At 35.4% G+C, this 72,089-nt stretch overlaps 1 protein-coding gene, 1 long non-coding RNA gene and 2 pseudogenes across 3 annotated transcripts; 1 reads left to right on the top strand and 3 right to left on the bottom strand.

The window, feature by feature from the left end:
- Window positions 1–3,023: 3,023 nt before the first annotated feature.
- LOC147073371 (uncharacterized) lies at window positions 3,024–4,827 on the bottom strand (annotated as a pseudogene).
- A 2,265-nt stretch (window positions 4,828–7,092) lies between these two features.
- On the top strand, window positions 7,093–9,759 carry LOC147073370 (histone H2A-like). Of its 2 annotated transcripts, XR_015070477.1 has the most exons (4): window positions 7,093–7,541; window positions 7,797–8,043; window positions 8,147–9,335; window positions 9,437–9,759. XR_015070477.1 is itself a non-coding variant. In XM_085945457.1 (3 exons), exon 3 carries the CDS (start codon window positions 8,413–8,415, stop codon window positions 8,581–8,583), a length of 171 nt encoding a protein of 56 aa, XP_085801583.1. In that variant the 5' UTR covers window positions 7,093–7,541; window positions 7,797–8,043; window positions 8,147–8,412; the 3' UTR covers window positions 8,584–9,759. The 2 variants fall into 2 exon arrangements, 1 of the variants encoding a protein (XP_085801583.1); XM_085945457.1 differs by having other exon boundaries at window positions 8,147–9,759.
- LOC147073369 (uncharacterized) lies at window positions 8,969–10,928 on the bottom strand. Its single transcript, XR_015070478.1, has 3 exons — window positions 10,688–10,928; window positions 10,505–10,573; window positions 8,969–9,153 (listed from the first exon to the last, which is right to left on the bottom strand). It is a non-coding gene; the product is annotated as an uncharacterized LOC147073369 (long non-coding RNA).
- Window positions 10,929–36,982: 26,054 nt separating this feature from the next.
- Window positions 36,983–43,372, bottom strand: LOC147073368 (pfs47 receptor pseudogene; annotated as a pseudogene).
- Between the last annotated feature and the right edge of the window lie 28,717 nt (window positions 43,373–72,089).

The raw sequence follows: 72,089 nt of genomic DNA, 5'->3' as shown, positions 1-72,089 counted from the left end.
TCCCTAGCCTGATTCTATTCCTTTCTGTCATTTGAATTGGTGTATTTATCAAAATCGGTGATATTGTATTTATCTACATATTCAAATTGTCATCATCATCATCGACCTGAACCAATCCACTGCTGGATAAAGGCCTCCTTACCCCGATTCTACTCCTTTCTGTTATTTGAATTACTGTATTTATCAAAATCGGTGATATTATATTTATTTACATATTCATATCGTTATCATCATCATCATTAACCAGGATCAATCCACTGCTGGACGAAGGGTTCCGCAACCTGATTCTACTACTAGCGGTTAAACGAATTTGTGGTATTACACCTATTTCTATCATCCTTATCAACATCGACCTGAACCAATCCACTGCAGGATAAAGGCCTCCCTAGCCTGATTATAATCCATTATGTCATTTGAATTGCTGTATTTGTCAAAATTGGTGATATTATATTTATCTACATATTCATATCGTTATCATCATCATCATTAACCAGGATCAATCCACTGCTGGATGAAGGGTTCTCTAGCTTGATTCTATTCCTTTATGTCATTTGAATTGCTGTATTTATTAAAATCGGTGATATTATATTTATCTACATATTCGTATCGTTATCATCATCATCATCATCATCAACTAGGATCAATCCACTGCTGGATGAAGGGCTCCGCAACCTAATTCTACTACTAGCGGTTAAACGAATTTGTGATATTATACCTATTTCTATCATCCTTATCAACATCGACCTGAAGCAATCCACTGATGAATAAAGGCCTCCCTAGCCTGATTCTATTCCTTTCTGTCGTTTGAATTGCTATATTTATTAGTGACATTATTATCTACCTATCTAGATATAATGTTATTATTATCACGAACCTCAATTAATCCACTGCTGGATGAAGGCCTCTCTACGTTGATTGTATTCTTGACAGTATTGAATTTTTATATTTATTAAAAATGCTTATGTTATTTATCTACATATTTATATTGTCATCATAATCATCATCAACCAGGATCAATCCACTTCTGGATGAAGGGTTCCGCAACCTGATTCTACTACTAGCGGTTAAATGATTGCTATATTTATCAAAATTGTTGATATTATATTTACCCATTCATAATATCGTCATTATCATCATCAACCAAGATCAATCCACTGCTGGATGAAGGTTATCCCGACCTAATTCTACTCTACTTGGTCATATAAATTGCTATATTTTTAAAATTTGTGATTTTATATACCTACCCATTTATATCGTCATTACTTATCGTCATCAACCTGTATCAATTCACTGCTGGATGAAGGCCTCTTTAAGCTGATTCCACATTTTTAGGTTTTATAAATTCCTATTCTTATTAGAATCGTTCTATTCCTCTCAGATATAATATGTTTTGCTTCATTATTTATCAACATTTGTCTCGATATGAATGTACCGCACCGGGAAACTATATTGTTTAAGGTTAATTTGTCTTTCAAATTTTGATTTTTTAAATATTATTCTATGGCTGCAAGGATTTATTTTTTATAGACAATGAAACAAAATAATGTTTAGATTTATTTTTTATACTGCTAACCTTCTATTATCTCAATGGGACCCGAAGGAGATTAATATCACGTTATATTGGATCGCTATTTATGATAATCACATAATGTATAGCTTTATATTCGAATGATTGAGATGTATACTTATTTATCATATTTAAATGCACATACCTACACATATATTGTATTAAAATTAAAATGTCAGTGGTAGCAATCGGCGATTGCCAGCAGTTCTGCTAGGCATAGCAGCCTAAGGCGGTGTTAGACGATATCGTGAAGGCCAGATTCCTGAATAGACTACGCATATGAGTCCAAATTTATATTGGCAGTGACGATTTGCAAATCGTAAAAATGACAAATCAGCGAAATGTCAAACGGTCTGACGTGAATAAAAAACCCATCTCGAAGGGAAAACTATGGCGCCATATATGCATACTTCACAATTATATTAAAATCCAACACCGCCAAGCCGTCTGCAAGAACTAGCGAGACAGACTGGCGACCGCCAGCTGGCTCAGCTAGTAATTATTATTATTCTTAAACCAAAAATTGGCCGACTGATTAAGCAGGATTATTTAAATACGTAATAATATACATGCACCCACAAGATTAGTATAATATGGCACTTCATAAATATTGTACTCAAGTACCTATTTAATTATTATTGATAAAAATACTGACCAGTTAGTTGCATTGAGAGACTATTCACACAACGAGACAAAGTTGCTGAGCAACACTGTAGGTATTATACTTTGAAATGAGTTCTCAGGAAGCTGCGTGGTGCTTCCTGGGAACTCATTTCAACGCTGCTTAACATTTTAATGCTAATATCTTTTAACAACTCCGTGTAATCTTTGTCGGGATCTTCATCTCGAAGTTTAATGAGTTCACGGTGCAACCCAGTAATTCCTCTATTCGTTTTGTTTACATATTAAACAACGTATACAGCACACGAATATTCTTTCAATATGAACTGTATGTCCATGTTTGAACGCAAAATCGGTGCGATCCATGGATTGAAACCGTTCACCCAAATTTGTTTAATGTACCTTTTCAACATAACCATAGGCCTAGAAATTCCAGCCCGAATGATATTCAGATAATGTTCCTTGTCTTTAATATTGTTTCGGTGAAATAAATCGTCTGTAGATACGCAATAATTGATGTTATCGAGAGAGAAATGTAGCGAGTGAAATGTCTGTTTCAATGTGACTTTTCGACCATCCTCTTTGGGCATAGGAATGAGAATGCGAGTTCTAAACATAGGCCAAAATGGTGCCCTGAATCTGCATTTTGTATTGTTTTTCTTTATCACGTAAATGTATGCTTGTGTGTCTGACACTTTGGATATTTCAAGTCGTTCGAGTCAACTGAACATAGTTCGTCGATTAAACGCAAAGTTGCAGGTATGTTCTCGCCGATACTACCTTGTGGGTCGTTTTCTAACCACAGTAAAATGTGTGCATGTGGACTGCGTCGTTGCTAAAATTTGATGCGTTTGAAGAAGTCAACAATGCGGTATTTTCCGAACGGACTGCAAGATTTAGATCGCAAAATGTGCATAATTACATCAACCAGTTTGTTGAAGTACAACACAGAAGTTACCGGATCTTCATTAACTAGTTTACAACATTGAAGACTGGTCATTGTTTCTAACGGACCCCATCGAATTCTTCACCATTGTTTTTCAATTTATACAAAATTTCAGCAGCTCCGGCCACCAAGGCTCAGAAGCGCTGAGAGTTAAACATATTGTCGGCTTGCCTAGTTGACGAATAACTCCTTTTTAACTGCCGAATAATGAACCAAATTGGGAATTGACTTAAGAAATGCTATATTATGTTCAACGCACTGTTCAATAAACAGCTTGTCTTTTATCATTTTCTAAGTTATTTGAGCGGTGTCGCCAGTAACCTTAATTGTTTGAGATAATCCTTGACTGATTCGAAGCCGCATTATTTTCGTAGCCATGTACAAAATGTGTTCAGGAGTAACACCACGTCGATCCCGGCGCCGAATTCGCTTGTAACCATGCAGAACGGAGTAACTTTTATTCCATTTTTGAACGTTCACGGGTGACCCAAGTAAATTCCAGTAAAGGATAACTCTTCAGCATGCTCGTCAAAAATAATGCTAATAGGTATTTTTTTGTCTCCTGGCGCAATGCACAAGTATTTATCTTCGCTCCACATCAGCGTAATATGTTGTTGAGCGAGAAGCAATTTGCTGTCTCTTGTTGATTAGTGAACATTTCGATAGCACCCTTTTCACCCTTGTGTTGTATTGATGAAGGACTCGTCGACTATAATTTTGTCTAATCTGTACAAAGGAGTTTTCAATAAATAAGCCAACCATCGTTTGACATTTGTGTCCTTTCAAATACGTAGATTTATGTCTCAACGAACGCTGAACGTGAACGTTGAAAGCGTAATCGTCAACTAGGTGTCGAGGTAGTTGTGAAACCATTATATTCACGTCGACAATTTCACTTATTCACAACTTGGCCAATGATGCTTTTACTGTCGTGTTCGTATCTGAGATGCCTGATTTGCATGAACGGAAGCCTCGGAGAATTTAAACGTTCAGTAATACAATCTAGTGCCGGCAAATATAAAACGATAACGAAAATATAAACGAAGCCGTTACTTCGCGATAAACGAGGGATTTTCCCCGATCGATAAATCGATTCTTTACAATTAACACACAGTTTGAAATTCTGGAAGTCTTCGTTCGGAAATTCTGCTTGTAATATGTCCTAACATTTACAACCAACATTCTTCAAATCTTTCTCGAACCAAATTCGATCACAAACATCGCAAACATGGCCCAAAGGGTTTTGTCGAAAACGCTGTTGAAATTCGTAATCAGCAAGAAGAGACCATTGAGAGGTCTTTTTAAAGGTAATTTTTTTTTTACGCAATCGGTATTCCCTGGCTCGTTCAGAAGCAGTTTTAGGTTGTTTTTTTAGGTTTTTAGGTTATTTTGACACATTATTTTTGTAGAAACAGTTTTTTTACCACAAGAAACTTGTTTTTGGAGTATTTGGCCTTTCATCCGTTGTCGGCTCTCTTTTTTACGTTCTGCTGGTGTTGTAGGCGCATATGCAGGAAAAAGCTCTCCACTCTTTCTTCGACGATATATCCTCCATTTATTATTTTCAACAGAAACTACAAGACAACGGAGTCAATGTCGAAGTACACATAGAAGCAGATGCGTATTCAGAATGAACAGTGCATTTACCAGAAGAAGTTGAAGGAGGACAATGAGGACCGGGACAGAGGAACATGTTGCACTGTAGCGAACTAGTTACTAGTGAAGAATAATAAAATTAAAGAAGTAATAATAACAGACAACAACTACGTCGCATAGAATGCAGGTAACTGAACGATAAAATGACAAATAATAATAAATAGGCCAGGCACGGGAATTGCGGGCGTAAAATTTCGTAACGAATTCAAATTTCATTTTCACCCTTATCATACCGGACCCGGAAATTTCCATGATTAATGTTTAAAATAAAAAAATATCAGTGTGTCGATATTTGCATTTTATTTTATCCCGAACAGAAAACTTTATTTTCAATTTATTTCTTCTTTAGCACATTGAATATAGACTGACGACGTAATAAGGGTAACATTGCAAAAAAAAAACAATATTATAAGAATATACTGAAAATTTTTAATAAATACGAAAGTTGCAAATAATATCTTCAAATAACTCTGCGGACCACCAAAATTATCTCACGGACCACCGGTTGGAGACAACTGGTCTATGTATATAACGTAAAATGAAAAATAATCGGCGCCCATAAGTAATTGAGGCGAGGTTTTTTTAGGTCTATTTTTCGTAACGCTTTTGCGTTTGAGGCCATCAGTATAACATGTTCCATGTTAAAACAAATGCTACGAAACCATTTCATGGAGTGGCCAAGATACACCGGTCGGTAAAAGTCAATAAAAAAAACAACCAAAACCTATTTGGGAATATAAGGTATGCCAAGTTCTAGATCACACTGCACACTGTTATCCCCATTCTGGCACAGCAATTGAAGAACCACCAAACCTTCAATATTGCTCCAACTAAATAATCAAAGCAGAAAAGACAATAATTAATCAAGGAACTAGAAATTATGTTACGGATTAAGACACACAGTACTGCAAATTGGCTACCAGATTTTTATTACGTTGTCTATGATTGACGGATAGACAATGCTATCCATGTCTGCGCGGCGTAAACGCGGGTTTTATAGCTCCGGATGTCTTAATCCTAAGACAAAATGAAATGAAAAATATTGTTTTTAATGTTAATTTGTACATTCAATTAATGAAAGTGCTTTGAATAAGGGTGAATTGTAAAAAATGTCATAATTTGTACAACCTTAATCGAACATTATAATTATTAAGTCACATAAAATTAATATCAAATTATATATCGAGAATTTTTCGAGAGAAATCATCTATACAAACATTAGAAAAGTGAATACTAATTACTACAAAAAATAGTACTTATTAATAATTTTAAATAAATAAAAACAATCAAAACAAATGCACAGATTTGTGTATTCCAGTCAATTCCAGTGCTCTCGATTGTAGTCTGGACGCTGTAATCAACATTATAAATTATGGACACCAATATTTAAACAGGTGGGTACTGAAGTTGAAGACCTCAGTAAGGGGTCGGACACACAGCACTGCAGTTTGCGTGGGTTGATGCATTCGATTAGAATCTCCAATTGGCTTTTTACCCAGGCTTGCGTCTACGCGCTTGAACTGTAGTGCCACGTGTCTCTGAACCCTTTTTTGATTACAAATTGTTATTTAATGTACCTAATTGATTCTGTGCGGGGAGTTACTCTGTAGTTTCAATACCTTACCATCCGCATGACTTGGCAGGAAACCAATAATTTATAACTACAATGTAGCTTGCAAAATATTATTGTTAAAATTACAAAACAAGCGATTTATGTGAGTCAATCAAATTTCAACAGAAAGCTAATTTAGCAAAAATATTATAATAATTCAATAATCAATATTATCGCAAATTAAGAAATAATACTATGTGATATGCACAAAAGTTGTTTGTATGAAATCAATCTTACGCAATTATTAAAACTGCATAATTGTTCAAATTAAAATGAATTGTTTATAATTTACGAATAAACGAATCATGCATTACACAATTAACCTCATAAGCATGATTATGAAAAATATTCAAGTACCTAGTTGATAGCAGCATTTTCTATTGTATCGAATCAATATAAAACAATCAGTAAAAGGAAGCTACATAGTCAGTCAGTTATCAAAGATTTAACCGTAAGGTTATGGTTCAGCTTCGTCCGATCGATTTCGTAAATCCATCGGAACGCATAATCGTGATTTCCCTCAGCTAAATTATAATCTGTACACTTATCTGTAATATTTAAATTAATATTTATTTGGAAAGAGATAATAAAACCAGGGTTCATTTCATTCACGCACCAAATTCTGAGTTATTCATTTGGGAGTCAAACCAACCTACCCTGCCTGCGGGGCTATTCTAACGTATCCAAACGTATGTGTTAAAAGGTTAAAACGGCTAATTATGATAAAATTATCAAAATTAACACATTTGCTATTCTCGCGGTCATTTGCGTAAGAAAGTTAACCGATATCCCTGTCAAAGTTAGCGGCACCTCGATGTGCCGTGCTACTGCGAGAACGAGAGAAAATATGTCAATTTTACATATTGAAAATTGAGATGCAAGATAATATGCAAAGTTTCAAACCACAATTTGTGGTTCGGTTCTACGGATTCTATGGTTAGAATCATAGATACTATTACTAATAAATGTTCGTTTCGCGGATGTCAAATAACTGTCGTAATATTGTTTTATCAATTTTATTATCCATCTAAATTCTACAATTATACAGACTGTCGAAAGAAATAGTGATCGAGATAGTGACCAAATTGGACTCCGTGTTGATGAGAGGCATACCCAAAGGAATTCCTGTCCAAATTCAGGTACTTAATTAAAATCACAAATTATTTCGACATTTAGTAGCTATACTTAACCCTACTTTATGACAGCGCAAGATAACATCATGGGTAAGATACATTTACTCAGTTTGACAACAGCACATGTAAATACCTACCTACTTCATCTTCAAGCATTCACCACGACAGAAAACATATTAAAATTAACAGATTATCATTGTTCATTGTCCTTCGTCATTCTTCATTTCCTCTTGTTATTGATTGATCCAAAAAACATTTCAGGTGATTCAGGGTATGCGGTAGAAAAATATATGCTCATTCCGATTCTACGTGCCGAGGTAGATTCACCTGAAGCTCGCTATACGGCTGCCCACTGCTCAACAAGGAATGTCATAGAGAGACTGAACGGTGTGTTGAAAGCAAAATTTAGATGCCTTCGAGGGGATAGAGCCCTCCATTATAAACCTGAGAAGGCAACCAAGATAATATATGCGTGTTGTATTCTGCATAACATGATGCAACATTATAGGTAATTATTGAAGTTTCAAGTAAATGAAAACATTACTTAAATAGATGTGACATTGGACTGAGTCTGTCATGTGCTAACACATCTCTTTTTCTTTCTTTTTCAGGATACCGAATCTAGAACCTGTTGATGAGCCTGTCCTATCGGAATTCGTGTATAATGAGACGCGGAATCAAAATAGATTAAGGGAGGCATATGCTACTCGTCAACGAATTGTTGACATCTATTTTGGTGACGATTAACACAATCACTATACCAGTATCTAATGGACAGGCTCGTTTTCAGCGCTCAATAACTCATTCCACACCGTTCCACATGTATGTGCCAAATAATTTAGCCTGTATTCAAACGTATATATGATATACGAAGGAGATGCAGCTAATGTTGGACAACAAGAAGACCAGGATCATCCCTCGTCATTTGCAGCTCGCCATCCGCAACGAGGAGCTGAACAAGCTGCTCTCCGGCGTCACCATCGCCCAGGGTGGAGTGCTGCCCAATATCCAGGCGGTGCTCTTGCCCAAGAAGACTGAGAAGGCGTGAAAAAAAATCTTATCGTTTATGATTACATGCAATAATCCATCTATCGTCGTACAAAAGGCCCTTTTCAGGGCCCCCATTTTTATTCAAATTCGACTGGTAGCGAACGTGTCGAGGTCGTTATTGTTGCTTATGAGATGACATTTATTATTTAACGAATCACTGGTCAAATTGGAAATGGAACGATTGCATAACGAAAGAGTTTTAACTTAAAGTTTAGTGTGCACTATTTATGGCGGATCTTAACAGCCTACCTCCACCCTTCGCCACTGGCACTGCCAGTAACAAACATTTTCGTTTGGTTTTACAATTACCCGTATTCCGTAGACATCAAAGGAATCAAAATTTTGCATAGTTATGAGTGGGTATTTAATGAAACAACAATGTATAACGTTTCAAATTTATTTAATCAAAAACATATTCAAAAAACAGATTGTGATCATTGAAATCTTAGTTCTGCATTCAGCTGACGAACGTGAAGCAGATGATGTAGTCGGTTGCAGCTTTCGTCTTCTCTCTCGGTCATCTTCGTTATTCTCTTGTTTCCTTTTGGTTTTCTTGGTATTGACTGATCTAAAAACATTTCAGGCAAATTAGGTTATGCGGTTGAGAAACCCACTGTTCAACGAATGTGGTAGAGAGACTCAACGGTGTACTTAAAACAAAATTTAGATGCCTACGAGCGAACAAAAAGCAACAAAAATAAAAAAAATATATGCATATTGTATTCTGCACAACGTGATACAAGAATTTAGGTAATTTAAGTTCAAGTAAATGAAAACAATAGGTACTTAAATAGATGTGACATTGGATTGAGTATGTAATGTATTGTGCTAACAAATCTCTTTTTTTACAGGATACCGAATCTAACTTGTAGATGACCCTGTCCCATCTGAATTTGTATATACTGACACTTGGAATGCCAATAGGATAAGGCAGGCGTATTCTGCTCAACAGAGAATTGTCAACAGATATTTTGGTGCCAATAATTAATTAAATAAATGCGGCGTAATAAATAACTAACCTTTTATCCAATATATTATCGACAAATGACTGAAATATGCCAAATTTATCATAATGCACATACTATTATGTACTTATTCTGTTTTATACTTTTATATATAATAATTATATTGTATTATATTAAGATTAATAAAAATTGTTAGTAATGGTTTTATACTTGGATTATTTTTTTTACAACACATATACATAATTTCTCCTGATACAATACTCTCTTTTGATATCGTAGTAGGGTGGCCCTCGACTTTAAAATAATTCGTTATTTCGTACATTTCTTACAATGTAGATTCTTGTTGATAATGCAAAAACTGTAATCTACCACGCAGTTGCTACTCTCTCCTCCGTTCCCTGTCACCTTCTCAAATATATAAAAGGGTGGTATTCGACTATTTATATATATATAACAAGTTTCTAAAGAAACACCCGTTAACTTTATTACACCCATTGATAAATAAATAATATTTTAATGTACACTTTCTGAGGAACTAATTACGTGTGAAAGTCGAGGGCCACATGTATTAAGTATAGATATGGCAGGCGTATGTACTACTTACTTACTAAATAAATATTGTTTGTTTACATACTGCATACATAATATTATATTAGTGTAAAGCAAGTATGAATGCAGTCAATCGGTCATGATGACCTAGTCTAGGTGAATGCTATTTTGATATAGTTAAAATATATAGATATGATATAATGAATGTATGATAATAGTACCTTCGTCTGGTTATTCTCCAATAAAAGGTTGGAAACATCCCTATTCATGGCCGGCAACATTGATGGAAAAAATATAAGACAAGCTGTATGTTTGCGGTGTTTTTTCAATCATTTTCCTACACCAAGGTTTTCTTCAATATTTTTTATATAAACAAATATGAAACAAACAATATTTAACTATTACCTCTAGGCCGGGGTTGCAATGGTGTGCTCTCGGCTTCTTCCACAGGATGACGCCTTGATATTTTACGTGCTGGAATATAAAAAAGTTTTGTACTATAGTTGCATAATAATCCCAAACAAAATAATATACCTACTGTTCCATACACACAAACAACATTGTAATATTTAAATTATATATTCTTACCGTCAAAATCTTTGTCCGATTGACAATTGACTTTACGTATATTATCTATATTTTATGCAATTGACATGACAGGCAAAATTGTAGGTTAAGTTTGGTTACGTTTGACGTTTGACATTTATATAAACAAAGCTCGCGCCGTTCGGGTACCAGAGACAACGCGGCACGAACATGGCCGATTTTAACCGAAGTCAGAAAATCATAGATAATATACCAGCAAATAACGTACGTACTTCACGCCGTAGTTAGCCGTTTAAACCGGATATGAAAGTTAGCTGCCGCTAAAGTGATAATATCTGACAGTGTGCCTGAATAACAAATGTGTTAACTTGGACCAATGGTAACATCGTAAATGTGCTAAAGTGATAATTGTTAAGAATAGGCCTGATCCTTATTCCATCTCACTACCTCAATCCTAACAATAATAATGACAACTGTGTCCCAGACAGGTGTTTTCTTCGCAAGTGGCTCCAACGCCATATGTCAAAAGCGTCTAGCCTCTGCCTTTATTTGAAGCGCCTAGTTTCAAAAGCCCTATATTTTTAATAATAGCAACACTATGTTTATTTTAAACCAATCAAAAGCAAGGACCAATGCGATTGAATAGTTGCATGTAATCAGTGTTGCCATGTCTACTGAAATTTCAGTAGATCTACTGATATTTTTTGATATTTTTAGCAATATACTGAATCTACTGATATTTTATGAAATCTACTGATATTTCTTCATTCTACAAAATTCCTATCATCCGGGAAAAAACAAGCCGACCATGAAAAATTGGGAACCTGCGGCCCGCGGCGGCGAAATTTTTTTCCTAAAACAGAAATCTACTGATATTTTGTCGAATCTACTGAATTTTTTTACACATTCTACTGAAATTAAAAATTTTGACTTGGCAACACTGCATGTAATTGCAAATAGTGTTAAAACGTTGGCCACGACGGTTGTTGGATCGGGTTGGGTCTGCGCGTCTGCCAATGTACGAGTAATTAAGCCTTTAGAAACGTACTTACTTAGGCGCTCTATGACCATTAATTTCGCCTTGAAAATGTTTAGCTTTAAGCCCATCAGTTCATTTTCTTTACAAAATATGTACGTAGGTACAAAAATATTGAATTTTTCGGAAAATTTATCTAATACAAAACTTCTACAGAACTGGTGTTAATTTAATTCTATAGTTATCTCAATATTTAATAAATCTAAGATAGAAGAAAATCAATCAATGAATTAAAAAATATTAAGTGAGATCGCAATAATTGATATCAAAATAATAACCGGTTAATAAATAATTCGTAATATTATTATCAATGATGCCATCAGATAAACTATAAAAAGGAGTATATTGTATGTAGTTGAAATCTGAACTAAAGTAACTTTATGTCTAAATAATCTACGTTGATTCGAAGATAAAGCTAATCAGGCGAATACCTACCTATCAGTACATACTTGAGGCATTGCGGTGGTCACTATATTATTTTTTTTCCAGACATATTATCTTACAGAGAGGTTCAAATGAGCCGATTCAAACCAACACAATGGGTAAGCCAGTTCCTGATGGGCGATTGTAACTCCGTGGCCAAGCTACATGGTTTTGTTTAAGAGGATACTTCAGTGAAACGGCAAATAATTTTCAACTATAGACAACAACTATAGGTGTGAATACGTCAATTTGTTTCGTGATGGCGACGGGGGTATTAATTCTTAAATCATTTAAAGATGACTAAAAACGTTACCCATTTACTTGAAAAAGAAAACATGTCAATGCATATATTATTATTGTTCCGCGCATCGCCTAGCCACGATCTTTTTAGACCGTGCCTCAACTGAGGTACAGCTTTAATACAACATGGGTTTGAATTCACACGCGGACACGACCATCAAGACGCTGAACATATAACCAAGAATTGGTCGAACAACCACGGTGCTGTTTCCATTAGATTTACACATGGATTTACACAAATTGACTGCGTCGATTTGTTATTAACCAAAGCCAAATTTAAATAATTTGAAAAGTATACTGCGCCGTATTGCGAATAGGATAATTCAAATTTCTTCGTAAATATACAAATTTCAACTCTTGATTCCTCTGCTTTGGCAGAATTTCAGTGCACGAGTAAAGAGGATATTTATTTTAATGTCGCTATAGGTCTCTATAGTCTCATGAAAAAGTCAAGATTCTTGTCACACTTTCGTTTCTTGTCAACAGTGCATGATCTGCTTTTAGACTAGTACAAAACTCTAATTTATAATTAGATTTTATACTATTGATTATTACAAAAAATAAGAACGCTCATATGTAAATCAATCATTTTTTATTAGCAAGCTGAAGTACCCGGCTTCGCACAGGGTCGCTTCGTGGATACATTTATCTTAGATATTTAAAAACAAATAATAAGTTATTATTTTTTTAATATTACAATATCTGTGTAGGTAATACAATATGGCAATATGTAAATTGGAGTAAAGGTCAAATAAAAGAACACTAAATTAAAATCGAACCCAAACTATGCAAACGTTATCATCTTAATCGGATGAATGATATAGGAACGCATACGAATAGAAGAAGAAGAAGATGGGTGTACTAATCCAAAAGCCTTTGCGGGCGTGAGCCACAACAACTGATAAAAATTTCATTGCAATCGGATGAATGGTATAGGAACGCATATGAATAGAAGAATAAGAAGAAGAAGAAGAAGATGGTTGTACTAATTCAGAAACCACTGACGAAAGTTTCATAGCAATTGAATGAATGGTATAGGAACTCATACGAATAAAAGAAGATAGAATAAAGAAGAAGAAGAATAAGATGGTTGTACTAATTTACAAACCTTCGCGGGCTTGCGCACAACAACTGACGAAAGTTTCATTGAAATTGAACAAATGGTGGAACGTATACGAATAAAAGAAGATAAAATGAATAAGAAGAAGAAGATATTGTGTCTAATTCAGAAACCTTCACGGGTGTGCGCACAACTACTGACGAAAATTTCATTGAAATCGGATGAATGGTATAGGAACCATACGAATAAAAGAAGAGAGAATGAAGAAGAAGAAGATGGTTGTACTAATTTAGAAACCTTCGCGGGCTTGCGCACAACAACTGACGAAAATTTCATCGCAAGCGGATGGACGTTATGGCAGCGCAAAAATATGAACAAACATTGATTTTTATATATAAGATAAAGCAGGTAACGCTTTGGTTAGCACGCGTTGATGTAATATATCTACTTTGTTTGCCCCCACAAATAACAAAGTTTGTTCACTGAAGACCGAAAATGAACAGAAATATTGAATAGGTACCTGGAAAAATCTTTGTAGCAAAATAGCACAAAAGCTTATTATCGCTTGTAATCGCTATAAGCTACGACAGGTCATAAATATTATTTTTTACCATGCACTCAACAAGTTTTGATTACGATAAAATAAGTAAGGTAGGTAAATAAATTTAATGATTTTCTTTATAATTCACGATCCGTAACTCAATTTAAATTAATTTTCTCTACTGCGCTTCGGTGCGTTCCTGTCCATTTTGAGTGCTGCTTTCATTGTAAAACGCAGTTCAATAATGATTTTATAGTAATGTTACTTTGAAGGAAAGCACAAAAAATCTTGTACCTACACACTTGTTCTCGAAGAAACACAGAAACCGAATAATTAAAATGGTACGAATAAATGCCGAAAATATACCTAATTGTACTTTGCATATATTTATTGCAATAAAAGGCTAATAATAAATAATTATAAGATAAAAAGAACTTTTTATATACAACGTTTTTAAATTTTCTGTTGAATCATATTAACTTGATTTGACTAGCTTAAACGATCAAAAAAATGTACGTGATAGAAATACTGAATAATGAAATTTCATTCCATATTGATTTCCATAGTAACGCACGTATATATTATTTAATAATTTAGTTGCTAGGACACCCTAACAACCAATAATGGTATCGAAATAACTTTTCATACAAAACAGAATTAACTAAAAATGAATTCAATTCTACTTAAAGATGGCTAAAAGTATTAAAAAAATGCATTGGCATCGTGTTCTGATATATTCTAAAAGTTTCAAATGTTTAGCTAGTCGGGAAGTTAGTTAAAAATCGATTGCAAGATTTGTACCGGACAAACAACCACCGGACAATTAAGAATATTTTTAACAATTTGAAATTGAAATAATATGTACAATGTAAAATAAAATCAATCTCAAAAACATCCAGTTACGTATGATATACAAAAACGACGTCTACCGCATGTTTTAAATTGTGAAATTTGATCTACGAAGGCAATGCTTACGAGTTTCAAAGCTAATATTTTCCCACAGCAAAATTAACTCAATATTATAAACTTGCAGCTATATACTTAGTTTAGCTTTTTGGAAAATATTTGCAAACATTAATAAAATTTTTGTGATTCTACTATACTTTGATCCTTTTCGAGCACACGTGATGTGCAAAAGAATGTAAACTATAACTATACTATAAACTTTGTAATTTCTACTTAATTAAGACATTCAACCTCCCTTCACCACAAAATAGTCTACCCCTTCTCTCCCGCGATTTTCCCCCGAATTTGTCCGGAGCCAGATGGCGGTTGATTAGTATGTAGTGTGACAACCCCATATGGTCCCCATTTGGGGATGTCTTTGTGTATCTTGAGAGGCCCGAATCGGTATCGAAGCCAACAAATAATAACGGCTGATTGCGAAAATAATTGAACAATGTTTAATACCACTAATAAATATCTGACCGGCAACGTTGTCCAAAAAAAAATACGAATGGCAACGTCGCATTTGGCACGGCTCAGAAAGGTAACCGTTTTTGTTTGAGCGAGAGAAGCTTCCTGCTGGACAAATCGCGAACACGCCGATTGCGTCTTCCGCAAAATTAAATTATAAAAATGTAACGATTATAAAATTAACGTAAATAAACTCGCCGTTTTCCATCATAATTCCGGTGTGTAAATTATCTACCTCCAAATCCTAAAACGCAGACGATAAACCAGAAAACAAAACCCAAAGTGACAGTTGAGAAATTTTCACACATAAATGGAGGGAAGTGATAAGTGGCCCCAATCAACGTGGGACTACGCTTCTTGATTTTGATCGTCTGGAATCAAGAAGCAGGTGAAATTTCTTTCACCCGGACACACACCCTGAGATCCAAACACCGGAATAGGAAACGGCGAGGAAGAAACATCCAGAGGCTTGCCTCTGGTGGCGCTCAACAAAAGTATAATAATAAGCAGTAGAAAGAGGATGCTGCCAAAGCCAAGCCAGTGAAGAAAAGAGCAGAAACACCCGGATTGCGAAGTCATGGCTCCCGATGTACTCCCGACCAACTGCATCCGCCAGCGAACTTGGCCCACGGACGAGTGTATCGGGCAAGACCCTGGCTCCAACGAGGGAAAACGGATTCAAATGCCCTGCATCATCAGCTGCTTGAGCCCTCTTCGTCAACAGCAGCGTGTCTGTGAGTCTTGCAATCAGCCCTGGCCCAGATGCACCATGATGAAGAGAGCTACAAAGCGGCCTTCTTCAGCTGAGCAAAGCAGCCTCCATCAGCGGATAGCAACCAAGCAGCATCCTCAGCCATTAGCATCATAGATTAGTTAGTTTTAAGTGTTTTGTGTTTGGAAGCGATGTAAAATAAGTTATTTCAGTGCTCGAAGTGGAAAATTTTACAACCCGGAGCGGTTGTATGAGGCAGAATGGCGTTCCGGTCCATTTCGGGCCCTGATATATTTTTAACAATAATTTTATAAACTTTAAAGCCTTTTTAGTGATACATTAAGTTTTATTCATATTATATTTGTATAATATCAGTGCAGTGCGTGTAATTCGATAGCCACGGCAGGGCAAACGAGCAAAAAGGGGTCGAGTAATGCGCCGGTATGCATTTTCGTGAGGGATCGACTGATTTTCGGACGGTCGCTGTTGGGAAGGCTGAGTGCGACGTCCTCTCTCAGCATCCGCCCGTACGGTAGACACGGGGAACCGCGAACCACTACGCCCACAAAGCGGCGTAGTGCTGCATCCGAAACTCTCCGGTTGCCGACGGTCCGAGGGTGTTGAGAGGGCTGGGCGCGACGCCCTCCTCTCTCAGCAGCTTTAAGGTAGGCCTGGGAACCGCAAACCACTATACTACAGTGCTGCATTCGAGTCTCTCCTGCCGCCGACGTACCGGAGGGGCTTCGATCCTTCAATGTCTAGAGACGCAACCACCGCTTATCAAGCCGCCGCACTGTCCAGTTACACACGCTATCGTAAGCAGCCCTTAGTTGGCCCGACCCCCATTCGGGCCTTTCCGGAGAGGTGCGCTTGTGACAACCCCATATGGTCCCCATTTGGGGATGTCTTTGTGTATTTTGAGAGGCCCGAATCGGTATCGAAGCCAACAAATAATAACGGCTGATTGCGAAAATAATTGAACAATGTTTAATACCACTAATAAATATCTGACCGGCAACGTTGTCCAAAAAAAAATACGAATGGCAACGTCGCATTTGGCACGGCTCAGAAAGGTAACCGTTTTTGTTTGAGCGAGAGAAGCTTTCTGCTGGACAAATCGCGAACACGCCGATTGCGTCCTCCGCAAAATTAAATTATAAAAATGTAACGATTATAATATTAACGTAAATAAACTCGCCGTTTTCCATCATAATTCCGGTGTGTCAATTATCTACCTCCAAATCCTAAAACGCAGACGATAAACCAGAAAACAAAACCCAAAGTGACAGTTCAGAAATTCTCTCACCCAAAATGGAGGGAAGTGATAGTAGGTATATAATATCACTTACGCAAATTGGTGAGCAAAGAAGAAATTATGTTAGAGACATCACTTGTACAAAAAACTTCAACAGCACAATATTTCTACCAAAATGAAATAATGATAAGAAGTAGCTGTAACATTTATTTTGATCAACACATGTACCTACATTCGAGTGATTCGCAAACATTTGTCCTTCCACCACCTAGTTTTTAGAAACTTAGAACGATATAAAATTGTGTTATTTACAGGTAGTTTGCATAAAATAATATAACAGTGAAAACAACAAAAATTTTACGTTTTTTTGAAGAATTTCATAAAATCAAATAAACGTAAATTAACAAACTAATCAATAAACATATTTAGCATATATAATTTTGAAAAACACTTTCTGAGAGAGTATATATTATTATAACCAATAGAAAAAATCTTTTTTGAAAAAAAGTAATCGACGGGGAATCGAACCCTGTATCTCCCGAGTTTACGCCTCATCCGTCGCATTTATCCATTATGCTACGGCGTGACATACTAATAGCGACAAATTTTAACTATTGGTCAATTTTAATACCTACTACGGGAGATACAGGGTTCGATTCCCCGTCGGGGTGACTTACTTTTTTTCAAAAAAGATTTTTTCTATTGGTTATAATATACTCTCTCAGAAAGTGTTCTTCAAAATTATATATGTTCAATAATCGGAATGATATATTCTTAAATCTTGTGAATTATTCGTTGAATAAAAGAAATAATTAAACATATTTAGAACAATTATTACACGTTTTTTTCGGTCCGAATGATTGCGTATTAATGTCAAATCGAATCTTAATGTTTGACAGACGAATTCTGGCAACTTGGAGAGTATTAAACATGTTTGAAATCCAACGAATTTGGTCTGCTGACTTAAAAATCTGCAGATTTGGGTTGCTCCATACAAAAAAAAGTTCTAAAACTGTAAATCGTCTGATTTGCGTACAACTACTATCAATTTTTTACCTGCAATGTGAACGGAATAGTATGTAAATATAATTAATATTAAATTCTACAGGTTTTTAAAAAAGGTTTGTCGATAGCTATTTCGGTTGTTTCGGTTGTAACACCATTATCATGATAATGGTGTTACAACTGAAATAGCTATCGACAAACCTTTTTTAAAAACCTGTAGAATTTAATATTAATTATATTTTCATTTCTTGTAAAATGGAATTCTACCAAGTAAATGCTAACTCAAATAAGGAATAGTATATAAAATATACGGAGAAGTACGCCAACAGACGGGATTACTTAAAAAGGATCAGCATTAGAGCATAACTTTATCGGAAGGATCTCTTACATATTTTCCACCTCCACCACAAGGAGTTTTCACTATAATGGTACCTACTTGCGCTCCATCAAATCCAGCAAATAAAATGCATATTCAGTTCATTTTTGGTCACAACTGGACAAGATGTTTTTTGAAATGGGCGTCTCAGGTATAGCTTTAGTTTGTGAAAATTATAACATCTAATTGAGTGATAAATTATGAGATATGAATGGTATTGAAGATTATTTGTTACAAATGTGATATGCACGCATTATCGTGTAAAAAAATAGTACCTATGTAGGTAAATACCTCCTACATACCTATAGGGATTGCAATAACGAATAAAAAAATCCAATACCGGCATTTCGGTATTTCTAATTGCATACCGGTATTCGTGAAAATTATAAAAAACTTGATAACCAGAATTTATTTATAGGCTGTTGTGTTGAATTTATGACAACAATTTTGTAGAATCAACGCTCGAAATGGAAAAATTTACGAATCGGAGCGCTCGACAGTTTTCTGAAGATTTTTACATAGTTATCAAAGTTTATGTGTTTTTTCATAAAAATAAGTATGTTAAATTTAAAAAAAAAAACGGCGCTCTGGTGCGTTCCGGTCCGTTTCGAGCCCTGTGTAAAATATACAATTGTATTATGTCAATTTGCTCGACTTGATAACCTATCTACTTATAGGTGTGCTTGGATCCCTTTAAACCTCAGCTCCATAATTTTATTATTAAAATATCAAGTTACTTATAAAAATGATTACTATGATGTGTGAATGAATTAATTTTCTTTCTGCATTGCAAGTGTGTATATTAGAGCTTTCAAACCGGTTTAAACCGAAACCGGCTAACCGGGTAACCGCAGGGTTCTAAATTAACCGAAAACGAAGTAATCTCATGCGGTTAACCGGTTAAAATTATTAGTAGGTCGTTAAGAATTTCATTCACTTATATTTTTTATGTCTAGTAGATCGAGCACGTTGACTTGGAAGCATGCTCATCGTTGCGTCCACACAGTCGAGCAACTCGACACAAGACGCTGTGAGGCCACCGTCGCACCAACACGACTTCAACCACGAGTGAGATCGAGGCCACACGAGCCTTAGCCGGTGCGTCCTCACTCTCTCACTCAAACTGCATTGAGCAAGAATTACGGACCTTGAATCTTTTACGCATCAAGCCAGATGGTACACATGTTGAGACATGTTGGAATGAGCGTAAAACCATTGAGCAAAAACTTGCGTATGCACTTAGTGTTGAGACAAACAGCCAAAATAGCATGTGAAACTTAGGCTATAGATACATCTAGACCCATTGAATTGCTAAATGAAGCTGCGTGCCGTGCGTTTGCTTTGTGGGCGAGCGAACGCATTCGTATACAAATGTTCGAGACCATATACCATTTCGTTAGTGCTCGCCCAAAGTGCTCGCACTAGACGCTCAGAATTAAAATATATTTTTCTATTTTTTTACGTTATATAGTATTTTTAAGCGGTAAAAATGCAACCATTAGGTAAAAATATCCATAATTTAAGTTATTTTAAAGAAACACGATCACTTGATATTAAAATATATAATAATATAAGTACAAATAAACTATCACGAAGTGTATCAACTTACCTATGAAACGTAATACCATATTCTTGGTTATCAGTACGGCTACCACATTTTAATACAGCACACAGAACCATCATTTCTACGTAATTAACTAAAAATATTTACCAATGACTGTTTAACACAAAAAATATAAATTTTAGCAACACGCACTCGCAGGTTATCGACGCTTAGTTATGCAAAAAACTGAGATTTGCTTTTTCAAAAACGTCACGCCGTAACAAAAAATCAACAACTTTACATTAATAGTAATAAAATTGCCTGCCTAAATTACTTTATGACCTACTTACCGACCCTTTAAATGGCTTATTTATTGTTATTGCTGTTGTGAATCAGATTTCCTAGAATAATTAATAATAGCGCGGCGCCCTTTGAAGGCTCGCTCATCAGAACTCGCCGCATGCGTCTCAGGCATAAGCGATGGTGCCCACAGACGCGTCGGGCGCGCGAAGTCGGCGAATGCAGTGTTTATTCATAACCATAATCACACGTCTCTTCCCGCGCATTACCCTTCACCTATGTTATAAGCGGCCCAAGGAGCACAAAATAAATATTATTACAGCGCCTCTCATAACAAAGCAATAAAAATATTATATTATTTCGGGGCTTGTAATTAAAATTTACGACGACATTCTTCAACCAGCGATAAACTGAACACGCAATTAAATTAAACAATGACTTCTCTGTAATTTAATAATTGCTTTCCGCCCGTCGATCGACAATGCCTCGCGCAGCGTGTTTTTGCTCGCTGTGGTCAATGAATGGACTGCATTGTATTTTCTTTCATTCGTATCGCCGAGAAGCGGTGATTCGCGAAAAAACGATGATTCATGCGGCGCGCGCGTATAATGCGTCGCCATATCCAGTGGGCGCTGGCGTATTTGATTACGTTGTATTTTCAATGATTTATGCGCCACTTGTAGAAATTTTGCGCGAGTGCGGCGCCTGACGCGTTCTGTGGGCACCATCGCTAAAGCCCATTGACGCAGCGAGTGCGGCGCTCGCGCAAAATTTCTACAAGTGGCGCGTAAATCATCAAAAATACAACGTAATCAAATACGCCAGCGCCCACTGGACTTGACGATGCCTTGCGCCCCTTTTGCCGCATGAGTCACTGTTTTTCGCTTCTCGGCGATACGATTTAATGAAAATACAAAGAAGTCCATTCATTGAACACGGCTACCAAAATTACGCTGCTTGAGGCCTCATCGATCGACGGGCGAAAAGCAATTATTTAATTACAGAGAAGTCATTGTTTTATTTTATTCCGTGTCATTATATTTCGCTGGTTGAATAATGTCGTCGTAAATATTTATTACAAGCCCCGAAATAATATAATATTTTTATTGCTTTGTTATAAGAGACGCTTTAATAATAATTGTTTTGTGCTGCTTGGGCCGCTTATTACATAGGTGAAGGGTAATGCGCGGCACGAGACGTGTGATTATGGTTATGAATAAACACTGCATACGCGGACTTCGTCCGCTCGACGCGTTCTGTGAGCGCTATCGCTTACGACAAATTCGTCGATGTGACGTCATCGTAAACCAAGAAACAAACGTTATTGAATGGAGCTTTACAGATTGGCTGATGCAACTGTGACGCTGCGACGCTCCTGCATGCGACGAGTTGCGTTTGCTACAGCCTGCATGTCGATATCTAAAAATGTCGACTCCGCGCATGCGCACAGCCGCACAATCGGTCATTTTTCTCCAGACTGTTGCCGCGTTTGACGTTTCCCGTACATCGATAAAAATGGCAGACGAAAGAAGCAACATATCATTCGTGCAGGAAATAGAAAAATACAGATGCATATATGATTATAAACGGCGAGATCACTCCAATAGGGATGTGATCGAAAAGGCGTGGACAAGAAATCGCTAATCATTTCAATATTACCGGTAAGTCAAACCAATTATCAATCTTATTTTGTGTTGGGACCGCGTGAAATGATTTTACATATTATGACCATTATTGCAAAGATAAGTACGTTATCGTTATGGTTATTAATCAAACATGTCTTCAGCAATCGGTGTACCCGCGTGTTCCAAGGAATTTGATATAATTCACGCTATTTTTACCCACGTGCTAAAAGGAATTTGAATACACAAGTATGTAGCCAGTAGTGTGTATAATATTCGATAGTGAATGCAGATTAGGTACTTGGATTCATAACAATGTGACACCATATATTATTATATCTATATTATTATTTTCTTTTATAACCTTTCAGCGCATATACTATTAATATACAATAGTTAGCAGATATGTGTAGTGTACCTAGGTACCTAGTATGAAGTAAAATTGGTCTAGTCTACACTTACCTGCCTACATAATATTTGAGACTGTATCGTAATAAGATTTTTGGGTTGTCACCACAAAATCTTCCTCCTTCCCTTGACGTTTCGAGCAATATATTGAAATATAATATCTTTATATTTCAGTTTCAGAATCCAAGGAAAAATGGAGGAATTTGCGGTCTTGCTTGTCCCGCAATATGAAGAAGCCTCCATCAGGGAGTGGGACGAGCAAGGGCAAGCGGTATTATCTCCAGGACGCCATGCAGTTCGTCCTGCCCTTTATGAAGTCTCGAGCCGGCAGCGGCAACTTACCGCCTCTACCTGCAGAGCCTCTGGTCGAGATAGGCGATGAGAACGAGGCGTGTTCTTCTGCCCCAGAGGCTCCTGTATCCGTGACAGCTTCACCTGGGGTGATTAGGCGCACATCAGACTGCGCAAGTCAACCACTCCCAGCCAAGCGTCCGAGAAGGCCATTGACGCTGTGACTGCAACTGGTTGACGAAGGTTTTTTGGCATACATGGAGAGTCAATCAAGGCAAGAAAGGGTGGCAACGGATGCACACACCAGTTTTTTGGTGAGCTTTCAACCGAATATGGCAGCCATGTTGCCACACCAAAGGCGACGATTCCAGGCTTTGATTGTGGCTGCCGTTGAGGAGGCGTTTGCGACGGAACCACCGTCTTATCCACCAATACACCCTGGTGTAATTATGGACTAGAGGTAGAGGATGGTGGATAACGACGAAGAAGATTTTGAGGAGATTTCTTTTGTTCGTCATTAAATAAAATTAGTACATATTTGGTTATTTTTTAAATGTAGTTATATATTTTCAATATTTATTTTTTATATATGCAATTGTCAGTGATAAGTAAATGACGCTTAATAGAAATCTCCTCATAATTTTATATTATATTGTGGCTAATGACGTTCTCCAATAAGTTTGTTATGTGTAAAGTTGTCTTCAATAGAAATAATCTATTGCTCATTTTTTTATTATATTTATGTGATTTTTATTTGTGAATATATCTTGTAGCTTATCTCGTAAACATTCTGGAAAAAAAACTTTGGACTGGGTAGTATTCAAACACATATTTAACTAACCAGACAATTGATCGTAAGCGAAATGTGTTGGGATCCCGTTTGTTCCGATGTTGTCTTCTCCGATAAGTGTGTTCTAGCCTTAGACTATAGATACATCTAGACGCCACCCATTGCATTGTTAAATGAAGCTGCGTGCCGTGCGTTTGGTTTATGGGCGAGCAAACGCATTTGAATACAAATTTTCGAGACCATACACCATTTCGCTAGTGCTCGCACTAGACGCTCAGAATTAAAATATATTTTTCTATTTTTTTACGTTATATAGTATTTTTAAGCGGTCAAAATGCAACCATTAGGTAAAAATATCCATATATACGTTATTTAAAAGAAACACGGTCACTTGATATTAAAATATATAATAATATACAAATAAATTATCACGAACATGTATCAACTTACTTATGAAACGTAAAACCATCTTCTTGCTTATCAGTACGGCTACCACATTTTAATACAACACACAGAACCATCTTTTCTACTTAATTAACTAAAAATATTTACCACTGATTTAACACAAAAAATAGCAATTTTAGCAACACGGTTATCGACGCTTAGTTAAGCAATAAGGTAAGATTTGGCGGCTACACCGTAGTAAACCATCTCCCACATCTGTAAACCTTTTATCTTACTCTAGCACGTGTTGCAGAGATTATAAGGGATTATTATAAGGGAGATTATATTATGCCGAATACTTTCTCACTCGCACTTATGCATCGTTTTTGTTCAGGCCTTGGTTCTAGCCTCGTTTTATACGTTTATGTGATTTTTATTTGTAAATATGTATTTAAACTTTTTGTCCATCGCTTATAGCCCTCTTTAGTAAAGTGTATTCAATGTAATACTTACTTTTTATATGTTTATGTGATTTTTATTTGTGATTATGTATTTAAACTTTTTGTCCATCGCTCATATCCCTTTTTGTGTAAAGTGTCTTCATTGTAATACTTACTTTTTTATATGTTTATGTGATTTTTATTTGTAAATATGTATTTAAACTTTTATAAAAAAAAAACAATAAATATTACTTTTTACAAAGAATATATTGACTATTTCGAAGAATATATAAACACCCTCCGTTCATTCGTCAGGACCCTTTGAGGGAATGGCCTCATGATGTTTTTTTTTTAAAGGGAATGCCTCATCCCCTACAAAATAATACGGAAAAGGATTTTCCGGATTACCATTTGGTAATCGGGTGGCATTCGGTATGTCCAGCTGATCTCTTTCCAACCACGTACCGAGTTGGGATGACCGAAACACTGCACCGTCACTGTACCGTCCAATGTCTCCCACATCGATTGTTATAAACAAATTGTCTGCATCGGCACTGGCCATCAGGACGACAGAGAAAAAGCCTTTGTAATTAAAATTGCTGGACCCGCTATTGTAGAACTTTTTGATACGCACATGTTTGTCGCAATGGATTTCCACATTCCTCTGTTGGGAATGGGCATATATTCCGGTTGAAGGCATTCCCAAATTGCGTTGGTACAATCCTTAACAATGATCCCAATACTGTTGTCTCCTCTCATAAATATGTGGGATAGTGCCTTAAAACTTAAACCGGTCGTCAAATATCTGCAAAATACAATTGTATTACATTTTCATAAAAATATGCACTATTTTCATATCAGGATGTGCTTGACATTCAATGAATTGTAAACAGAGTATGTACCATATTCAACATGCACAATGTCAGTGGTAAGACAATAAATTTATTAAGGAAATTTAATTTTAAATAGATAAATACAACAATATGTGATATAAGTCATAAGTTACGAAATACCTAGGTAATTATAAACATGGTGCAGTAGGTAAATATTGTATGTATCACTATATGTAATAAAATGACTTTTATTCTTTATCTAAACCCCAATCTGTTGGTTACACTTAATATTAATAATCTTACCTTAAGGTAATCAGCAGTTTTTCTTCTGGCTTGATGGTTTTCCTAAAATGCGTGTCGTTTTTGGTTAACTGGGGTTCAACCAACTCCAACAGAACCTTGAAATAGTCCGGACTCATTCTATAGCAATTTTGGAATCTATCCGGATGCTGGATGAGTTCTGCTGCGATAAAGATGCGCTGTGTATCGATATATGCCTAATTGACGGATGAATCCAATATTTTCGCCTTCTACTTAAATGTCTGCGGTACCAATACATAATAATCGCTGTTTCCGCGTCTGATGACATATTTGCACAATGCGTTGTCTAGCTAAAGTATAATATTTTGATGTTTTGGGGCACGTGCGAATGCGGTAGCGGCGAATGTCGAATGTCGATGCCGCTAGGCAGATATGCGAGGTTGTAGCATGCAACATTCACCGGCGGTCTCGGAGGTTTTGATTTATGACCGTCAGGCACACAAGGCGAGTTGTGATGTGCGAGCCGGCTTGTCTCATGTGCGTGTATCTGACGAAGTGTCCTACGGCCAATCTATAGAGAGCTGTGGGATAATAATATTCACAACTTCCTTGGGTTTTTTGCTTAATCCCCCAAATTGAGTACCTACACGTCTTGTCTTAACGGCTTGCCCGTAAATAATTTTGCCTTTATAAAAATATATTGTAAATATTTAAATAATGTAAATTACAATCATTAAAATACATAAATATAAATGGTAACATATTAAGTAGGTATATTATGTTACCATGCCGTACCGTGTCGTGGCAAAAATATTGTTTTGAATAATTAAATTATACTTACTTGTTTCTAAAATGTCAATTATTATATTTATTTTTATTATTGGATGATTGCAAAATCAAAATAAATAATCTACCCTCATTATGATTATTCTAATCACTACCTTATTGTAAGTAGATAATAAGATTCGTGTTGTAAATATCGACGCTATAAAATTCTAAAAAGAGATTACAATAATTAATTGACTAGCTACATAACCACTTTTTATTTAAGCGATAACATGTTTTTAAATAAATTAGTACCTGTTCGTATATAAGTGTTATAAAAATATTAATCATTATGTTTGTTATCTATCATCTAGGTACGGAATTATAATCGTATTAAAAATGATAGTTTGATACTTGATAATAATGAGTAATGACTAAAGTGTACCCTACATACTTGATATAAATTAATTCTTTCTAGTATTAATTATTGCTGATAAAAAATGCCTAACAATTTAAAAAGATGAACAATAAATTAGTAGAAAATGTTTATAACGACTTAATTTACCATAGACTAGGCATGTCCAATTAAGTAGGCTGTGATCAACTATCCACTATCAGAATGCAGTGATCTACCACACACTAACTTTGTCATTCTTCAACTTATGTATTTAGCTGAAGATAGTGATGATGAAAGATAATGACAATTTAATTCATCGGGTCGGCATTTACTTGGTAGAATTCCATTTTATAAATGATATTATTAATTATAATAAACTCTACAGGTGTTTTTAGTCGATAGCTATTTCGGTTGTAACACCATTATCAATACTACAAAAATAAACGACTTGCGTATGCTTATAAACTCATAAATCGTCGCCTAAATGCGCGGAACTTGTAACTCCACTTTTGGCCAAAAATGAGTTAAGTATGCATATATATCTTATAGTAAATTTAATTCTCCGTCGACCTGTTTTTATATTGTAACTCCAAAAAAATATTTACAGCAGCAAAATCACATTTATCATTTCTTGTATCTCTGACGCTGTAATTTATCAGTTTTCATACCTTGCAACTCCAGTAAACTCATACAAAAAAGACCACGCGTGTTGTCTGGTGTCAAGCTGAACCATTATTTCTACTTTACATGAAATTTAATTAACCATAGCCCAAGAAAGTGGAAAGCAGTAAGTTTGGTTGTATATTTAATTATGCCAATGTATAATTTCGACCAGTGTTTCTCAACCAGTGGTCCTCAGAAAGTTTCTGGTGGTCCGCGAATTTTTGGCGTCCAAATGCCTATGCTAAAAATTTCAATAAAATCCTTCAAAACCTGTGCACCTGCAAGTGTTTGAGCATTGTGTTTTTGTTCTTAAAATATATTAATGGTTTACGTGACAAAATCAACTGTGATCGTACGCTATTATATTATAAATAATGTTTTCTTTATGAGTTAGCGGTGCATAAAACGTCTCTGATATTTTCAGTAGTCCGCAAGTGTAAAATAGTTTAGAAACACTGATTTTGACCTTAGGGACAATAAACATTTTAAACATAGTAGTTATGGGAGTTTGAGTCAGAAATTTGAATACCTGAATTGAAAACTATTTCAGTGTAAGAAATATATAAATGCGATGTATGCGCGGCATACAAAACAAATAATTTACATTGACTTGTGTACACCTTGTTCAGCAAGAAAAGAGAAAATACGGCAGAAGTGAAAAGGATCTGACAAAATTACTGAAAAATATCTGTTTATAATGGAGTTACAATGTGTCTTGTTATATCCAAAATCTAATGTTTCCAGCGCATATTTTAAAACAAAACTTGGCATTCATAATTTTACCCTCTACAACCAAAAACGATTGGTGATCATTGCTGTGTTTGGATTGAAGTCTAATGTGGGCTTACTACAAAGTAGCTTTCTAGTGTAATAAGTCAATTTATTCTTCTTTTCTACCTCTTTCTGACGACTATAAAACCATTATTCTGTATAGTAATGGAGCTACAAACCATAAAAATATGTAGTACTCGCTAATGCTTTATTAAATATTGCAATGTCACGTAATATCACCACTGTATAATAAAAAATGGAGAAGGACCATACTCAAATTGAGGTTGATCGATGCGCTCAGTAATTGAAGAGGTTGAGAAATCAAAAAAAAATATGTTCATGCTAAATAATATTGAAGCCAGGGAAAACCTAAGCCATACATGTCACATTCATTTATACGAGTAGCATCATTTTTTCAAAAAAAATAATGTTAAATTTTAGAAATCCATACGACCAGGAGGAAAACTAGAAGAGACAGTCGTAACTAATATTCGAGCACTGCAATATAATGGATGGAATTAATGGAAATATTAATTTCAAACTGCGTTTTAGTGATGAATAAATTAAAGCACCTACTATTATGCAACCGAAATTCTTTGACAGCCTCCCTCAACTATATCAAGAAAGCTTAAAGGCTTAAAATAAAATAAAATAAGTACAAATACCTTCAGCTGTTGAAAGCAAGTATGGAGGCCGATTATCACTAATATAATATACTAATCTTCCATTTGAAAGCTAACTTAAATACACTTTAATTATGTAAATCTATTTTCGTTCATTTATGCAATGCTTATTTCCCCTATTTATACAATTTTATTTAATTTTCCAACATAATGTAAATAAACTTGGTACTGTTCATTTTAATTCAAACATTGTAACTCCCAGCTCAAATCTCAAAAAAACAAAAGCAAACCATGTAACTCCTCTATCTTCTTTATTAATAAATATGACCAGATTTACGCATTTATAACATTAAAATACTAATGGTGTTTTTCCAAAATTTTCCTTAACCTGTCTGTTTTATTTTAAAACAGTTTTTTCTTCCCCCTGAAAAGTTAGTCAATATGGAGTTACAAGTTCCGCGCATTTAGGCGACGAAATATAAACTTATAACTCATAAAATGAGACGATATTATTATGATCTATTTCTCTCTCAGTTTTTTTTTATATAAATAACCATGCCCTTGCTTTTTCGTACAATGTGGTTGGGAGGGTTAGTTATAGATGTGTAGTTAATTATTATGTTCCTCCATTTATATCTTTAATTTTCTTTATGGCCAGAATTAAATATTTTATGTAGTTGTTCTTGTGTTGTTTTATTGTAGTATTTCGTAGGGTTTTTGGAGGTAAATTTCACGGTTAAGTTGTTTACTTGTAGAGTCCTGAGAGTCCATCGCTCCCTTTCTAGTATACGGCAGTCGTGAATGACATGCCACACAGTTTGAGATGTATAGCCGTTACATAGACAACAGTCATCGTCCCTCAATTTAAAGCTTTTGAGATAGTCTCGCACTGGCCCGTGGCCTGTTAGTATCTGTGTGATTTCGTGTGATATTTTTATGTTCCTGGCAAGAGTGATGGCAGAGTTTATGTTTGGAATTAATTACTGCGTTATTGATATGTTGTGTATATGTGGTTCCATAGCTCTATTGTGTCTTCGTTTAGTTTTTGTTTTGCGTAACTTAGGGGGAAGTGTGTAGGTTGAAGGTCTTTTATCTGTTGTGACTTGTTTAGCATATTTATCAGCTTCCTCGTTCCCAGCTATCCCTGTGTGACTTCTTATCCAGAAGAATCTAGGGTTTGTTCCTATCATTTGAAGTTGTGTTGATAGTGTTAAAATGTCCCTTACTAGTGGGTGTGTGGATGATGGGTTTTTGGAGGGCTACCAGACTAGATTGGCTATCTGAAAATATGTTGACATAGTTGTCTGTGGAACTTTAATCTTTTCAGTGTCCACTCGAGAAATTCTCTGGTAGCCAATATTCTGGTTGGAAAACAGTGCAGTACCTTTCGAGCTTAAATTTTCGGGGGGTTATTAATGTTTCATTTTCGTAGCCTACAAAAGCTGCCCTTACTTTGCCATCGATTAGACTGCCATCTGTGTAGATCTCCAATCCTGTGATCTGGTATTTTGTTTAAGTGTCTTCGTCAACTGTTAGGCCCTGGCCGAATTCAAATTAGCAATCCCCGATGCGGGTAGAAGAATAGTTTTCAATAAAGCATATTCTCTCAGCCGGCACAATTTTCATTTGACTAGAATCAAGTAGAGTAGCTTGCGTGCCAAATTCCTTAAATAAACCTTGATAGCAAATGCGAGGTATCCATAAAGGCATCTAGAAAAAAAAACTGTTCCTATGTGTTCTATATTTTATAGATGTTTGCGACCAGGATGTGGAGGTTGGTGTATATTTTGTTTTCGTACGTTCTGTATGTAGGTAAGTGTCGGGGATGTATGTGACTTGTTTTAACTTGGTATATCCGTGGAAGTTCTTCTATTTTTATATCTATTGGCACCATGCCTGCCAGGATTTGTGCTGACGTCAGTGATATTGTGCGATATCCTTTGCAAATTGATATTAATTATTTATTAATTAATTGTTATATATTATTATAAGTATATATATATTAATTATTACATATATTAATTATTATATATATTAATTATGTATTGAATAATTTTCTGTGAGATGCTTTATTCCAGACCGATGCCGCGTATACGCGATACGCTCATTAAGCGGCCGATCGATCCAATTAGCATGTTATTTAAATGTGATAATTAAAAATTAATCACAAGGTACGCAGCGATTGTGTTAAGGTTGGCTCCACAGCTCTGCGATATATAATTTTTAAGACTTCAAGAGATGCCCCTCAAGCGGCTCTAGCTGTTTTTAAAAAGAATTTTCCCATTTGAGCTGCTTTATTACATAATATGTAGAGTGACGATGTGTTTCGCCCAATTGATGTGCCTGTCTAATTTTATGATAAGAATCAACCAACTCTTTCGGTTTTCCTTTCCACTGGATTTCTGGTGTCCGTATTTTCATGTTATTGGTAAACATTACATTCGTCTTGAGATCTGAGAAAGTTAGTTTTGCATCTCTCCCCACGAGTTTACCTTTTGAAGCACGCTATTGCTTTTTAATTCCAGTTCGCCGGTGTCTTTTGCTGCTATCAATATTAACACATCTTCAGCAAAGGCTTGTGTGTGTGTATATTGTGGGGTAAGAGTATTGTTAATAGACTGTCTAACTAAAGCGATATTCCATAGTGTTGGGCCACAAGTTGAGCCTTGGATGCAACCTTGGGTTTAGTCTTTGCCTGCATACTTAAGTTTTACTTCTCTATCTTGTAGATAACTGTTGAACACTGTACAAGTTAGGTGGTGTTGACTTGATTGCAAGGGCGTTTTTTATGTGTGGCCACCATGCATTATCAAATGCACCTTGAATGTCTAAGGAAATTGCCATAAGTGATTCTTTCAATTCAAGATGCGTTTAAAATGAGTATAGATATGTGTTGTTTTATAAATTCTTGAAATATGGTCAACTTAGCTCAATTGGTGTAAATACTTCTTTGTAACTATCTATTTTTTAATTATTGTATTTACCATTTATACTGATTTTCTAATACTGCATATCTACTTCTTTGTTTTGAAACGTCATGTTGTGAACGTCTAAAAATTTTAATTTGTAAAGTTCACTATAAATGTTGAATAAATAAATTTGAATTTGAAAAAAAGTAGAATATAATTAAAAGTCCGTAATAATTTATATACTTTCATAATATTTTTTATTCAACGATAAATTCACAATAGAATGTAATATTTGTTATTGAACATACATAATTAGAAAACACCTCTGAAATATACTTATTAGAAATAATCTTTAAAAAGATTTGTGTTGGGCGTGAATCGAACCCGCATCATTTTGATTTAGGGCTTCGTCCTGCAACATATCTCGTATAATTATAATAAACAAACTTTAATATTTTACATGGTCTTCAAATGCATAATACTATCCACTCACCGACAAAGTATTGTGTGTTGCAGACAGGGAACACAACATTAATGGGAACTGGTTACCCTATCGGCTGTGGTATAACATGGTACAGATCTTGAGTGTAGAAAAATATGTGATAAACTTAAACACGTTAAAGACAATCATACTTTCAATATGTATGTACGCCTGTCCCATAATTTGCATTATTAACATAACGCGCATGCAATATTTGCGGACTATCAGCTCTCATAGTGTCTCTTGGTTTTGCGGCCTAAAGTAATAAAGCGGATCTTGATTCAAAACTGCTGCCACATCCAGTAGTGTAAGCCAGTTACCACAGTCATGGCACCCACAAAGGAGGGGCTGACAGGGCTCTAGCCTGGGGGTCCGGCGTGGCGGGTCCAGTTAAGTGAAAAAACATACCATAATTTTTCTCTAATAGTAAAAAAAATCGCCTGTATCCTTAATGCTTACATTAACATTTTAAAATGTGTGGCTGTGTGATATGATGATTATTATAATTAAATGATAATTCACGTTAGAATTTTATTTTATAATTCCTTAATTTAAATGTGTTTTCTGACTTATAAAATTGCTTTTTATCCAATATGGCGAAGGGTTGGATGTTACTTGGTTACCACAAAAGTAGGTCACGATCAGTGCTTCATAATGTTATGCTGAGTGTCGACAACTCAATAAATCAACTGGATTTATTTAAAAATCGCTTAAAATACACGAAATATACTTAACCCTAAGGTTCCGTGGAAACCACCTGGGGAATACTAGATACTATAGAAAATCATACTGCCTTTAACGTTAACGATAGATAGGGGGCCCGCTTCAGGATGTGGGGGCCATGGCACAGTAGGTACAGTGCTTTCCCAAAACATTAAAAAACACAAATGAGACATGTACGGAATTATGTAATTTATATTTGGCTTTGGGTCGAAATCCCGAATGGCTTAAATCCCGAAGGCCGGAATTCCGAAAAATAAAAAAATATAAACAGCAATAATCCTCAACAACAACCCCAAATGCGAAAAATACTACTTTTTAAAAAAGGAAATGCAAAAAAATATATTTTCAGAAAATCAGATTTTTTTAAAATTATTTATAAACAATATTTATTTTACATTATAACCAAAAGTTGGTAGAAGGATATCCAAAACAAATAACACAATTAGTATTTAATCCAGGGGTTCTATATATATAGTATATATAGAATCTATATAGGGGATTATTTTTTATCATAAGCTCATTTATTTGAAAGATAAAATAGAATGGCGGGCACTAGTTTTTCCAGTGAAACTTAAGCGCAACACAAATTGAGGTGCATGTCGTCTACTGTCACGGGCTGCCGCTACGGGGAAAAAGTGTGTAATGTCGTTGTTCTTGGTGTTTAAAAATATGTCATCAGACTTCCTATCAGGCTCCCATCCCGGAGCACATTTTGAACCTTTAAACGAACATTGTCAGTTGGCAAAATCTGCCGTAATCACTAAAATAACAATGAGGTCACCTCACGTTGAACTGCACTGCATCGACACCTGCATGAGGTTTTGAGCGTTTTTATCATATTCCACATGCCTACACTTTTCGAATGTCATGTCAAAATCACAATTTTTTGTTTTTAGCGATTGGCACTATGTATTTTCGATAAAAATGTTGTCTATTATCTATGGTCTGCAGGTTTGGCTCATTTCAAAATATTATCTTTGGATGTCATGCCGCAAGTATTTTAACGTACGTACGCACACGTAGAAACTGTTGAATGAATTGAAATTAGCATGAATAAATAATAATAATTCAAATTACTAATACATTATAGTAAGCACTGTTCATCAGTGTCATTCTATGATGCACATTCAAAATATTCTGCAAAATTACGAAACCATAGACTAAAGTTTCGACGCGACAGCGTGACGGTAGGCGACATGCACCATGACATGTGCCTCGCACTTTACATACTAAGACAGATAATACTATTACGAAAATAATAAAATTATTATTGACGAATAAAATATTGGTTTTATTTTTATAATAATTCATATTCTATAACCCTGTATTGATGAGGATGAAATAATATTATTTAAAAACATTATTAAATATGATGAAACTTAAAATTGTTACAATAAGTGTTAATAATTCGATACTAGGCGGCTCTCGTGGTGCAGTGGATAAGGCACTGGCCTTCCGCCCGAGAGTTCTGGGTTCGATGCCCGGTGAGGACACAATATTTATGTGATTTTCTCAAAGCCTGGTTGTTTGTGATTGTCCAAAATTACTAACAACCACCTTGTACGAAAAAGCAAGGACATGGTTATTATTAATTCTAAAAAATAAAGTTTTAAACTGTTTGTAGAAAATTTTGATGGTTTCATATTATTAAAATAAATTTATTTATTCATTAATTTTAACGAAATATACAATGAAAATTCTTCATTTACAGCGAGCCACTCCGCATTCGAAATTCATAGGCAATAACTAGTACTACCATCGGAACTCGCAATTCATTGCTGCCACCTGACTAAATAATATAGACGGTCATGGTTTGATGTATGAAAATAACGATTGTGATAACAGTTTTTTACAACTTGATCGGTTAACAAGTAGGTACCTACCCGGTAAATAGACAATCCACATTTTACATATTACATTACATTCAAAATTTTATCAATAATTTCAATATCAAATTATTTCATAGTGTAACAGTAGTAGTATTGCAACCACCACATTTGCTGCTACATTTAAACATAGATAATTACGTATTATTTAGGTATTACGAGTATAAACAGATGAGGTTTAACCAAAGATGTTGAAGATTTTTTTTTGTATATAGATGGATCTATGTCACCCATATTTTTCACGAAAAGTATCAGCTTAGTATTTCCTTCTTTCATACAAAAATGGTACTTAGGCAGTGATGTCCCGTAGGTGTAGGCTGGTCATGCGTTACATAGGGGCGAATACAAATATTATAACTTTTGAGAACAGTGGTAGTTTTCCATGAAGCAGACGATGCGGTCGCTTCATTAAAAAGTATTGACAAGTTAATTAAAAAATAATCGAACCACAAGCGATCCTGGCAGCAATAGCTACTACTGTTGTATTGGAATATATAATATACATATTGTTATGGTGGTTTATCATACCGGGAATATTTTCACAAGGGTGCCGCATTTTGTTAATAGTTTATGTATAATATGTTTTTGCTTTTTTCTTGCTACATTACTTTATTCTGCCCAGAGCTCGAAATGACCGGGGCGCACCGGAGCGCAGCTTCCGTTCATGAAATCTACAAGATTATCGATATCGTGAAAAAATATTCTGATCGTTAGGTAGGCATATAATAATAAAAAATCTAACACTCTAATTTTTGTAAACATTTAAAAAAATATCGAGGACTCCGGTTCGTCAAATTTTCCATTTCGATAGCTGTTCATAATGGACGTGCAATCACAGTTCTAAGGGCAAGCTTGCTTTTTCTTCCTATCATAGGGCCTAGTCGTTCGTGACTTGAACTTTGCGCTTTATGATATCCAGATGTTAAATAAATGTTAGAGTTAGATGTTCGTCTAAAGCTAACTTTTGGAAAATCAGTGCCGTGCCTGATCTTTTTGTGAAAGTTACTGCAGAGCCTTTGTCTGGATTTATTTTTATCCGTGAATTCTTCATCATGATAAACCAACTATATAAACCACAGGCGTGGAATTTTGAGGGAGAGCACAGCAGCAGACGGATTATGAAATAGTCCCCGATTCAGGAAACACTAATAATTCAATTAATATTGTAGTTAGTTTACATAAACATAGTTGGTAATAGTATATAGAAGTTTGTAAAATTATATTATTTAATTGAAAATAAATAATACCCAGTAGAAAACGATACATTTTTATTAAATTTTACAATCACAAGGATACAAATTAATTTGCACTTGAAAAGGTACCTGCTATATTATAATTATGTAAACTTCATAATAAAATTTTATTATTACTATTATTAGTAAAAGATGCTTTTTAAGTCCGTTCCAGCAAACGATTCCGACGGTTGACAAATGGGATGCGCATGCGCAGTCAGTGAGTTTGAGATTTGACGTTTGGTAAGTTTGGTTCACTGTTCCCGCAAGCATCTGACCATTCTTTGACCGTCAAAAGTCGTTTGATTTGAAACGTCAAACCACTTCTGACGATCTGTCGAACATAAATTTCCAGATATGAATGACCCAACCTAAAAATGACATCCATTTGATATTTCGTTCTGATCTATCATTTTATCGACATATTGCGTTACCTATGAACATTATAATATTTTAGGATTACGAAAAATTGAGATGATAAAAATCGCGTACCTACCTGAAAATATTCTGACATTTCGTCAAAGATCCAACTTTTTCAAAAATTTCCTGAAAACATTTCGTCAGAGATCCAACCTTCCGGTTGGATTTGGTTTGTTGGAACATACTGAATATGTAATTTGAATTACTCTTGCACATAGACAACAAAAACTATTCAGCACCTAATCTTATGTTTATATTTGAAAATATTTCATTAAGTATTTGATTAGGTAGTAAAACACAAGATAGTTTATTTTAAAATGATTACTAGTTTATTTTATGTTCGTATATTCTAAAGTATTGTGTATATTTAAGTATTGGATACATAAAATAATAATAAATGTTCATCTTAGGATAAAAAAATAATGTATTAAAAGGCAAACAAAATAAATGCAAAATTTTCGATTAGATTCAAGAGGGCATGTTTGATGACCGCACACTCGATCCCCCTGATGGAATTTTATCTAAAATTGTTAGCAAGTCAGGATTTCGTAATCCTCGAATCCGAGCTCGAGGCCTCCATAGGCGATGTAGCAGCGACCGTGGGATGGCTGGACCTTGCCGACGGTCAACGACCGTTTGTACTGGACACGACCAATATACAGGTTCTCTCCAAATTCTGAGTGTCCAGCTGGTAACACACCACGGGGAACGTTTGATCCACTTGTTTTAACCCATTTGACATCGCAGTCACAAAGGACCTAACGAATGATTAATGTGCATTAGTAATCTGCAATAATTATTAAGTATGAGTAAACATTATTACAGCTCCAAAGATTAACATTTCATTAAAGATTTTCTTATTTTTCTTATGGTGCCACCCCATAATGGAGGTCAACCATCATCAGGGCGATATTTGCTTTATCATTTGCTAACCTACACACTGTACACTAAGAGGAGAGGGGGGCATTTTCTGCCCTAGTCGCGCAGAACAATATGGACAAACATTAGAACCCAAAAATCTGAAATGTAAGATGTGGAGGCATGCAAAAAATCAAATGAATAAATAATATGCAGAATACACTTTTCCTGGAAGCCTTTTTGTATTTAGTTTGTTTACCCTCCTGGCCCACCACACGCCACCAGTAGTGGTTAGACCACAGAACAGATAATAAATAGAATTCAGATAGGCCATAATACCAATACAGTAAATTTTAAAGCAGGGTTTTGAATGTGTGAGTGTCCTACGAAAATGAACCACGTATTATAGACGTGCAATAGTGTGTATAACACACCAATATTAAATGAGCGTCAATGCATAAACCGAGAGCAGTTGTCAGTATTCGACGTATGACGTATTCTTGACACATGTTTAAATGTATCCCGGCTTCTTTCTTACTCAAGATCGGTTGCCTGCTTCTCCTTACCCGTTAGGTATTTCAGTTCCTATTATTTCTGAGTTCCTTGACCTACGATGAGGTGACAGTTTTAAAGCTTTCATAATGACAATCAACCTATTAACATGAAAAAGGAGTGAAATTGACGACACCAAAGGAAAAATTATAAACTTTAGCCAGGTCGCACATAAAAAATCGTCTCGACTGAGATATGGTCATAAATTAATGGCAATGCTGCAACTCTCTTCTGGCGCACACAGAGGAGACCATGTGGGCTGATGAATAAGCAGTTCTGCACATGCTCCGATGCTACATTTTTCTATTCTACCTGCGACCCGTGCCAAGCAAAATTTATTACACACGAAGAGCATATATTTTTTTCTCCCAAAAATGTCGCACCGAACCTAAGCGGCAGTGCATTAAGTTACATTGTGTTTTGTGAACGACAACAAAATCACATCGACAAATTCGACGTGGTGCAGTCAAGCCTAGTTTCTATGTGCGACGGGGCTAAAAGGGAAAATAATACAAACCTCGTATTCCTCTTTATGGTGCTCGGTACCATCCCATGAAATATAGCATACTCCATGGGACGGGTGAACTTTTCCCGGAGTCAAAGCGCCATTGTGGCTGGATCTACCGATATATAGCTGCTCGCCGTCGTGTCCTCCAACTACGGCCCCAGGTGGGATTTTTCCGTTGCAGGCGATTACCCATTTATAACCTACCAAGTGTGAAAAACAATATTATTGAATTGACACATATTTACGGCCGGTAGAGTATATGCTTCATAACTTTGCACTCCGGCTCTAGGACGAAAATGATGTACTTTATATATTCTTATAATATTTTTTGTACATATACGGTCGAACTTGGTTATTACGATCACGGAAATAGCGAGATTTCGGATGTTATGAGGAAACATTCGTTGACATTTAAGTTTATGATTTCTCCATGCATTCATTTACTTTATAACGAGCTACTTCTCGGGTATACCGAGCAAAACTGATAATGTGTCGATCGTTTAAAAACCACATTTTCGACCCAAAGGCATAAAGCCCACCAAAGCGGCGCTCGGTGCGCTCTCTACGAAGTAGGCCCCCCCACCCGCGCATTACCCTTCACCTATGTAATAAGGGGCACAAGAAGTACAAAATAATTATTATTATCAGCGTCTCTCATAACAAAGCAATAAAAATATTATTAAATTTCTCGTAATTTTCAAAATTTATTACTTAATTCTCAAAATTTCTGCTTGTAATTAAAATTCACGATGACATCATTCTACCAGCGAAATATCGGACACGCAAAAACTAAACTAGCCTACTCGCCCGTCTATCGACGACGCTTCCAGAAGCGTGATTTTGCTTGCCGTGTTCAATGAATGGGCTACGTTGTATTTTCTTTAATTCGTCCCGCTGAGAAGCCATTACAGAAGAATTACGTTGTATTTTCGATGATTTACGCGCCACTTGTGAAATTTTGCGCGAGCGTCCCACTCGCTGCGTTAAGTGGGTTTTACGCCTAAGCAATAAAATCCCACCGGGCAGTTAACTAGGCCGATGTCACCGGGATCGGATTACGTTTATGACACTAGTTAAGTGTTTAAGTACCAAATTGGTGTTTTCGTCGACAACATTGAAAAAGTATCCACGCATATGGTTTAAATTGCATGTAAAAAATCCAAGCTTTGTGAAGTCAGTATGTGCCTACCAGTACCGGCGGCTCAGCACTTCATTACAATAAACAACTTCTTTTATATTTTATTAATGCCATGATTGTTTCGGGGATTTTTACGATGGTTTTCAGATTTTTTATGTTCTATAGAACGTGGCGCGAAAAATTTTATATACGATATAACGAGTAATGCTTATGACGAGCAAATTCAGTCGGTCCCATCTTCCTCGCAATAACCAAGTTCGACTGTATTATCTATTTATTTATTTATTTATTACTACATTTATATGTATGAATACAAGTGAATATCATGTTGATCTAATTTTATGCGAGGTAATCAGGCAGAGGCGTACCAGTATAGTAAAAAATGCAAAAAATTGTAAAGTTATAAAACGTATAGGTACTCTAGATAAAAATCTTCGGTACAGTCAGTGACGTCCCGTGGGGGTAGGCAGATTGAGCGTCGCTTGTGGGCGGCAGTTACCCAAAGAGCGGCAAATCGAAGAGAATCTCTAGGTATATATATATAAATAGCTACATAAACTTGGTAATAACGGAAATATTTTTCCATTAAAAAATTCAGCTCACTGGTTGGAAACAAAATGTATTAATTAGGTACTATAAAAGTTTATCAATTCTTTTTGTCGGCTTCGCGATGTCTAGTTTACTTCCGTTGTCCTTGGACGTCACGTTCTTGGTGAACAGCAATGACACGTGTATACCTAATTTAAAATTTATCTAAATATGTTTGCCAGTCACTCGTAAGTTTTGGAAGTTATCAAGTGTATTTTTAAATCTACCTATCTGAAACCGTAGACTCGCAATATTGTCTATTGAAGCAGAGATGGCGTTTAAATTAGATTTAGTTGTATATATTGTTAGTAATGTATCCATACAATCATCCATCAGACGACTCAGAATCAATGTTGCCAACTACTGTCATTCACTAAAATATTCCAGATAGGATGAGAAAATAAACTAGATGGCACACTAAAATGCCAGATTATTTCAAAATTGAAAAAGTGTATATACACATTATACATATACGCATTTAAAAACAATGTGTCTCGATTATATGTTTTTACAAGAACAAAGATCGAAAAAGACTTTTACAACTTTAATAATGGAACAGGACATAAAATATAAAATTTATGTAGGTAAGAAATTACATCGTAATTTTGTATGTAACATTTAGTGTAAGTATTAATTAATCAATTATAAGATATGCAACGCATTGCAACACACATACAGACGCACACACATACTATATAATTATACACTGAACGCATTGAACGAATCGGCAAGAATGTTGACGGGTGACACTGCCACCTGGTGTTTTTTCCTAGTAATATATAAAGCATGTAAGACCAGCATGTTGATTTTTAAGAAAATCTGGTGTAATATTCAAGCTTTATTACGAAAAAGTTTAAGCTGTGTGCGGTATCGAAAAACGCTAGATTTAACGACATTTGGAAATTTTACAAGCTAGATGTCTATTCAAAAATGATCTGGCAAGTAAAATGCTAAGTTGGCAACGCTGCTTAGAATGCATTCTGAATATTATCTGTGATTAGAACGATTGTTTAGCATTTGAGCTAATGTGTAATCATTATGTAAAGCAAAATTTCTCATTTTTATTGGACTTAGAGCAATGTCCATAGATATTAATTTTAGGTTTAATTTTGATTAATAGTTATTGTTTGTATGTGCACTTGTTACGTTAATGCAGAAAGCAATTTCATTATTTTGCTTTTATATAACCAATAGTAGCTGAAGTACCTGGCTCCACACGAGGTTGCTTCTGTGGTTGATGTCTTTTACTTACTTTAGATTAAAGACTTAAAATAGTACTTAATTATAATTTTCAACATCAAGATAACTGTATGCAATATGTCAAATGAAAATAATAACTTTGACAGCAGCAAAAATCAAACAAAAGAACATCAAATTAAAATGGAATCCAAAATATGCAAACTGCACCATAAAATGTGGTAAAAATTTCAAATTTGAAGGAACAAAAAAACAAACAACCTGATACAAGCTAACGACTCACCGGTGTGTCGCATACCTACTAACCATACAAGCTAAGCATATTACGCGTAAATTAATATTATTTTTCAGTTGGCGTTATTGAATATAGGTCCGACATCTGCTAATGACTCACAAAATGAATAAAAAGTTTTTGTTTCGACAATTTTTATAAGAGAAATTCAACAAAAAGTGTATAGAGGTAGTAAGGGGTGCCACAGCGTAATTACGTAAAATATTTCATGATAAAACAATCGACGGTAAAAACATTCCCTTCTCGTTCAAAACGCATTCCATGCAGGGGCAGTGATTTGAGATGAAAACATCACAAAATATTTTGGTAGGTAGGTAACATGATATTTTTTGCTGTTTTCTGTAAAGGTTAAATCAGGTCAGGGTACACATGTGTTTTGTTGATCTTATATTACCTATGAGAAATGTTATTTACATGTGGTTAATGTTTTCAACATGTTCCAATGCTTATCCCAATACATTTTTATAATATTTACCCTCAGTCTATATTTGAACTTGTTCAGATTGCAATCCTGACATATTTTCTCGGGAATATTTTGTTCCCAAATTTTTGTGATAAAATATTTTGTGGTTTTTTTTAAAAATTATATACCCGAAAATGGATAGTGATTGTGATTTTAGTGATAACTTGTCAGAAGATGAATATACAGACGAAGAGTACCTGTCTAATTTCAGACAATGAAGATAATTTATTCGTTGATTTAGAGTATTTAGACGACAATGAAGATTTGAATCAAACTAATAAATTATTTCAAACACCCACTGGCGATGTTTTCACGTGGGTAGAAGGCGAATTTAATCCAAAAATTCACTCATTCGATGATAGCCTGTCGGGGTGCAAAATTGACCTAAGTGCAAGTGGCAAATAGTGCATCTGATAGACTTGTCGATGTTCAACGCTCATGCCATGTACATGAAAAAAAGTGGAACACGCATATCACTGGGATCATTTGCGCTAAAAGTTATCAAGCAATTGCTAGATGAACATAATAAAAAAGAAGCACTCGTAAGCGGAAGTCTGTCGCATTACATTCCCGTATTGGAGCAAACACACATTTTATGGATTTTTTGCCAACTTCCACATCTGAGCCATCTACTTCTGCAAAAAGTATAAATAGAAGGCGTTGTGTGGTATGAGCTGCCTCAAAAAAAAGAACATCTACAAAATTCTTTTGTAAACAATGTGATGTGTGCTTATGTGCAGTGCCGTGTTTCGAAACATACCACACAAAAATAAATTTTTAATGAATATTGTACGTTATATGAACATCATAAAGCACTATTGTGAACATATTTTTATTTATCGTGTCAATAATTTTATAAAATCGCTATTTGTGACAACCCTAACATCATTTTAATTTCTAAATTGTGTGGACTATTTGAGACTAGTGGGATATAATTTGTTAATTTTTTCATTAAGCTTTATTGTTTTAAAATTAATTCTAAAATGGTATATTATTATAAATTGTGTGTGACAACCCTAATTGAGGAATCGTAAATACGCTCTACAAGCCATGTGGTATGGTTATTTACATGGGATTGCATTTATTCGGGACCGAGAACATCTAAAGCCATAAATCACGTAATTAATTTCAAGATGTTGCCCCTTTTTAATTTTTAGATAATTGCCAGCTTACAGGACAAAACCAGTGTTTTTATGTTAGATGTTAAACGGATTTATTATCTGAATTGTATATATTGTAATAATTATAGGCTATGACTTACCCATTGTAGGAAACCTTCACAAGCTTGTCAAAATAAACTAACTAATGGAATGATTACGATGCAATGAGTGAAATGGAAAGGGGATAGCTTCTGTGCCGTGCCAATGTACCTAGATAACTTTATCAACACAGGTTAATCATAGCATCGGCTATCGTTTTAAAATGTCAAAAATTATCAATCAAATGTTATCAGAACAAAACATTCGTCTATGATTCAAAACCATGATTAGAGAATTTAATAAAAAATATACTATGTTAAGTATATTTACCTACAAATAAAATAATCACGCTTTCATAAGGGAAAAACCCATATGTGGAGATTGGACAACTGGGATTTAAGCAAACAATTCCTTATTAAATTTGCTAGATATAATAATAGACCTACCAATAATTGTAATGAATGCTTAGATCTCCCATTAAAAATCGGTGCTGAGCCCGCGACTGGCGCGTTTGAGTTACCTGGCCATTCTATCTAATTAGCATGTTATTTAAATGAGCTAATTAAAAATAATTACAAGATAAAAAGAACTTTTTATATACAAAGTTTTTAAATTTTCTGTTGAATCATATAAACTTGACTTGATTAGCTTACACGATCAAAAAAAAAATTGTATTTGATAGAAATAATACTGAAATGTCATTTTGACACTCATATTGATTTCCATAGTAACGCACGTATATATTAATAATTTCTTAGCAACTAATAATAGTGGATTGGATTACGGATTTCTTCCGAAATAATTTTTCATACAAAACAGAATTAACTGAAAAGGAATTTAATTCTACTTAAAGATGGCTAAAAGTATGAAAAAATGCATTGGCATCGTGTTCTGGTATATTCTAAAAGTTTCAAATGTCTAGTGTGACGTTGCAGACGTCACCAACGGGCTAATTAACAATCATAATTAGTGGAGAGGTTTTTCTCTCGCGGGCAACACTAAAATCCTGCGGTTGGCACTTCAAGCTTCCGGGTTGGATAAGTGGTGGGGGGATCGATGTCAGGCCGGTCAGGCGATCGAATTTTGTTTGGATCCCCTTTTTTCTGGTTGACCCTTTGGAATGAGAGGACGTTGGGAGGAGCGATTCCCGCTTGGCAATTGCCAAGCGGGTGTAAATACATTTCAATTTAATTTTTTTTAGTATTAATTACTTTTAAGTTTTTGTTTTAATTATAACCTCATATGTGGATATTTTAGTTTAAGTTGGTTGCTGAGAGCTTATTGTGTCTTTTGTATAGCGTGGATATTTGTGTATTTTAACATCGTCGTGTATGAACGGTGTTGATTTTTCTATGGCGCCATGTCGCCATTTTTGTACCATTGACTTTTAATTACATTTTCTTTAAATACAGTGAGGTTAAAATTATCACGGTGTTTCATTTAACTTAATTGTATCCCGTAATATTATGTTCTTTTATGTTCTTTTCTTTCATAGAAAAGGCTTTGGCGTCCAATAGAGTCAAGTTTTCAGTGCTCGCAATTAACTCCTGCAGCGGTATGGTAAACATTATCCATCGAATACCAATTGATTTCGATGGTCCTTTCCGTAACAGGATTGGAATTCATCAGAGAGATAGTGTGGAAACCCAGTACCCTGAGCTAGCGGTGCCTGTTATCCACATAGTTTGGATAACAGTGTTAAATGGTGGTCGGATGTTATTTTTTCATTTAACACTAGCTAGTTGGGAAGTTAATTAAAAATCGATCGCATGATTTGTATCGGACAAACAACCACCGGACAAATAAGAATACGACATAATAAAAACGTTGTAATAAACTAACAGCTCAGCAGTGAATGTATTAATCGGCAGAATTAGGAGAATAAATATTTATTTCGTAATAATTGTAGCTTCAAAACCACCGGTGGCACATCTTTGTTTAACAAAACACAAGAACAATAATTATTAATATTTCCACGAGTCGTGGCATGGTGAAGAAAGTACGCGATTTTACTCCTGCCCGGTTTGAAGGGATGATGTGGGATTATTGAAGTTATCGGTCTACACGTTACAGGAAGCCAGCAGCAAACAAATTTGAAAATAGCCGATATACTGGATTATTTGTTAGGTTAGTGACGTGCACCTAATTTACGTACCCCTGTGGGGGCGCTCCCATAAGGAGTAGTGCCACCCAGCCGCTCGATCTGATCCTGGTAGACAATGTGCCACCGGTTATGTGCTTACGACCCTCGACAAAGCAGAGCAATATGTAATATATGCAGGAGTCCCGCAGTTTGCTCTGACAGGTCCCACCACTTCTCAGGGTGAACTGTGGATGATGTAAGTCGGTCACAAGGACCAAGAAGGGTAATGGTAAGAATGTAAATAGCAACGACGAAATAATAATGAAGATTAACGTAAATTTATTATGATAAATAGACACACAATCTAATGATTAAAATTGAATGAATACGATGCTAGTAATAGGTATTTCCATAATATTAATAAGTATTTTTAATGTTAAATAAATAGTTGATAGGTATATTAATATTAAGAATAGAATAATCTTGTGTTGGACCTCGATTAATGATAACAAATTAATTAATATGACATAAACCTTGTACTGTGTAATTTGCAATGATTAGGTATTATCAGTGTATAGAATTATAGACAGGCATTCATAATATGTAAAATCGTTAAAAGAATTAGAACATAATATAAGCATAATTAAAATCGCGAGTTAAGCTAGATATTAATTAATCACTATTGTACCAATTTAATTAGCCGAAAATCAATCCAAGCCCAAGCCCCATACAAAACATCAACATAATATCTAAACTCTTTACGGGGAACCTAATATCCCCGACTTTCTAATTCTCATCACGTCCATATTAAATATCATAAGCGGAGTAGGCGAATCCCGCGCGCAATAAAGCGCGGATTTTCTCGGGTCTTCAAGACGCGAGGGCCGCTCTGAGAGCGGCGTCTCCAAACCGGTAATGCGGGAGCTTTCTCACTCGCACGTATTTCCATACAAACGGATCATAAACGATAACTCGAGTTACACGCATCCGATCAGATTAAAATTTATAATGACGTGAGCGTCTCTGGATCGCGATGAACTTGGTTATTCTATAGCCCGCGTAACTAAAGGGGTTTGCGAGATATCTAATCATATATGGCTCAAGACTAGGATTGATTTTCACTCAGTAATTATAAGGTAATTAGATATAAGATACATACATGTGCTTAGTTTAGGGGGTCTAGTAGTTTAATAATTTTCATTTTTGTTATTTTTTTTGCTTATTTTACAATTATTATTTATGTCTGTGTTATAATTAATTTGAATAATATGAAGTATTCTTTAAGAAAAATGTAAATTTTTCATATGGCCAATATAATACATCTTGTCAAAAATTAGCTCACTTCACCGTCAGTCAGGTCACTTCGCCTAGACATGGCTCAGACCCGGCGAATCCCAGGCATTGCGCCGCGCGGAAATTGATAGCTATTTAGAAAAACTCTGTTTCCGCGCGAAAACCGAGCTTGAAGCTTCAGTGACCAGACGTGTTAACATATAAGTCGAAGAAGCAATGTGTTTTTGGGTGCTCAACAAAAAAAAAGAAGAAGAAAGCATTGGGTGTACCCGATATTAAAAGATAGGCTTACACGTGGCCACTTTACAGGTAAAATTGAGAAAAATTTCTAATTCTGATACTCTTATAAGTTACCGCGCGGTTTCCATGCATCAACTGAATACTCTGTGGGCATTCCTTTGAAACATAACCCGCGGATTCCGAGTGGGATCCATTTTTAGCGGTTGACTAGCGGATTGGTGTTCCGCTAAGTGTGAACGACTATAATAACAAATATGCTAGTACAACAGATTGGCTCCGCATGGATCAGACCGCATGGGTTGCATCAGGGCAGAATTCCCCGTGTCTGAAACGGGCTTAAAACCATCACCCTCCACTTTTTGAAAGGACCACGGACAGGCTATAAGCGTAGGATGTAGACTATAATTATTACGGGTGTACACAGGAGTGAAACATTATGCCCAAATAAATTACGATATTGGATATATTATAATTAAAGTAGTGGTGTGAGTTATTTTATTGAGGCTGTTTTGACCGACATAATTATTTGTCGTTGAATAATATTGTAACTAGAAATTTTAACAATTCTTTTCATTTTCAACATTGTATATTGTTCACAAAGTAGTTTCCCCTGGTTGCGCACCCAGTTGCACTGCAAGAGACCATGGTTTTGATTTAAAACTTTGACTATCTTATCGAAAATCAAACCTCTTCGAAGAATCGGCACACAACATCCTACACGAGCTGATAATCCACGCGATTGCGAGGTTGATAGCTTCCAATCAGCGACAAAGGGTGCCTTTTGAAAAGAGGTAGACTGTGGAGATCAGAGAAAATGAGCACACTTGTCAATATACTTATGGGGAATAAGAATATAATACGATATGACTATTGATAAAAAGGTTCACACTAATCACAACGGCTTACCAAACTGATGAAATATCAATAATCACTAACGATATAAAATTGAGCGATTTTTTTGCTGTATGAATCTAAATGAAGCTTTGACCTTCCAGCTTTGATAATTTTTTTTTTTTGAATAAACGTCAAGTTTGAAAATCCTATCTCCAAAATGCGGTCTGTCACAATAATTTACAATTTCACCAGTATTTAAAAAAATACTTACATATTTAAAAACACAAACGAATGACTTAGGTACAATATCAGATAATATTTATAGTACGCTGAATTTAAATCACAAATCTTACAAATCAAATATCTCGACTGACAAATAACTGAATAGATCACACAGGGCTCGAAATAGACCAAAGCGCCGTTCCGGTTCTTGAAATCTCCAAAATTATCGCTCCGTCTCGGAAAACAAATAATTTCGCCATTTGAGCTAGATATAACATACAGCAAAAAATCTAACACTTATTTTTATAAAATATACTTACTTGAAATTAGATAGCTATGTTAGCTCCGTTTCGTAAAATTTTCCATTTCGAGCGCTGAAATTATGTTAGTCTATGACAGAACTAACTGATAAAGAAAAATCATGAGATAAAGTAATTTTTTTATTTTTAAAAACAATCTTTATTTATACCTATGTTATATTAGTAAATAGGTATTTTGGATGAAGCTGCAGTCATAGACAATAATATTATGCGCAAAAGTTTTAGGTTTCGTTATCCAAGTCTACATAATTACATCTCGGTAGCCGGGGATGGGCGTGTAGACATGTTTCATAGACATAAAATATAGTTGAGAGTTTTCCAACATGCTGTCTTCCAATAAAACATTTTGTTTGAAAAAAAAGGGTCACTCGGGTGACAACAAAAAAGTAGAGCCCGCAGTAGGTACATAATGGTCATATGAATAAAATTATTGGTAACCGTGATAAGACTGATAAAAATCAAATATTATTAAAATAGTTTCACATTAAAATCACTCATAATATGATAACATCACAAATATTATAAAAAACACAAATATAGTGAATATTTTAAATAAGATTGATTGATAACTATAGTCAAATACACTTATATGAACTATGCCAACGATGCTTATCATAATGAAAGAGTTTCGCAATGCTTTAAAGAGCGCAGGTGTGCCACTCAACACTTCTTAAATACTGATAAAAAACTTATTATGGAAATATTATACTCTCCCACATTTTGCTTTTATCAATAATATTTTTTTGAATGTCTAGCGATAATTGATCAGTTAAAAATTTCTTAACAACGAATTCGCCGAAAGCATTGTTGGTTTATTGATAAAACCAAAATTTGGAAAACAGTATTGAAATATCATACTATTTGTATTCATTACTTTGTAACGTATCGTATAAATGGATTACCTACTAATACCTACGGGGAACTGACGTGTGGTGCATCTCTTTAGATCCGGTATTTTGTTGTGTACGAGAGAGGCATTATTATATATTATAGACAGCGCTCGAAATAGAAAAGTTTACGAACTGGAGCGCTCAATAATTTTCCGAAAAAAATCATACACACGTATACACGTACGTACTTTGAATGTACAAATGCAACAATAGACTTTAAACTTCTTATGTGTATGTATATAGGGCAGGTGGGCAGAGATTGTTAGCGCCGAGGGCGAAAAAATCTTGTTTCAACAAAGTATACATACAGTCAAAAATTATATTATTCTTTATTCTTCATAATATGTCTACCACCCATAAACAGTACATAATCTGCATTCCACCACGCGTCACTACTTATAACTTATATTACTGTCTTATTTGGTATAGTTTAGTTTGTCGATCAATTGGACCACATACTACCCTAAAGAAATTTAAACATTTATTTACATAGTTATAGCAAATTTTACAAATTGCAAATTCAAGACGAGCAAAGAATATTAAAAAAATAAAGAAATAGTGCTAAAACAGTGTTTCAAAAAAAAAAAAAAAATATATGCAGTATATATTAGAAAAACATTAAATATCAAAGAGATTGGACAGTCTTCAATCTCTTTGTTAAATATCTATAAACAGAGAAGAATAAATACAAATTTAATAAAGTACCAGTATGTACACCGATTGAGCCAAGTAGACTCTTTAATAATTTAAGTTTAATAAAAACTTTAATAAAAAAAATATAAAACAACGTCCACATAAACTCATTCTCACGCAGGTGAAATGTAGCAATATCTGAAGCGGTTTGGTTGAACACAGTTATTTCCCGCTCAATTATCATTACTAATGGCAGATTGGCAGGAACAAACAACTTATGTTCCCGATTTTTAAGAAAGTTATAGAGGTCACATAGATGGAGGCAGAGTTCTCATTTGTACTGCGAATAAGTCGGAAAAGTACGTAGCTTAATATACCTAGTTCTCTTTTAACTTTCAGACTACAGTATGTAAGCATACATCATAAATCAATCGAGTAAAGGATCCTTTTCCACCAAGCCGGCTTGAGAGTGGGTCGATTGTTTGGGCCCCGCATCAGTTGAAATATGACCTTACGGTGGAGCGAGTTCAAAAGAAATTTTTGAGACTCCTTTATTTGAGGTTATATGGACACTATCCGTGGCTTTATCCAACTGACTTTCTCTTAGGTATGCTTATATACTGTAGTTTAAGTGCTAGAAGATATCAATATTTGTGCCACGTATTTTTTTCGATTTATACGTGGTGTGAATGATAACTCTGCCATTCTTGTTAGTATTGACTTGTGTGTGCCTAATAACTATCTTAGAAATCGGGAGCATCAGTTGTTTGTTCTCCCGAGGACCAGAACTTACCTGCCATTGATGATGCCAATTGGGAGGGCAATGACTCTGTTCAACCAAATCGCTTCGGATGTTGATATATTCCATCTACGCGAGAATGAGTATAGGTGGACGTTATTTTATAAATTCTTAAAATAGGATCTGCTTAATTCATCCGGTGTACTTCCTTGTACATATATACTGAATATTTTTTGTATTTACACATTTATACTGTAGAATAACTTAATATTACATAATTACAGTATTACATAATACTGTTTTAATAATATTTCTTTGTTTCTAAATCTCATGTTGTGAACGTCTTAAACTTATAATTTTTAATGTCCACAATATGTAAAATAAATTGAAATTGAAATAAGGGGCCATAAGGCCATACCTACGTCAAAGAAAAGTTTTAGGTCTTCATCGAAAAATGTAAATATAGCATTTTTAATTACCAGTGATAGTCGTGCATTTTATTTGGAAGTTAATCCTATTATTTTAAACAAATTTGCAAACAAAAATTAAATAAAAGTTCTCTACATACCTATTATTTCCATTAATTTTAAAGTCGCTAGCTATAACTATGTATGTAATAATTGTAATACAATACGAACGTCCCAAAAAAATAAACTCTTTGTGGGAGGCTACTCAATAGTTTTCGCCCAAAAACATTTTTGTAGGAAAATGGCATAATGGTGCATTCATTCATTCATTATTCATTGTAAAAATAGGGGTTACGACACGTCATAAACCTTTTTTAAAACGAGTCAATAATTGTTGAGATGATCTTGAATCAAGGAATCCTGTTGCCACTTAAATGCTTATTGTAGTGTAGTGTAACGTGGTTTTCTTTTCTTGGTCGTGCGCTCATGGCTGAGGATCGTGACCACATTTAAATATCGCCATCCTTTGAGCGACCAAGACTTTCCATCCTTCTAGATCTTCCGCTTCTCTCAGGGCAGAATGGATGGTGCCCCCAATCAGCTCTTTCACTTGATCGCTCCATTGCGGAGACGCTCTTCCTCTGCTTTGCCTTCCCTGGAGGCTACCCAAAACTACCAGTCTCTCCAGGTTGTCCGGTCCGCGCCTGACAATATGTCCAAAAAACTGCTGAATTCTTCTCAAACATATCGTCGAGAGCCGTTCCTTTATCTTCAGTCTCTGGATGATTGACTGGTTCGTCCTGTGCTCCGTCCAAGAAATGCGCAGCATTCGGCGCCAACACCACATCTCAAAGGCATCAATTGCCTTCTGTTCTCTTGCCTTCAGGGTCCACGACTCGACTCCGTATAGAAATATCGAGAACACTAATGTTTGCACAAGCATCATTTTTGTGGCAATCGAAATTCCCCGATCCTTTCATATAGTGGTGAGGCGTGTCATCGCATTTTTTGCAATCTGTGTGCGCCTTCTTATTTCCGCTATGTGGTTTTAAGAGTTTTTAAATAATGTCAGCAAGGTACATTTTTTTGGGTAATAAAGTAATTTATGCTTGTAGCTTGTTGCTTCTTATTCAGACAATGCATTTAGACACGGACATCGACACAAAATAAGAAGATTGAAAGAAATTTAGGGATATCATAAATTTTATTTTTAACCCTTGCGCGCCCGGCATAACGTAGCTTCGCTAATATTTAATTTTGAGAAAAACTTTAAAAGAGACAACCATGCATAAATATGTCAATTTAACGAAACGGAACGCAATTTTAAATAAATCACATATTTTTTTGAATTTCACGAACCGCAGCGGCGCTCCGGTGCGTTCTGGTCCATTCCGAGCGCTGATTATAGATCAGTTAAAGGTATAAAATGATTAACACGAACTTTGATTTGTTAACCCTGCGCAGAGTCGGATTTTATTATTAGTCGGCAATTATTATACAGACACAGGCATAATTATGTTATTTTAATTTAACTTCAGGGGGGGACTTTGGTTTTACGTTACACTGTATCCTTAGATAATAGAAAAAGAACTGTATCATTGATGGGTTGATTAACTCTTATTATTAGGTTACACAGGTCGCTGATTATGATTATTATTAACACCACAACGTTAAGGGGTATCACTTTTATTAAGATAGGATAACTTTTGTTTGCTTATTTTTAACACGAGGACATTAGGGGATACCAACACTCTTATAATGCTCAACGAGTATTGCGCTATCCAAGGCGTCGTCACGCCGCGGGGCGGACTAAGGGCTGTTTATGTCGACTTGGCGGTCATATTGGTACTCATCTTTATCTTTTGAGGTTTGAGGGTAAAAATGTAACTGTTTGATTTTTCAAAGAGCGTCCTGACTATGGGAAGTGATACGTCTTGGAGAGGGGCAGGCGGGGCGAGTGGTAGACTTTGCAACTTTTTGTAAATTTAACGGTAACACATCTACGAAGTAGAATGTCCCTTTCCAGGTAACTCCTTGTGTTTTGGTGCGGCATTAGAGACATTCTTTCCTTTTTGGTTTTACTACTTATAACTATTCTTATTAGTAGGTACTGTAGCGGACTTTTTGTTTGGTCAAATTTCGAAGATTATTGTTGACTGCACGTGCCTTATGCCGGGTCCACACTGGCAACATGTCGCCCGCAACGTCGTTCATACAATATACCACTGTTATAATAGGAAAACACGAACTATACGTTATCTTTCTAACTGTTAGATATTGCTGTGCGGCCTTCTTCTATAATATTGTTTGTTGACCAGGTCGTGAAAGAAATATTTAATATATCAATAATATTCTAGTACCTAATCGTCACGAAGAAATTAAAGAACAGTTTTTACAGCAAGGGTTTCATCGAGTGTTTTGAAAAAGTACCTATCTAGTGACACACACAGGGTTGATGAAGGACAAGCTCAGCGTAATTGTTAACCCGGGGAGTCAAAAAATTTTAAGTTTTAAAAAGAAAAGTTGATTATTTGGTAAGTTTTGTTTTCTCCGAGAAAGTGAGAAGTGCCATAGAGGAGCACGTCAATTTTATAAATGAAACACTCGATCTTAGATTATAGAAAAATATAGATAGAGCGATAGTGAGTGTTTGTTCCCGAACAGATGACGAATTTTTTCTCGCGCTTGGGTCAGCCCCACCACGCGTCCTTCACGCCCCTTTCAAGGGTTTTTCGGAAATACGTGACAGTGTGCGTGAACATTTGCTTGGCGTAGTGTTGCCAGATTTCGAATTATTTTACAAGCGATTTAATTTTATATTATATTAATAAATATTAGCAGAGTGAATTTTGGTAATACGAAATATATTTAGGTAACACACAATCTCAAAAATACGAATAATATTTATTACATTCCTATTTATAGTGTTCGGAAAAATAAAAAAAACATGTTTTCATAAAATTGTATTTATTATTAATCAAATAATACATTCAATTAACGATTCAAACATATTTGCTAAATAAATTATGTAGCTGGTACCTACCGACTTAGAAGTATAAGTAAAGAAAAATATAAAGCGTCAATTACATTGAGCTACTTTACGAGCTGTTTGTTGGCAAATTTAAAAGCGGGCGATTCAGCTACTGCGATTGTGATGATGACACACAAAACTTTCCATTGGCTGAGAAGCCACAAGCCAGCGACTATTTTGACAGAACGTAGTTCGTTTTTTCACCGGGAGGTTGCTACTGCGCAGAGGCAGTAGGCCCACACGCCGGCGTGTAGCGTGTAAAGTTGACCGGCTTTCAAGTTTTCTCGGTAGATTGTTTACAATCTGCTTGTTCGATGATGACACTAAGCGACTTTACAGGCAGATTGTAAATTCGGCAACAAGCAGCTCGTAAAGCGATTGCCGCATGTTAATATTACATACGAACTTGGGTAATTACGATCATTAAGTATTTAAATAGTAGAGGTAATTATTAACAATTATCGTGTAAATAAATATAACGTTTGAGGCGCGTACTTTTTGACCACTCAGTAATCTGTGGGCCGTGCAACTGAGATCCCCGGGGTTCCAGCGGCTAGCTCAGGTGTCCATCGAACCCCGGATTCACAAAAAAAAGTACGATATATTTGAGGGTGGAATTAAATAAAACCACGTCTGTCTCGTGTAACTTGGTATTCCTTATATTTTACACTTTCTTTACATGTTTAGGTTTTTACAATTAGTTACGCAGGTCCGTATATGTCGGAAAGGGGACGCTTACTAACATCTTTTTTCTTTCTTTTTAAATTCCTCGTACCTACGCCGTCCAGCAAAAAGGACTCTCGCGATTGGCCAAATCTGATCGCATGATCTTTGATTCGGCGAATCACGAGCCTGACCCTGGCGCCGGCGCGCGAGGATTTCACGCACAATGCGCGGCAAAATTTATTATATTTGAATACTTATTATTAGTCTTAAAATTATCGCTTTCATCCATCATCATTTATACTTTTTAAATTAAATTAAATTTATCTTAATTACACCTCCGCCCAGTATGTGATTTTCACACACCGGACGAAGGCCCTTACTTATAAATAAAAAATACTTACGTGGTTGAGCAAGGAATCAGATTAGATGTTTTATGAAGCCGTTTCTAGAGGTCAGGGTTACGTTTCGACTTGAGCTACTAAATGATTATTTTACACCGGGAGAAGCCTGCCTGTAACAGGGGTGTATCACAACAATACGCTACGGTCTTAAATCCCGAACGTCCATGTTTTGTCCCGAATATCCATTATTCTGAGAGAGCGCTTAAAATTTCCCGAATATCCACAGTGAGTACTTGTAAATAAAACGCATTTTCTGTGCATTTAATGATTTATACCAGTATGTTATTCTTGGAATCTATTCTTAGATAATGTTGCAATCATACAGTGTAGAAAGAATGATTGATACATCTACTGATATTGAAATATACGACAGTGAAATTTGTTTTTCGTCTCCTGTAAAATTGACATTTGGTCTATTCGGGAAACAAATCCTATAGCAACGAACAGATAAGCTTGAATACGAAATATTAAAATATGTGTATAATATCGCAAAATGTGTAATATTATTTTAAAACAGATGAAATCAAAAATCACAAATCTGGCAACATTTTTACCCACACTTGCAGAATTCTGGCGTGTACGCAACGAAATGTAAGCTAATCAAGGAAATGATTTCAGATTACAGAATAATATAGAATAATCACTGTTTATGAAGTACTCATAAGTGGAAAGTAATCCCATCTTCCTGTTTTTGGTTCCTAGATGTGTTTTGACATCGTTTTATAGAACAAGACGGCATATTTTCCGATTTTCTTGTAGATGTTACCGGCACAATGTCAGTTTATCGACTGACTGCCATTTTTGTGGCGTGTTGGCTATGCACTTGCTAAAACATGACTCACTAAAATCGGCTATTGCGGAGGGCTTGCACTCGATGTTGTTATCAGATGTATATTTTCTGCTTGTTACTTTGTTACAATAAAATTATACATTTATTCTATACTTATTTTTTATGCCGTCTTATTATTATTAATATATTTCTTTTTCTTTATTACAGTTTACAGTTTTTAATAGCTACTGAGGATTTTGGATATAGTCTAGAAAAAGCATTTTATTTTATATCTGACTCATCCAGAAAACCAATATTTAGTATTGGCCAAGAAGACGTAAAATATTCTGGTTGAGGTTGAGATAGTTTTGGTGGAATCGTGGAATAAGCAGACCTAAAATATTCAACAAAACCATCTGCGATGGATTTATATCCATTCAATACACTACCCCTAAAATATATTAGAAGATAACTGTGCAGAAGAGTTACGTAAGCCCCTAACATACGTCCAAAAAGTTTTCGGGTCTGAGGTTAAATTCAAAGAAATTTTCTCAATGTACGCTTTGTGAGCAGCGTCAATGGTATGCCGAATTCTTTTACGCAGATTGGAGAAAACACCAGTGGCACACCCAGGGGGGGGCCAAGGGGCCCTGGCACCCCCCAAAATTATCAGAATGATTTTAAACATTGAAATTGAAAGCCGATAAACTATACTTTTGGGCTTAGACAAATAAAAACACGGCAAAAAAATGATTTGTAATTCTCCAGCACCCTTTTTAGAAAAATTTCTTAGATTTTAATTTCTAACACAAAAATTTCGAAACACTAATGTCAGTTTTTTTTAGAAACCCAATCCCTAATGGAACTGTAAAAAAATTCTCGGTGTCCACCCGAATTCCGGAGTGGTGTAGGTAATGGCTGCGGAGGGTGACAGGGCTCTAGTCTGGGGGCCCAGGCTGTGGGGGGCCCGGCGTGTCGGGTTGACCAGATAAGTGAGATAAACACACATCATACATTAGCTTTAATAGTAAAAAAGTCGCCTGCGGCGCTATTATACTTCATGACCATGAACATTTTCAATTATATAACTGTGCAATATATTTTTTGATTATTATGTGTCGATACTCGACAGCTCCATTATTAAAGTAGATGTATTAATAATCGCCAATAATTCACTGTATGAGTACCCTTAATTTGAACTAAAACACAATTTGAAAAACGTTTATGTAGTGTTTCACACTGCCTTTAATCTTCGCGGTAGGTAGGGGGCCCGCCATTTATTCTATCCTGAGGGCCCGTTTCAGGATGTGGGGACCATGGTGTAGGTACACCGAGTGCAATAGACAAAAGGCCGATAAACGAGAAATTAGGCTGTGAAGAAGAAAAAGAACATATGGGACTAATTTAAATTATCCTCCTTGGCCCCCCCCCAATATTAAATCCTGGGTGCGCCACTGGAAAACACCATAATCATTCGGGCACTTCGAGCGCTTCCAAAGTTTATGATACATGGCTTTCAAACCAACGGATTTAATAATGCTATGAGTGAACCATTTAGAGTAGCTGCGCGAAGTACCCGAAGAATTCTTAATGGGAAAAGACTTGGAAAAAACACTATAAATATTTACATAGAATACATCGATTGCACTATTAATATTATCATCGGTATTATACAAATCATTTCAATCAATACTCTGCAATTCATAATACATCTGTAATAGGTTACCTTTGAAGAAATTCCATTTATTAAGAAAGTAAGTCTCAGAGCTAGCAGAATCAAAATTATTGCTATACTAAGACGACTATTGAAAAAATTGTGATAATTGATTGGCAACTCAACTAATAAAGCAGGATGGTAAACGTCTTCCTGAACAATGGGATCAACATAAGCATTCACCCATGCACAACAATTTGCATCCGCCAAGACTGTCACCATCCACCAAGAGTCCAACATGCGTGATTTCACATTTTTAATTTGAGAAAACTGTTTCTGCGAAGATCAAAACCTTTAAAATATAAACCGTTCACCACTTAAGTTGTTGTTTATTGGACTTGCTAATTGCCAACCTACCTGAACTATAATATATCGATGAGGTGCTCTCGTTCAGTGTCCTGTCATCCATAATGAAAGAGACGCTATGTATGAGTCTGCAATGATTTCTATAATAATAAAAATAAAATAATTATGACTATACCACTGTGAACATAAGGTCAGACAAGGTGCAACAAGTCTAAGCTCATAGTGTCTACCGATTTACATATTCATATATTTAAATATATAAATATTACAGCTCAATATGTATATATTCTGTGTTTATTTCATTTATCTGGCGACTCGTCACGCCGGGCCTTTCCTGAGCCCGGGCCCCCAGGCTAGAGCCCTGTTACCCCCTCTTCACTTGTGGGGGCCATGAGTGAGATATAAACCTCATATTATAATTTACAGTTGGTAATGGTTATTTAAATAACTGGTCTGATAAGCGTCAAGACATCATTGAAATACCACATTTAATACCATTGAGCCCATGTACGTAATACAAAAAAATAATAGCCGATAATATTACCGACAATATAACCTGTACTTCTCATAGTGGGGGGCGCGGCCCCCTAGGGGGCCCTGAAACTCTTGATAAGGAGCCGCGAAATATTTCAGTATTTACATATAGGTACATGGTGATAAAATTGCTAATCGTTTGAGGTCGATTCCTTGTTCAAATGATACTATGCCAAGAAGAATAATTGATGGCATGGAAGACAATATTAAGAATCAATTAATATCTCGCATTGAACTGAGCAACTTCTTTGCAATACAACTCGATGAATCTACTAATATTACAAATTACGCACAGTTGAAGGTTTTTGTAAGATATCAGAATGATTCCCAAATTCATGACCATTTGTTTTTCTGTAGGCAACTTTTGACAACAGCAAAAGGAATATAAATAGATATCTTTAAGAAATTAGATGAGTTCTTCTATGAGAGTGAGCTTGAATAGTGAAAATTCGTAGGATTATGCACAGATGGTGCAGTAGCGCCTGGGAGAATATCAAGATTCAAGGCAGAAGTGGAAAAAGTATGCCCAGATGCAAAACATATTCACTGCGTAATTACACAGAGAACATTATTTAGTATGTCGACAAATGTGTTGCGAATGAATGGAGTAGTAAGTTAATTGTTAATTTCCTAAAAAGTAAACTCAAAACTATTTAAAATTTTATGCAAAGAGACGGGTTCGGTGCATGAAGTATCATACCGAAGTACGATGGCTTTTTTGCGGGAAGGTTTGAAAAATAATTGTAGAACACAGTAATGAACTTCCCCTTTTCTTCATGACAAAAAATCAGATCTGTCTTCCCACATTAGCGATATGCGAGGATGTGTTTTGATTCATATTTTGATGATTTTTTTTATTTTTCTCTTCAGCGAAAAGATGTCAACATTTTAATTTTGAATATTACAAAACTTAAGGATTTCGAAAAAAAAAACTTTCTTCGTGGTCAAAAAGTATTAATCAAGGATGCACAATTTTTATGCTTGAATGAGTTTTTTTACCACCAGTAAAATATCACTCTCGACTTCAATTAAAAGTGTTATACTTGATCATATTGCCGAATCACAACGATTTTTTAACACATATTTCCCAAACTTAAGTGAAAACCAAAAGTACAATTGGATAAGAACACCATTTGCTGAATCCTTAAAATATGATCTAATCGCGTGGGCAGCTCAAGAAGAATTAATTGATATTAGATGAGATACGACCCAAAGTCGAATAGGTCGGCTTGAAAACAAATGGAGAAATGGGAGATATAATTGTACAGAATAAAAAAAAACAACATAAAGACACAGTGTACTCAAGGTTTGTATGGCGGGCTGATTGCTTCGAGACCTTCGGATGAAGCAGTGCAGTGAACCAGGTCTGGTCCGTAAAGGAGAAAAGAGACCTCCTCCTCTTCGTTCCAAGTACTAAAACCCGCGTGGCTTCCATTTTGTGGAAGGGGGGTCGCGTCGGTGCCCATGAGTTTTCTATTCGACGCTAGAGGCGGATGTCGGCGGGTATTATCTCGGGTTAGGGTTGTGGGTTGGTTTTAGATCTGCTGTTGATATTTCTAGGAGTCCTCTCAGGTGTCGCCTCCATGGTTTTTTAAGCTTTGGGGTCGTACCTTTGGCCGTTATCCCCTTTGGCTTAGGTGTCAGAGGTCCTTTTGAGTTGCTGTTCGGATTTGCCGCTAGCGGTCGCGAGGTGGCGTTAGGATAATTGCTTTCGTGATTTGATGACCGCGGCGGGAAAGTTTGATAATTTTTAAAGATGCCGGCGTAATTATGATTGCCGGTTAGTCATAACATTAACTAGTCACATTATTAAGTCGATTGGGGTGGATATTCGAACGGCAGAGTTGAGTTCGTTGGTTCTGGGGGCGTCAGGTTATCTCTCGGATACGTACGTCTATTCTGCAGCGGGTGCTTTATATTTCGGCTTGCATAACATGGCAGGTATGTTTTTTTGTTTAGGGTGCTTTGGCCTTGAAAGGCTCTCGTTGTACCGATCGTTCTAAACAACCGTTATGACCGTACCCTGTTGGCCCAGGGGTTAACATCCGTATCGTTGCTGGGGCGTAGGTTTTGATTTGGTAATAGTACGTACACTGTTTATTAACTTAATAAACTTTAGTTAAAGATTAAAGTCTTAATTAAACTATCGGTACACTGAATGAAACTTGATATCATACTGATACCTCCACGTTTCTACGTGTATGGAGGACCCCTTTAGGGTAAAGTGCGAGCGAAGCTATGGATGCCACATTCATGTTTCTGATAGTCCACTAAGCCAAATGTCCGTCTATCGCCACTCGGTCGAAAAAATGCTCTATATTTATTAACTAAAAATGTAAAAAAATACTAGATGATTGAGATAAAGGTTGGTCACGCAGGATTAATATTTATGGTCGTAATTCGAATATTTCAAAAATTATACCTAATATTGTTCCTTTTGAGCCCAATTCCCCGAATTCATGTACCACGGCTACCTGGCTGAAATTCTAGCCAAAAAAAAAACCCATGGCGGGTAAAGGACGAAGGTGCCCGCCGCGGGCGAAAGTGGGCGTTCAGGGGTGGATTGCGAGGGACAGCGATAAGACCTGAAAAGGTGACATAACCGATGGTGCGATCTGCCAGGTCAGTAAACCGAGGTCGGAGGTAGACACCACGTCTCGCCGTGTGAATTATAATTTTACTGTTTACCTACTTTCTTTAAAAAAAAAAATCTGTGTCGACAGGAATTGACCGGTCAGTCAAAAGTGATCGAGTACGTACCGACTTCTCGTATCAGTTAAGTGACGTGACTCACGATTTGTTGATTTTTCGTTGGCTACACAAGGCTCCCGAGCTGTTTGAAGAATTTAAAAATCGAGGAAATTAACTCAGATAACCCTTCTATAAATAATAGTGTAGCCGTGCGATCACTGCGAAAAAAAATATAAATCAATCGACTCGTGAAAATTTAATTAATATTCAGCAAACTTTTGACCGACCTTTAATCTCTATAAACTGTGAAAAACTTAATAATTGTGTACTTGTGTGTTGTGTTGTGTATGTAACCTTACTGTGAACCATAATTAATAATAAAAACCGTTGACCTTTGCGTCGATTAATTTGTGTGTTCGTCATTTTTATCATCCCGGCATTCTATATTTTACCCAACTGTCAAGACTAACTTTACACTGAACGTGCTCTACCAACACCAAACCCAGCTTCGATTGTCCGCCCTGAACAATTTACATCACTGAGCTAGTCACAGGGTGGAAGCTGGTCGTGTAACTTACACGTATCGACCGACGGCGCGCTACCAAGGGCGTCATTAACGACAGGTCGACCGGAGAGCTGAGTGCGGAGGTCGGATCGGGCTGTGCGGCCCCGACTCCCCTCCCTACCCGGACTTCCGGGGTTTCAATACTAAATAATGATATTATGTTTTGATAAAAATTTAATTGTAAGTAAGGTATCCATAAAATTAAATCATGACAATGACTGACATTGTGAATAATGGCCTTGCATCTCCTTGGAAAGTTTGGGTAAGTCAGGTTTGTATGTTGTTTTTAATTTTAAGCACGATTCCAGGTTCTCATCAATAAGACGACTTGTCAATTTACCCTTGATTTCCTCTCTTAGAATTCTCTTTACTAACCACAAAACATGCAATATTAACATTGTTGGAAGATTTTATTCTGCAATTAAATACAGAACCTAATTTTTCTTGACTCTTAAGTTCCTCAACTGCTTAGCGCTAAATGACGCGTGTTTAGTTGTAAAGTGTCCCTCCAAATTTGACTTCGTGTTATGCGCCAATTTTTCCTGACAAATAATACAGGTCGGTAGGCCATTTAAGTTTTGAATAAACGCGAAAGTCTTGGTCCATTCAACTTTAAATTCACGGTTTTCGTCATCCGTTTTTCTTTGCTTCTTCTTTGTAGCCATGTCAAATAGGGCACAGGGCATTTGTGGCAGAGCCGTACTCAAGGGGGCAAAGAGCCGCATGTGGCATTTTGGTACCTTGAGTCTGGCTCTACCACAAATGACCTCGTATGGACTAAAATAGTGAAGGATAGAACAGTCAAAATGTCTTCGAATATAACCAACCAGCAAGTTGAAGATCTTAAATTGGTTTCAGCTTTATCAATAGCAGTTGACGAGTCTTAACATTACGTGACATAAATGATACAGTACAATTAACGTGACATAAATGATACAGTACAAATTTGTACGATTTATTTTATCTAGTGGTCTTAAAGAAAAACTTTTAGAATTATTGCCACTCAAAGGTCAAGCACGTGGAGAGGATATTGCAAATGCTGTAATTGTGTGCATGGAAAAACATCATATTCGACTCGATAAAATTATGTCAATTTCAACAGACAGGGCGAAAGTATGGCCGGCGTAAGAAAAGGGTTTATTACTGTTTTGAAAGAAAAATTAATCACGAGATACTTGCTTACCATTGCATCATTCGCCAAGACACTCTTTGTGCGCAGACATTTCCAGAAGAAATTTGCAAAGTTATGGAATTTGTGATTAAGATGTTCAACATCATTATAGCTAAAGCTCTTAATCATCGCCAATTTAAAGATTTTGTAGTTGAAATGGAGAGTGAGTCCGCAGAGCTTCTGTTGCATAACACGGTATGTTGGTTATCAAAAGGAAACGTTTTAAAATTGTTTCGATTCCTTATTAACAGAAATTAAAGCATTTCTCCTTGAGAAGGGTGTTCACTATCCAAAAATAACGGACGATCAGTGGATCCAAAAAGTGTATTTCATGGTAGACGTTACCTCTCATCTAAATCAGCTTAATCATAAACTGCGGCCGGACGGAAACACATTTTTTTCGATGCCAGAAGGAGTTATTTCATTCAAAAACAAATTATCCCTTTTTGCTCAAGATTTCAAAGAGTATCGTTGCTAACTAAGCCTGCTGAAACATCGCCGAAAAAATCATTCTGATATTGACATTTGCTATTTCAAAACAACAATTTTAAATAAGAGGTAAGCTTTTCTCAACAAGTTTCAGGAATTCAGAAACAGTAAAGAAACGTCAGTCTTAGTTAAAAAAAAAAAAACCTCTTAATGCTGCGGTAACAGAATTAATTTTTCTCCCCTTAATGTTGGCATTGGCAACTTTGAAATGCAATTGCTGGATTTAAAAATAAAGAATTATGGAACTTTAAATTTGAACGTCTCTGTGCTGATATGGACACATTGAATTCAAATATGAACATGGTTCACAGCACAAGTAGTCATGAAGACATGATGATTTTTAGTTAGATTTCTAGAATAGGTAGTATTCCTGACTCATATGATCAGTTGAAAAAACTAGCGTTTGCTGTACTTTCCTTTTCCGGTTCTACATATTCATGCGAACAATCTTTTTCAAGCATGAACGTTATCAAGAGTACATTGAAAAGGTGTCTTATGATAAGAACCTGGTATCGTGCCTAAAATTAAAATCAACAACATACAAACCTGACTTCCCCAAACTTTTCACGGAGATGGATATTAAGTGTTTGTCATGATTTAATTGTATATATACCTTACTTACAATTTAATTTTTATCAATATATACGATCATTATTAAGTATGATATCAAGTTTTATTTAGTGTACTTATAGTTTAATTAAGATATAAAACTTTAATTAAAGTTTATTAAGTTAATAAACAGTATACCTGCATATATACTTTAAGTTTAAGAAATTGGCTCTCAAAAGAAATCTCAATCGTAGTACTGTTGATATTTGGCTCTTTTGAATAATGAGTTGGCCGACCACTGACCTAGGGGAGTGATTTTTTTACTGAAAGTTCTGTAGGCAATTTCTAGGTTAGCGTAATAATTTGAGGTCGTTAAGTTGTTTCATTAAATTTAATGTTCAATGTGCTATAGCTTTTTTTAACTGCCGTACATTACCATATTGTAAAATTTTAATATTTTTATTAGGAAGTACCTAACTAAAGTCAAGAGTACGCAGGATAAAAGTGAAAATATGTTCTTTTTAGATTGAAAATTTCGTAAACAAGACAACTACTGTTTTATATGATAATTAAAATAAGCAATTATTTTGACAAATATTTTTCATTTACGTCAAATTTCAAGTTGAACATGTTCATGTTAGCCGGATTTTAGTGCAAATACATAAGTTTTATGGTACAACAAGTAGGTACCTACGTATATTGAATATCAAATACTTGCAAATATGTTTTAAATCAGATAATTTCGAATTTTTGACTGAAAAGGTTACGTTTTCCACACCTATACTCTCTTATTCCTACATGTCTTACTCCTTCATTGACTTATGCAATATTGTAACATGCGTTAGAAAAGGACCGACGTCTATAATTGTGACATACCATATAGGACAATTATTATTTATTTATTTAAAATACTCTGTTTCACCTGTCATTTCATAAATAGACATGGATTCTGGGCACGGTGCCGACCTCTGATTTAGAGCCCTGCTGGTATAATTGCTCTCCCGTTGACTTCAGAGTAAGATAATATTTGGCTTTTGAATGTACCTAGTTATCTACGAAAAACCTAATCACTGTTGCATGTAAATACATAGGTATATTTTACCATACATGTTTAGTAAAATCATTTTTATGAAGTGCTAACCCCTTACGGCGCGTCTTAGTGCTAGCGGCCGTAGTGGTTTGGCGGGCGCGGAGCGGCGGCATCTTGCGAAACTCAAACGTATAACGGTGTGTATTATGCCCCAAAAAAGACACTGTCTACGAACATTTCACACACGGTTATACGTTTGAGTTTTGCAAGACGCCACCGCGCCGTGCCCGCCAAACCACTACGGCTGAGCACTTACGAAGGCGAAGTCGATACGAACGCGATCGCGACGCGGTTTGAAGCGATATAAAGCAAAACGATGCGAAGCGGCAACGTTGTCCAACGTGGCTTGTCATCAGTCGTCATCGCTTATTATTCATAATGGGCGGACTCGAGGGTTTTTTAAATTTGAAATCTCATATTTTAAATACAAAAATTTACAGAAATATCTATCTCAAAGAAGTGGGACTGATATTATATATTTAGAAAGATACGTTCATGGAAAATTTCATCATTTTTATATGAAGATATGCAATGAGTATCTGCCGCGCGCCGCGTTCAGTTCGCGCAAAAATATCAAACCAACTGATCGTGTCGCTGAAACCACGCGCCGTTTCGCATCGCTCGCCGGACCTTCTGCACGTAGGTCACTCATGTGGCTCTTCATGGTTTATTATTTCCGTGCCGCGCCGCGTCGCATCGCGTTCGCATCGACTCGCCCACGTAAAACGCCGCGTCAGGGAAAAGTTACAATGGAAGGGCAATGTTACCAGGTTTACGGTATTCTTCTAACATCTTTGGGTTTAATAAAAGATGTTGAAGGTAACCTTCTTATGTAGAGATAGAGTGTAGATGTAACAAAAATGGACCACTAATTTTCATACAAACCTTACTATTGAAGAATATTTTAATAAAAAATAATGACACTTACGTTCCTACGTTACGTATTAACAATCCCACCCCCCGCAGAGTCGAAGTTCACTACGTATATTGTTATGTTTATGGTTCACCGAGAGAAGGTGTAACTTATACCTACGATGCTGGCTCAATCGTAGTTGGGGACGATGTTATTTAATATTAAGTTCTTTTTTGTTAAATTTATTTTCGAATGGTTACTAATGTAGAAGGATGATCTCGGGACTGTTGGTACACAAAACTGCACGGACGAGACAGTAGGTATATATTTAAATGAATAAATATTCTATAGTTAAAGTAATAGTAACTTTTATTGGCACATGTATTTTTTTATATAACTTATCTACAGTGCTCGAAATGGACAATTCTACGAACCGGAGCGCTGCATAATCTTCAAAGAATATCAAAGAGTGTTCGATTTTTTGTTGCCATCTTAAACCGATGAAAGAAATAAAAACAATCTTTGAACTTTTGACATTCACAGCATTATAATCAAGTTATGAGTATGAATACTTAAATTTTTTCTACAAGGTAACTTTGATAATTGTATCTATTTACATCCTTTATTTTCCGCCCTTAATAAAATGGCACTATTGAACTGTGCATTATCTGCATACTTTTTTATCATACGTATGGCATCACAAGTCCTGAAATTTTGTTATATCATATTTTAAATATCTAACTTAACCGTTTTATGGGTAAAGAAATTACAAGACCATAGATAAATTCTTTTTTTTTCGACCATGTCCGATCCTAATAAGATCATATGGGCCTCCACAGAGTAGAGGTTTGTATTAACAGATTTTTTTGTTTTTACGAGAAATGGATCTCAACCACTTGCCTAACCCATTAGGTACATACTCTGATACACAATATGTGTACTTGCCAGACCCAGGATTCGAACCTGGGACCAACGACACTATAGGCCGACGCTTAAACCGCGCGACCATCGTGGGTGTTGTATATTTAAGATGTTGTAAATATGATATTATATAAGATATTTAGTAAATTCTCTCCTAAAAAATACACTTACTAAAAGTATCATATATTTAAAATTAATAATCATTACAAATAAATACATTTGTAACCAGTGTAACATGCAAGAAAGCTTCTCTTTGTCAATATTGTCAATTGTTATTGTAATTGAAAATGTGCTAAGCGAAATAATTTGTTCCCGAATTTCAAGGTATGATAAATTTTAATACGTTGGAACGTCATTCATACAGTATATTTTTATATTGGATTAATCTTCAACAACTGTTGTATTTACTGTATTTTGTAAATAATGCACATGTTTTAAAATCTTGGCTTTATTGAATTTATACAATGCAATGACACCGAGATTTTGAGCCGAGTTATAGACTAATTGTTTTCAATAAGAAATGAACAATAATACCACGTGGAGGTGTAAGCATATTCCTGAATGAGGGCGTTAGTGAGGAGAGGAGGGATCCAAGCTATACATTATTAATTATTACATTTACATATTATTATGTCTGTGCATTCATAATTATTATACATATTTATATATAGATAGATAGTATGTAGGTATACATTTATATATTTACTACAAGGTTTACGTATTGGCTATTACACGTTGATAAACAATCATTAAGAAAAATAAGAAATGCATATCCGCATTGGTTTGTTTAATTTTTACAATAATTTCCACATGAGGTGGTACGTTTTTTCATCTTTCAATTCTCTTTTTCGACTTGCCGTGTCATCCGCTGAATGCAGACCTTTAGCTAACCATGACCGAACATATTTTTCAGGATTAAATTGCTTCAATGGCGGACCTACACTATTTATAAATCACAATGCAGCACACGTTTTATTAAGACATGAACTTAATGGTGTCATTATCTCATTTAAAGCGCTAAAATTTCTTTCGCATTCAGCTGTTGATATTGGGATCGTCGCTATAGCTTTAAGGAGAGGTTTCAAATCATCTGGAGTTTTATTAGAATCATCACTCATTTTAAAAAACCTAAAACCGCGTATAATATCTAATTCATTTAAATGAAATTGATGGCATAATCTGATAATGTTATCCTCTCCATATCGTATGTCCACGCCGTCATCATCTGATTTGCGATAATTATTACGATCCAGTACTTGTATACTCTCTAATAAATTGTTATATAGATTAATGTTTTCCTGGTGAATGTTTGCTTTTCGACTGACATGCGATGAACTAAAACGATTAAACTGTGTTTGGGACCAGCATGATGGTAAATCTACAGAATATTTTTCAATAGTTTCGGTTGCAACTTTTCGATCACCTAATTTAATTTTTTTATGTGCAGATATATTATTTTCCTGTGTAATGTTATTGCCTGCTGGGATTTTTAAACAACTTTTAAGAGAACCCATTTTCTTTAAAATGTAACTTACATATAAGTACTTATATAAAACAGTTAAAATTTTTAATTAAAACACAAAACTTACCAGAATGTAGCGACGTCAGCACAAAACTAATTATTATAAACTTATAAACAATCAAATAAAATTACTTTTAGTTAAATTGTAGTAGGTATGCAAGTACACAAAATACATACAAGAAAGGTATAACATGACATATGGTATATAACTTAATAGATAATCACACGACACAGCACTAAAATATAGGTATTACCTATAACCGCAATGGATAATTTAAATTATAAAATAAATTTAATGTATCTGTCTAGAAATTTATTAATTGTATCTTAAATAATAAACAAGTTTTAAAAGGCATGCGATATTATTTGATTTAAATTATAAATGTATTATTATATTCACAATTCATTCAACCCGTAAAAATATACTATGTATAAAATTAAAACAATAAGTAATAATGTATGTATGCCGAAGTGATATATGTTGTCACTCAGTAATATAAATAATTTATATCTCAAATCTCCCAAGACTGGTGAATTATTAAAAGAGGTATGAACTGGCCAAAAGGAAAAACAAGACTAAATTAACAATTACATATTTAATTTGAAATATTTCAACCCCTTAAAAACATGTTGGTTATTTAGGGAAAACTTTTTACTATTTACTACAAAGGCTTTTGTCAGGGAACATATTTTGTCGGTAATAAAACAATTTAGCGAGCTCATCTGCGAAGGTCTAACTACCTAGTTAGGTTTTTTCATGTAATGTAATATTTATTTAGTTTACACTTTACAGCTTTAGAGTCTTTAGACAATGCATTTCGCCCGAAAGAATACGTAGAAGGCGAACACAAAATTTATGACATACATAATATAATATCATTGCATACATACTCATAAATTTTGTTTTTTTAACACGCACGCTCTTAATATTTCAGTGCGTACCAAATTCTTTTTAAAAATGCAATGTTTTTTCTGTGACCATAAATGGAAACAATTGAGAGAAATTATACAATACTCTCCAGTACATATGCTCGTGTTTTAAAATAATCTTTTTTGAAGGCCAGTTTCATATTGTTTAAAACAATTTCGGACATTCTTAAGTACGTAATATGTACGGGTCATAGAAAATTCAGTGGTTCTAAACCAGTAAAATTATTTTTTAATAAAAAAAAATATTTATGTTTTTGTACCTTTTATCAATTCATTTTCGTAAATTTTAAATCTGACCCGGAACGTAATAATATTAAGTATGACGCTTGAGGATTTTACTAGACGACTCGCTGTCCGTCGGATATTTTACGAACCGGTACGCCGTTTTCGAGGTTTTAACGAACAGCAGCTCGATTTCCTAACTATCGTCTCGTGTGGCACCAGACGACATGACGTAATTTTGACGTCAGCCAATACACGCTCGAGCGGGCGGCATGTATTGGCTGACGTCACAATTACGTCATGTCGTCTGGTGCCACACGAGACGATAGTTAGGAAATCGCGGTGCAGGAACGCCATCTTCGGAAATCCCACGAACAGGAACGCCATCTTCGTAAATCCCACGAACAGGAACGGCGCTCCGGGGCGTTCCGCTCCATTCCGAGCGCTGCTTATCTATTAATCTTAATTTTATCTTAGGTTTATTTATTTTGAGCGCGAGAGTTTATTTACACTCGTTGCTAACCGCGTATATAGTTAGGTATTTTTTATCGATAAATCTTATGCTGACGCACGCAGATTTAGTATTTATTTATAAGAGGGAGAGACGCGTATATCGATCGAATCCACACACAAAGATGTGTGGATTATATCTTACTGTTTTGAAGGAAGGCGACGTACTGTATCAAGCAGTGTTGCCATATTTTCTATGCTGATTATAGTCAGTGACGTCCCTAGACAAAATGCCGCCCCTAGGCAGCGTCAAAATGCCGCCCCATTTTTTTATCATCCTTTCATTACTCCAATATCTAAGAAATGTGTTGTATGAAGCATGACCCCCTCATCCTGAAGCGGGCCCCATGTTAGGATCTTTGGCGCCCCCCTACCTATCGCTAAGGATAAAAGCAATATGACGCCATACAGTAATGTTTTCCAAATGGTGTACGCGTTAAAATTGATGTGTATATTTAGTGTTTTTTTTGTATATTTTAATACATAGGTACACTTGAATTATGGAGTTTTTGAGTATCGCTACACAATTATTATAAATTGTATTGTGTAACCACATAATTTTAAATAATATCATTATTGAAGGAAAATAGCGCCGCAGGCGAATTTTTTGCTATTAGAGCAAATTTGTGATATGTATTTATCTCACTTATCGAGCCCGGGCCCCAGGATAGAGCCCTGTCAGCCCCTCCCCTTGTGGGGGCCATGGTATGGATACATTACTAATAAAATATACACCCACCACTAAGCTGAAACATACAAAATTAAATTTAGATATCAATAAATAAATAAGCGAATAAATAAATATTAGTTAGACACTTACCCAAATCACCAGTCTGAGATGCCATTTGGCCAATTTGGCCAAATGTCTGACACATTTGGTTTGTATCATTTAGTTATACCTACGCAGATGTATTATTTTCACACCATTTTTTCTATGATATTATTGTTGTACCCTACAACATGTAAACAAAATAATTTTCCTCATTATTTTTTTAATATAAACCTAAATTTAATCATAAATACACTATTAATCAATAGTCTCAACATTCAACCGTTGATGATTGAAATAAACTACAAATCCACACTATTATCAGCAAAAAATATGTTTACAAAAAAAACGACTTAAAAGAAGGTATTGCACAGTATTGTATTCACAGCAAGATAAATATGATTTAATCTAGGTAGATACCTACTAGTGTACATTTTTATTACAATTAGCTGGTACTTAACGTAAATACCTATTATATGCACGATTACTAATTGATTATGTCAAATGTCAATAAGGATTAATAATCATTATGAATAGGTATCTATTTGCAATAGGTACATCCGGCAACTTTTAAATCGTGAGTGACTGGCAAAAATATTTGGATAAATTAAAAAATACGGTATGTATCTACCTATAAATCTATACGATAAATTATCCTTGTTTCGTTACCAACGTTGATATTATAATATATAATATTATTTTCTTTTAATAACTATGGCGCGACATAATTATTGGCTTTTGCGCAGTATACCTACCACTGTTATGAAAGGAACTTTTTAATCTGAGTAAATGACATTATAATATTATGACTGATTTATTATTCATTTGTGGTGTTTTACATTCATAAAACTATTCATAATGTGTCTAGGCACCAAGTTTATTAGGATTTGTATACGAAACCGTGCAGTCAAAAATAAAATAAAAAAATCACATGTGGAGCGTGGTGACATCATACTAAAATCGCTGCGAGTACCTACTGGGTAATAATAAAAAAAAAGCATCCGGAACAAAACATCCCAACGATCAGGTTATAATATAACTAAGTTTAGCTAGCTATTTCCATATAATACCAAATGATTCTCCTCGATTTGCCGCCCTTCGAGTATCTGCCGCCCCCAAGCGACGCTCAATCTGCCTACCCCCACGGGACGTCACTGATTATAGTACAAAAGCATAAAAATTATAGTATTTCTGAAAAATATATAGCACAGGAATATTTGTCGTCTTGAATCCTTTAAAATTATAGTATTTTGGTATATTTGGCGTCAAACTATAGTATTTTACATTTTTCGCGGAATTAAAATTATAGTACGGTTGGCATCACTGGTCTCAAGTCGACAGGATGTCGACTTTTATAGATAATCATCCCTCGGATCTCATTGGCTGATAGAGATAAGGGATGTTGTATGTCGATTTTTT

The sequence above is a fragment of the Rhyacophila brunnea genome, unplaced genomic scaffold (assembly GCF_057557595.1).
Source record: "Rhyacophila brunnea isolate RB1 unplaced genomic scaffold, BYU_Rbru_1.0 scaffold_18, whole genome shotgun sequence".
Lineage (NCBI taxonomy): Eukaryota > Metazoa > Arthropoda > Insecta > Trichoptera > Rhyacophilidae > Rhyacophila > Rhyacophila brunnea.
This window is presented reverse-complemented; position numbering and strand designations above follow the sequence as displayed.

Bases quoted from the DNA above. Each gene is read 5' to 3' on its own strand.
- LOC147073370 (XM_085945457.1), top strand. From the start codon at position 8,413: ATGCAGCTAATGTTGGACAACAAGAAGACCAGGATCATCCCTCGTCAT.